The 72,089-nt window shown below is 40.8% G+C and overlaps 4 protein-coding genes across 6 annotated transcripts in view; all 4 read left to right on the forward strand.

The window, feature by feature from the left end:
• Window positions 1–2,361, forward strand: part of tfap4 (transcription factor AP-4 (activating enhancer binding protein 4)) — a 9,785-nt gene extending 7,424 nt beyond the window's left edge. The window contains exon 7 of the mRNA XM_062438731.1: window positions 1–2,361. This exon is cut by the window's left edge and continues 775 nt beyond it. The gene's annotated coding sequence lies outside the window, so the exon portion shown is untranslated.
• A 3,143-nt stretch (window positions 2,362–5,504) lies between these two features.
• srl (sarcalumenin) lies at window positions 5,505–20,206 on the forward strand. 2 transcript variants are annotated; one of them, XM_062438921.1, is made up of 7 exons: window positions 5,505–5,565; window positions 13,670–13,759; window positions 13,879–13,974; window positions 14,866–14,901; window positions 16,540–16,656; window positions 16,965–17,198; window positions 17,385–20,206. In XM_062438921.1, the coding sequence occupies exons 1-7, from the start codon at window positions 5,505–5,507 to the stop codon at window positions 18,194–18,196; spliced, it is 1,446 nt and encodes a 481-aa protein (XP_062294905.1). In that variant the 3' UTR covers window positions 18,197–20,206. The 2 variants fall into 2 exon arrangements, with proteins under 2 accessions (XP_062294905.1, XP_062294906.1); XM_062438922.1 differs by lacking the exon at window positions 14,866–14,901.
• Window positions 20,207–24,919: 4,713 nt separating this feature from the next.
• Window positions 24,920–53,251, forward strand: LOC133999379 (adenylate cyclase type 9-like). The gene is made up of 10 exons (XM_062438598.1): window positions 24,920–26,732; window positions 44,594–44,766; window positions 46,521–46,631; window positions 47,045–47,301; window positions 47,442–47,544; window positions 48,248–48,456; window positions 49,109–49,268; window positions 49,470–49,612; window positions 51,326–51,349; window positions 51,633–53,251. Exons 1-10 carry the CDS (start codon window positions 24,920–24,922, stop codon window positions 53,014–53,016), a joined length of 4,377 nt encoding a protein of 1,458 aa, XP_062294582.1. The 3' UTR covers window positions 53,017–53,251.
• Window positions 53,252–58,567: 5,316 nt separating this feature from the next.
• Window positions 58,568–72,089, forward strand: part of crebbpa (CREB binding protein a) — a 40,671-nt gene continuing 27,149 nt past the window's right edge. For both annotated transcript variants that reach the window (XM_062438724.1, XM_062438725.1), the window contains exon 1: window positions 58,568–59,424. In XM_062438724.1, coding sequence (XP_062294708.1) covers window positions 59,340–59,424 — 85 coding nt within the window. In that variant the 5' untranslated portion in view covers window positions 58,568–59,339. The remainder of the gene's footprint in view (window positions 59,425–72,089) is intronic.

The raw sequence follows: 72,089 nt of genomic DNA on the forward strand, positions 1-72,089 counted from the left end.
CCTGACCCATCTGAGCTGTTTCGAGAGACACTGTGAGCTAACAAGACTGTCTCAAAAGTTCCACCTTTCAGGCTTCTGGATGAAAGAATATGTTATTGTACTCTTGTGAAGTCTACTTTTTTTGTGTTTCGTTTCTCTAAGACTCCCTCAGCCAGCAAGTTAAAGTGATTGTACTGGGGGGAGAAAAAAAAAAGCACGACGTTGACAGGAATTTAAAAGCAGTTCACCTAATTTACTGCTGACAGTAAATAAAGCGAAGCACAGGAGGAGAGAGTGCACTTACTGGTTCACAACACAATTTTGTTTTATTTGTTTGTTTGTTGCCATTTTTACTGGGCTGGGTTCCCAGTAATCCCACATATGTATTTGGCATGTTCTTTTTACTCATGGCCTGACAAAAACAAAAAAATCAGTGCTTTGACATTTCTTGACACCCTCCCCTCTTGAATTTAAAGCACCTGGCTTGTTAAATAAGCTAATCCGTGGGCGCACTTGAGTGAGTTCCACTGGTGTGTATGTGTGTGTCCCTCTTAGCATTTTGAATCAGCAAGGCTTAGCGGTGCCCCAGACTCTGGCAGTCTGCAACAGTACCGCTTTGGCTTTGAAATTAAGGCGCGTGTGTGTGTGCAGCACTCACACAAAAATATGACTGACATACAATCACTTATTTGCTCAATCTTAAGGGCTTGTTTTATTTAGCCCTTAAAGTGTAGTTTCTTGTCCAAATGTTGGAACGTCTATCAAAGCAGAGTATGCTTCACATATGAGGAAAAAGCCCAGTGAAATTGTTTGAATGTGCCATGGAGGTGACTGGGTAGACTACATGCTCTATGCATTTCCTTACATCATTTGTTTTTTGTGCGCTTTATGTGTAGTGTACCATGCTATTTACATATTCCTGCATAGATCTTACTATAAAATGTGTTTTTGTTTTTTGCCTGAAACTGTTGGATGATAGACATACAGACATTAAGACATGTAACAGAGAGAGGCAGCAGCTTGCCTTACTAATAGCTTGTGGGTGCAGGGAGGCACTGTAAAGCCAGCCTTAACACAGCCCTGGGATCTGAGAAATGTACTTGAACACTTGATCTGGGCCTTTTGGTGGCCACTTTGGTTTTCACCACGCCATCCCAAACAGGCTTGTAAACACCCTGGGTTTGTTAGAAAATGATTTTAATCTGTTTGAGTTATTTGTTTTATTATGTTTGCCTCAAAAATGAACAGGTTGCTGGTATACTAATTACATTTAAGCGCTCCTTATAACCCCCCACCCAAGTATTCAAAATGTATCTGAATACTCTGATTGGATTTACATGTAGATTGGCAACCATTTTTACCCCGATTGTGTACACTACTTTTACTAGATGTGTGGAAGAAAATTCCACAATCAGATGTTGACATTCCATTAAATTTTACACATTTTCTTTCATACCAGGTAACTTTTCTACGGTTTAACCTGGTAGATATAGAGATTACATTTATATTTAGGGCTTTTGACACATCCCTGCTATTACAAAATTCCATTTATTTACAATTTTATTTTTAGAATCACCTGCATCAATGCATAGATGGAGCTTTGAACTGCTGGACAGATAATGTGTTCAACTGAACACAACTCATCTATCATTATTTACATCACAGAATCGCCCTTTAAAAAATATTGATGTCAGCTGCACTGAAATGTGTCTGTAAAATTAAATCATGGGACATTTTCCCAGTACTTATCAGTATAAGAAGGGGATTCCTGGATATTGAGAACATATTTTGCATGCTCTGCTTATTGTAGAGCCTCTGCTTTTTCCTCTGTGTATCTGCACTTGATAGTTTTTCTGCCGAAGCCCAGAACTGTTTTGTTTCCATCTGTTTTACACTCTGTTCTGTGTGTTAGGATACGTTACGTGGACATATCAGATTGTCAGATGAGTGGGGTGGGTCTGGGGATCATTAAACGGGGTCAAGATTACAAAGCACTTACTGTACTATACTGGAGTCCGCCTCTTTCTTTTGTAAAAAGAGGCACCTCCTCAGCTGAAGCTCTTGAGGTTATGAGTAAAAACCGCACAGCTGTGTATCCCCCTTTCCCTCCATGTCCAGGCCTCCTACATCTTGTCCTGTTTGCCCATCGTATATTCTTTGTTCTTTTGCAGAATCTTTTATGCTGTCTTTGTTTATTTGTCGTTGATATCTCTTGTCTCCCTTCACATTTTGACGCTCCCGCTCCTTTGCCTCTCCTTTTGTCTGTCCTCTATACCTTTTTTTTTTTCGTTAGACCTGTCAGTGCATATGGTCATCAAAAAGCTATTTTGTTTTTGTTTTTTAAGAGAAATGTTTTGGGGATAAAGAGGCTTGTGCCTTTGTAAAGACAGAATAATAAAGTTTGTACTTTGTTTTTTACACATTGGGTCTTGTCTGCGTGTCTTTTTTTTCTCCAAAATGAGTATTGATTCTGAACATTAACTGTTAAAAAAACTGGTGATGAAACTGATGTGAAATGAAAACATTAATTATAGTAGCAATGATGACATAGACAGCTGAAAAGTTCTCTTCTGCAGCTCTGGTTGGCTGTCACTCAAGTGTTACTGTTGACGCACAAGTGTCTTTTTCTGATTGGTGGATGGGATGTTGAAGACCCCCCCCCCCCCCACCACCACCACTGTCAGCAGCTCATTGCTAAATTAAGACCGACCACCTTCTCTGCCAGTGAAATGCACGTCGGGGACAGTAGGTGGCATCTCTTGCCATCATCCACGGACACACATTCAATTATTCAAAGCCTCGTGTTCACACCCTCACACTTTCATTGACAAATATCTCTAGTTTTGATGTCAGTCCTTATGTTAGTATTTGATTTATTATAATATGTAAGCAATGTAAATTACTGTCAGCTAAATTAAAGAGTGTCCAAAATCACAAAAAACAACTATATTACTAATTTTTCAGAAAGTGTAGTTGCACTTTGTATAAAAATTCAGTTCTGAGATATTGACTAAATACACAAGGTGCCGTGTGACATTATGCCAAGTGAGGGTAGTCTCGAACAGGGCATTCAACGGACACACATTTAAAGCTATTGAATGTGTTGATAGGCAAAGTTAGTGGGTATAGAGTGTGTTGACATGTAGAAGGTACATCAACACCATTTACACACAATTTATATTGAGAAAAACTTGAATTCCATCCATCAACAGCATTTTGATATAGACAGAGCCATAGCTGCCTTTAAGGATACTGATTACATTTCCTCTGTAGTTTTCAGTAATGTGGGTAACAATTTGGGAGGAGTTTACATTCTACAATTCAAAGCTTGTGGCTATTCTTTATTAATTCAGTTCAACAATTTTCTCTTTAATTGCTTATCCTCTAGTGGGTTGCAGGGAAGCTGGAGCCAAACTTAGCTGACATTTGGCGAGAGGAGTGGTACACTGGATAGGTCACCAGTCAATCACAGGGCTAACATATAGAGACAACCATTCACAAACACACCTACAGGCAATTTAGGGGAAAGGCGGTGTACCACGCATGCACAGGGACAACATGGAAACTCCACACAAGAAGGGCTGTGGGTTTGAACCCAGAACCCTCTTGATGATGATTGATGATTCCAATACTTTTAGACTCAGTATTCAACTTTTAGGCCAACTAAAAGAAAAAAGTTTTATGGGGGGGGGGGGGGTTGCTACAGCCCTGCACATCAAGTCATTGATTATAGCAAAAACTGAAAATGACACCTTTCTTAATCAGGTTTGGACTACAGTTTCGACACATCTGTATGAATTTGCGTGAGGTTTTACAGATTATCAGTCTCTATTCATTACCGACAGTTGCCTGTATGATGTTATTTTCCTGCCAGTGACAACAGCTTCAAAGCTGCAGTCAACACTTTGAAGGCACATTTGGAAACTGATACCATGTATTTGTCGGTGTGTAATTTACAAAGTATTAATGTTTACTAGAATTCATAAAAGCTCATCCAAAACACAGATTCCCCCATAAACAAATCATCATGCATCTCAACCACTTCCAGGATTAAGGCAGTTTTTACGCACCAAAATGAACACTATTGTTTGGACCCGCTTCCCATGTTATTTGGGATGGACATGCTCGAGTAAGAAACTCCTGCCATATTTTGGGGATTAATTTACAGTTGAGATGTTGATTCCCTAAGGAATTGTGGGATTATATTAAGCACAGTGTGTCTGTTTGGGAGTGATAAAGCAGTAATCCGCCTAACGTTTAGCTGTGTTAGGGATTCTAGGTTGACTCAGGGGTCTTTATGTTTCCAGACGTACCATTTCTTCACCCTTACCTTCTTTTTTTACACACCCACACACACACATGCACACACACACTTTTATGATTATGACTACCCCGGAATTTCAGCCAAGTGAGCGTTGTGTCTTCTGTACTAGAATAAGACTTTGACAGCTAACTCCAATGTCAGCCGCTAATTTACTTGCAGCTCATTTACTACAAGGACCCTGAAGCTGTTACCATCATTTGATCATCATTCTTTGTTGGACAAAGCAATCATGGCCACTCATTGTGATTCTCTATCTGCTTCATTTTTTTCTCCAAATTTAAACTTATTCTTTCACCATTTATTAGAGGCTGGCAATATTCCTTTTTATTATGTTTATGCTGAAAGGAATACTATGCAGGATTTTTCTTTAAAAAAAATAACAACAAAAAACAAACAAACAAACAAGCAAACAAAACAATACAAAAGTAATCCCTCTCCATCTTCAGTTATGACACACTAGAAGTGTGTGGCAGTGTATTCATCTACCGAGACCCTGTCCTTGGCCTGTATTTTCTTGTTTTCTATTATTTTGCTGTCTTCAGGACATTTTTTGGCGTCAACCTCTGGCCAGTGGGTGTGTAGCCCCCAGCCAATAACAGCACACAAGTGTGAGGTTGAGACTTAAAAACGTAGCGACCAGGTTCCATCACTGTCTCCGCTCTGCTCTCTGTCTCTGTGCCGTTGATGTATAAAGAGCTGCAGGTTTGTGTGTCTGTATACATGTTAAAACTGTACGTATTCTGTCATCTTTCTGGCAGTTACATGACGATTTTCAATCTTATAGTGACGACAAGACTGCAGTACGTCACTGCACCAAGCCAAGAAATACAGCAGTGCCATATCCTATTCTAAGTGTGATTCTTTTTAAAACACGTTTTTCAGTCTCTGAAGCATATTTGGTATTATTACCATCACTGAGACCTTGAGCGTGTCTCCAGCACTGAAAGTATCCCCAGGTCTCCTTGCACTGATGCAGAGGGATGAGCTGCAGCCTCTCTAAAAAGGAGAGTCAGCTGCTTGTACACGTAGAGTCCCTGTGGCATGCTATGACTCTCACAACACATCGAATACACAGGGCACACACAGATCTCAGCCCCTCCACCAGCTGCCGTGCCCCGCCTCTTCTCTCTTCATGCCCTTTAACCTTCTTGCCTTGGTATATATAGTCTCTGTGACTATCAGAGTTCTCCTGGCAGCCATCATGAAGGGTGCATTCTCAATCTGCTGTTTCGTCTCCCTGCTGCTTTTGCAGGCCACAGCAGGTAAGAATCAGACAAATTTTGGTCAAATATCTGGTGGTTTGTATGTTTATGTAGGGTGGTGCAATGAGGCACAACACGTTTGTGCACAAGTGCTGCCAATGAATGAAACAGTGACGTGGTTGAAGTTTAGAGGTGGGTTTAATGAATGTGCTGCTGCCACATTTGATCATTATTTTTGATTGTATGGCGACTGTTCAGATCCAGAAGATGTTATTCAAACTTTCATAATAGTCAGAGATATGAAATTGTCGTACTGCCAAAAATAGTTCAAGTAGGTTCTTGTGTCCATTGTGGGGGCAGTTTAGCCAGGAATGGCATTGGCTTTTACAGGCAGAGTATGAGGACAGTGACAGTTATGGGGACACCAGCCAAGGATAGACAGTGACAGAGACAGAAATGCTACCCGGGTCTTTCTTTACCATCAAGAGGAACTATTTAAGATTTATAATTATACTTTTGGCACTAGGTGTTAAATGGAGGACTTAACTGTTTCTTCCTAACCTTTTTATTTTTTAAATCTGAAACACAACAAACACTGTAGTGTGTGCAAGTTTTATTATATATTACAAATGTCTTATCATACATGTTATCATACACCTGAGTAGAGCTCTTTAGGAATATTCCACCAAGAGTTCAACCTCATGTGGACTGACAGCATGTCAGCTGTCTTAATGCATGGCACCAGCTGATGGAAAGTCTAACCAAGTAGGAGAGGACAGTCATGCGGGAGATTGATTGGACACATGAGTCTCTTTTATCTTTTCATTCACAGATTTGGTCTCTTTGCTTCATACTTGAACTACATCTTCTACAAGTTCATGAATTAATAAGTTTGATTTTGAAGACTTACTCCTCTTTGAAATTCAAAGTCGCTGTGATGATAGCATCGTAAAGCACAGGGACCATGACTATCTCAGAATAAATATGATTACATGGCACCCATGGAGTTGAATATCTTACTGTGCTTATCACCCACAATTACCCCCGATTACTCCAAATGAAAATGCGGACTGGCTTATGGATCTGGACTGGAGAAATTACCCTTGTCTGTCACCCTTGTCCGTCCTTGGGGTGGTGTTCAGCTCCACAGCCCAGGGCCAGGCCTCTATATTCCAGGCTGCTGTCAGGTGTCTAAGATTGGAAGGCCTCCTGAAATCCAACACTGTACACTACAGTTCCTCCCTCCCTCCGCTTGACTCCCCTTCCCTCCTGACTCCTCACCCCTCCCAGCTCCAAGCTACCCTTTAGATACGCTGCACAGCTGCTGTCACTCTGCACTGTCACAATCGCAATTTATTCCCAGCAGTTGGCCTTATAGGGACATGCATTCTCCAGGCAGGAGGGGCTAGACTGTGGCTGCAGCTCATAGACCTCCTCTGCAGGCCTGTGCAGGTGTCTTTTAGTGGTCTCCATCTTTACATCTACTGCGTATGTGTAGTATTAATTTCTGCTGCAGAGCACACAGGAGTTTTGATTCCAATACCAGCAGGTTATGGACAGTCATGACAATCATGAACTTCTTGCCACTCATTGTGTAATTATTTGTGTTACTGATTGGTTCGATCGCTGTCAGGAACTCCAATGAAGTGGCTTACTCTGCAAAGAGGAGCAGAAAAGGGTAATCTCCCTCTAAAGGAATTGATTTGCTATCATATCATCATATGTTGTCTAACAGCCCTGGGCTGTGCGAAAAAGCAAGTTCAAAAAAGATATTAATATTATATTCTAACACTAATTTCATTCATTGTGGATTTTGTGAGAAATGAACGCAGCAGCAGGGCCTAAACAATGACATGGTAATACTGGTGTTGTGAAATCGTATACTCATTTCTGTCACGTGTTTCTGTTACAAACGAATTTCAAGACTGAAGCCAGTTGATTAACAGCATTAAATGAAAGATTAGAACTGTCCAAATTTCAGTGTAAACTAAGGCCCCCATGATGATTAACATTGAGGACACAATAGCATAATGACATAATAATGTTTTCCCTACCTCAGTGTAAGGTTAAGCAGTATTTAAAACTGGTGTACCAATCTGAGCAAATCTTCAGGTGTAGTACAGCCGCTGAATCTGCTGAACCTGGGTAGCTCATCTGACTGTGCCATAATATTTACTTTACAGTGCTTTACCTGCATGTGTTAAATAACTTCTATCTTTCATGCCACAGCAATGACAAGTGGAAACCTCTCTATTTTTGTGGGTGTGAATGGGTTAATATATGTTACATGACCAACATGGTCCATGGCTCTGCTCCATGACAGGGTTTTAGGTATAGGTCGGACACTGCTCAGGATTGGCATGTAGGGGTAAACATAGGTTACTATAGTAACTGTTATATAATTATAGGGTTGCTAGAAACCAAATACTAACAAGGTCGTGTGTGAATGGTGCTGACTGACCAAATGAGGATTGAAAAGGAGTCAGTGTCCGATGTCATACTTGAGGGTTTCAGTGTGAAAGGGGCTTCAAAACAATACAAATTATATATAAAATGTTATTAGTGTAAATATTTACAGTATATGGCTAACATGCAACACTGGCTATAAGCTGACTTTTTTTAGTATGTATTTTGTTATATAACAGCCTCACTGGGGCCTAAATTATGTCTTCACACAAGTGTGTTTATATGTAAGTGTTAATATTATTGATCATTAATACAAGAAAAACATCTTTGAACTTCTCAGTGTGCACAGGGGAGACATGGGCAGCTAATGGCACACAGTCTCCATGTGATGGCATGTGGCATGTCTGGGACATCCCTCTGATGGTAGTAGTAGAAGGGACACTGAGCTGTACTCCCTTACTCCACACCCCTTCTTAAGACAAGCCCCTGAGTCCCAAGGGCACCTTTCCTGGCTCTCGGAGAGGAGAGAAGGGATAGAGGCATCAGATCAACACCTCAGCGTAAAGTGCCTTTGCCCTTGCACCTTCCTTTGAGCCTGTCAGTCCTCTTCATGTCCATTTGTTGGTGACCCCTTAGAGGACTTGCAATGTGGATGTAACTAACATAAGATGGTCTGTAAGTGCCAGTAATAAACCTTGAGTCAGTCCAGCTAAAAACAGCCCAGCCTTTACTGTAGAACAACATGCACCCACATTTGGATCTCTCAAAGCATTTTCATGTAAAGTAAATCTGGCTGAGATAATAAACTTACAGGACCTAATGGGAAGGAGAAAGACACAAAACTGGATTGTACTAATGAAGGAGCTGTGTGTTTTTATGTGAGATACATGGGAGACTGTAACGTTTTTAGTTTGCCAAATTCAACAATGTATTTGACATTTATGCATAATGTTACATTACAGTACATTACACAGCCAGTTATGAGGGATGTCTCTGAGCCTCCAGAGTGACTAACCGTCAAAGCCTTAAAATAGGAGGCAGCCATTCTGCCCCCTCTTCTGTCCATCTTCTGACCCATTGTAGGGCTATTTCTGACTATGGGGGAGTACTAGCTCCACATGCTTCGCCACCTGTTGCCATCCGTGGCTTCTTCTCACCACACCCTACGCAAGCTCTGCTGACTATGTTCACACCTCTGACGCTTGCTTGAGAAAGAACTGGGTATTTTTATGGGTACGGTTTTATTGAGACTAAACTAGACTCTGTTTCCAGTGAAATGCAGATGCAAAGTCCTTCTAAACTTAGCAAGAAAACTGGCTTGTGTGTGTGTCATTGATACCATTTAAATCCTTGGGTATTTTACAAAGCAATTTGTATGTAAAAATCTTGTCCACTCTGTTTGAACTGAAAAAAATAGACACCTCTCCATGGATCTTTCCAGTGGAAGCCCCTGGCCTTCAGTTAAGGTTGCCTGAATCCCCCCGTGCTCAGGATAAATCCCCAGACTGGAGGTTCCAGCTCTGCCACCCTCATCATGTTCATTTTAATTCAATTTACTTCCACAGTGCTGCAAGCAGAAATGATCCTGGGGTTTTACACATCCTGGGGTTTTACCTAATATATATGTACCGTGTACGTGCATATGACTGCAAATACATACAAACACACACATGCACGTCTACAGAAGAATAAATACACATTGGATTAATTCCTGTTTGTATGCTTTGAGTGCATCAAATAATCCATATTTATTGTTCAGAGTGACACTGAGAGCTTCCAACGTACATTTAAAACTTGTCTCCATTATATCATGCAGCTGTTATGTGCACATGGGGGAAATACAGAGCAGTCAACTCCCCTCTGCCTTCAGGAGATTCTGTAATTCTGTAAATATATGAGTCTGTACAATTAAATTTGAATATTTGGGTGAAGGAAAACACAGTAGAGTAGAAGGGGTCTTTAAACTTGAGCACTTTTAATCTTTGCAGAGTTTTACACTTGTTAATTGACATTGTATTTGATGACAGAACAGCATCCACATAAGGATCTATAGTTGAGGCATGACTTACTCGGAGGCCACGGTAGGCTTAAATCACCAACATTCCTACTGGATGTGCCGATGCCACCAGAATGTTTCTCCAAACTGAGGGAGGGTTGTGTGGCAACGGGCTCAGTGAGGACACACGGTCCTGGCCACAGATGTCGGGGGTTCAATTCCCCTGGCGCCTGCAGGGTTCATTTTGAGCGCTGATGCAAGGCCCGCCATCCACAGGCAACACTACCTCTCTGATCTTTGCAGAGCTCTGTCCTCAATCACGGATTGACTGGATTGGAAGGTGTTAACAAGTGCACAGCAGTTAAGGCCCACTCAAGAGACAAGTGTTAAAAGACACCACTCTTCTTGGTGATGAGTCAAGTTACAGAAGCTTGAGTAAGCTTTGTGTAATGTAGATACAGTCCTGTTACATTTATGGGGCCTTTTTCTCAAGAGCCACTTTAGTCTCCAAGTTAAATCATCCTCAGTTTCCTCTGATAGGTGATTTCTCTCACACTGATAAAAAAAAAAAAAAAAAAAAATCCATTCCTCATAGTGTGACTCATTGCATCTTGTACCAGAGCTTAAACCATAACCTTAATTACCTTTATTCCTGCCTGTGCCATGTTTTACTTTGGCTCATCTGACATAAAGCCAATCTGTGCCATGATGTGCCTCAGTGTTTGAAAATGGCAACCATTTATTACACATGATGCTATGAGATTACATTGTTGCAGCTGTTGTTTCTAAAGTTCTCGCAAACAAAAGCAATTTTGCAAGTAGCATTCATCTGATTTACAAAAACAAAAATAAAGTTGCATTGCTGCTTCATCGGTGCAGTAAGTGCATAAAGAAGGTATGACAGACTTGCTATTATAAGTTCAAATGCATGAAAGGATAACACCCATTTTCATTTCTGTTTTAACAACCTGACAACTTATATACATACCTTAATACATATGTTACACTACTGCATGTTTTAGGACTGCAGCATTACTCATACCCTACTTTTTTCTGGCGACTAACCTTTTACTTTCTCTTGTTCTTTCACCGTGCTGGGAGCAACATTACACAGACTTATTTTTAGTAGGTTGACTCGGGGAGAATCAGTAATGCTACGTTGTTCCTTAACTAGAAGTGTGTCAATGCTTCCACACTGCAAAGAAGCATTTGCTGGGGTCTCAATTAAAGCATGAGCCACATAATGCATCAATGCGGGGGTCTTTTTAAAAATTGCTTAGCTATGCAAGGTTTGGAGTGTTCCTTTTGGCTTCCTGCGGGGTCAAATCTTTAGATTGACTAAAAGTGCTCCCTGGATTTTTTTTACATTTAGCACACACTTTTATTAACCCCATTTATACGATGCAAATGTGTCGATATCTTAAACATTTGTGGTGTCGTCATATATAAAGGTTTGCTTCAGGCTTGTATACAAACAGGCCTTCAGATGATTTTGCTGTAAGTTGTTACAGTCAAATTGTCAACATCAGTTTTGGCCAAAGCAACATGTAATTCTGACACTTAGCCAGAAACACTAGAAGTCATTGACACATGGCCAGTGGCTTTACTCCAGGTTAGGGTGTGGGATGCCATGACAGTGCAGCCCTCTGAGTGGGTTGAGTCTTCTCACATTGATATATATTCACAGGAAACAATGCTCTCATCCAACACTGCTAGGTTTTAGTTTTGGAGAATTTAATGGAACATGGCTTTAGATTGTACCTCTTCTGTCACCTCCTGACCTCTGATGCTTCTTACTAACCAGAATCTGCCACTAATTCACACACAATCTTCTTATGTGGAGAAAAAAAGCAAAGCAGGTGTGGTGTAAAGACACCCTAATAATTATATGGAAACTGAAAAAGACACTACAATTGCCTGTTTCAGATCAGTATGGTGTAACTAAATGAAGGGAGCCTGTACTCTGACTGCAGTGTAGATAAAATTATCAAAGTGTTGTCCTGTAGACCTAAGATGACTTCAGTTGACTTTCCACAGTTGAGTGCTTTACTTTGTCTTTTTTGTGATGAATACTGTGCCATTGACAACAGCGCTAACTTTTCAGGATTTATGATCCTCCTCGCAGGTCTCTTCATCTGAACATTTATTGGTAGTTTTCCACTTAAGCAGCAACTTTAAAGAGTTTTTTGTTAGATTTTTGTCAAGGAGGTCAATAGATGTGCAGCTAAAGACTTTTTTATTTTATTTTATCAAACTGTTTTCAAGTCATTTCCTATCAACTTTCTTTTCCATCCTATATTAATATCAGGTCAAGGATTGATTTTGAACGATGCCAATATCTTTTCTGCACCAGTAAACTGAATTAAAATGGGATGTGCTGACAGGAAGTATGCAGATGATTTGTTATATGACAACATCAATATTCAAATTATGGCCTGTGTTTTTCTGATTTACAATTCAATGACTGCAATTAATTGCCGTGCAGCTGCAACTGTATCAGATTTAATATTCCACTAACATGCTGAAAATGCCTATAAAATTCCCCCACAACTCTATTAAGGGAGTGTCTGGTAGCTTGGATACTAACACCCATAACCCCCCAGGGCATGGAAGTGTGAACTAGGAAGACTTCCCAACTGCTCCTATATATAGCTCATAGCCGCTGCCGATTTGTCTGAAGCAGGACAGTGTGGGAGGCATCACAGGGAGGCTTGCTCTGAGACCTGGGCACACAAGGACAGGTCTCACAGACTGATAAGTCTGTGATAGGTGGGTAAATATAGACCACAAAAGACAGAGGATTGCACATCATTGTCTCATGTATATTACTGACTAGAACACTCAGTCCAGCTCTGTGAGCTGTCCTGATGCAGTGGGAAACTGGGGAATTCCCTCACTCTGTCTGTCTCTCTGTCTTTGTCTCTCTTATCTATGCAGTTGTTATAAAGCCCATGGAGATGCCAAACAAATGTCTTTGTCTGTTTATTTGCGGCGTTTGCTTTCTATATTAAGAGCTGATTGTACTAACAGCTGTGATCTAAGTAATCCGATATGTTCAAACAGTGGACATGGGACACTGATGAGCGGATACGTTCTCTCGGATTCTCTCTCTTTCTCTCTCTCTCTAAGTTGCACACACACATGCACATACACAGCTGATATTTTATTACTTTCAGGAAATGTGTTATTAACATTAGCAGAAATGTGAAATATTCATATGCATGTTTAAATTGTTTTTAATCTCACAACAGAGGGATTGGTCAATAGATTAATTTCTGAAATGAAAAAAACTCGCTGAAGGAACTCTGTCCCACTAAGAGCACTAAAATAATATCAGTTATAGTGGTCATTCTTTACAGACACTTGAAAAACATTTGGTTGGTGCTAACATGTTTACAGTGAACACACTTATGGTTTATATATAGTACAAGGAGCTGCAGATGAAGGCTTGGGTGGCAAAAATTTGATAGACAGCTCAGATGTCTGATATGTCTGAAACTGATAATGACACTCACTGTAAAACTGCCCTCCAGCGTTTATAACCAATGATCTCTCTGTTATACCCAGCAGTTGAGATGCAGGATGTATTGATTGATGCACAAACAGAAATAGCATAATCACTTGCCTCGGTAGAAAACTTTATTGATCATATATGACATATATATACATATATATAATGAAACTGTCATTCACCTCGGTCAACATCCATCACTCCATTATCAGACCATTAAAGATGCACTCATGTCATTGTTGTTTTTGCAGAAGAAGATTTCACCTCTGTCCTCAGAGACAGATCGCACATTGACGAGACACTGAGACTTGCAGCTGAGGAAAAATCCGGAGACTATGCAGGTGAGGATCAGAGACGTTTCAATAGACTACTAGAGCTGGTAATGTGAAAGAGAAGAAAAGAGAAAATTATCTTGCTAACGTCTTTATTATACTTTCCCTTCATCCCTCTTGTCCACCAGCGGCTCTTGAGAGGTTGCGGAAGATCTACCACACATCCATCAAGCCGATGGAGCAGGCCTACAAGTACAATGAGTTGAGGCAGCATGAGATCTCAGGTACAACCAAGGCTTTGGCTTAATCTGCACTCAGCTTCACCTTGTTCTGTGGTGTGGGTTTTTGTTTGGGTTGCATAAGTGACTGATTTGTTGACTGTTGTTTGCATCATCTTCATCAGAACCTGCTGTTCTTCATCAGAACTGCAGGTTCTTGTATTTTTTCCACTTTTGGGGCACTTCTTATTCAGACTCACTGTTATATCATGGTATGGACTGCGTGTGATATTTCTAAATCTATGTTGGAAATTTTGTATGCTCTATAGCACCAACATTTTTAAAAAAAAAAGTAATATTCATGATATTTACTGTAATTAGCTGTAGCAATGTAGGCTTTAGGGAAAGGGTAAAGTATCAAATTGTCTTATCCCTCCATTCCTGCTACTTTAAAAATATTTCTTCCCCTTTTCTTCTATGAATTATTTTACACTTTTTTGTAAATTCTCTGTTTGACTTTTTGCGGTATTTCTCCACAGTAACCTTAACACTGTTCATTGACCAGCCAAGAACAAACTCTACTTTCCCACAATAAAATACAGCTTGCCCTCTTGCAGCTTTTTCAGGCTTGGCATAAAACATCATTTGAGTGCCATGCCTCAGAAGTTCATAGCTTGCTGTACAGCGTCAAAAACTGGACAATCAATCAGATTCACATCATCCATTTGTGCACAGACTGACATGTTTGACACATTAAGTCAAATATGGGACCATATTCCAGCCATTATCTCCCACCCATCCATACACATTGTTACTGTACCCCTTCCCTGTTGCTTCCAGAAACCTCACTACCTCACTGAGCTCTCCTCACTCTCCTCTACTTCCCATTCCCTTCACTTCTTTGTACTCCATCCTCTCCTATTCCTTCCCCATTCCCTCTGCCCCCTCATCTAACAGCCTACCCTGGACGATCCTTTGGGGATGCAGCCACAGGTGGGTGTGGACAGGGCTTACCTGTGCATGGCACTGCCTGAAGTGCTCAGCCCCTTTGTTTCCCCCTTCATTTGTCTTCATACATCTGTGAGTCACTTAGATCAAAATGAACATTGTGCTGCTCTCTATGGGTTGAGTTTTTTTAAGCATGGTTATCTTCAGATGATGTGTGGCGAAAGTGATCCATGCGTGAAAGCGTTACCCCATAGGAAACAGTGCAGGGTGATACTAAATTGGTTTTGCTCTTTATGCCACCACTTTTATCTTTGGTGTCATAAGGACATCTATTCAAATCACTTTGGACAGCAGTGTTATCCAAAGAGAAGACATTTTGGTTGTCACCTAAAAAATTTTAAGTTACCAAAATACTTCTTACTAAAGAATTAAAAGGGAAGAAATGTGCATTTGCAGATCACGAAAAGTTCCTAAAATATGAATAATAATGTCTTGGTAGTATATTATTTAGTATATTATGTATTTAATGACAGACTACTACTATTAAGTTGTGTAGTTATGATGTAAAATGTGGGGGGTTGCATGTGCAGTTCTGGCTTCCGCGAAGGATGGAGGTTGAACAGGTTGGAGGAGGGACACTGGTGGGAAAGGGTGGTGAGTGTTTGACCAAGAGTGAACTGAATGTCTTTTTAGATGCTCTTCTTTATTTACCATAACTTTAAAAGCCACTAGCATTAAGTGTGTTTTAGATTTTTTTAATTTAATTATTTAATATTCTTTTGTGAGGACATCTTTTTTTTTTTTCCAAACACTTTTACTCTATATGTTGCTGAATCTATGCAGGTTTGGACCCTACACCTAATCCCAACCCTCACCCTACCACCCTGACACCATGTCCACTCACAACACACACACACACACACACACACACACACACACACACACACACACACACACACACACACACACACACACACACACACACACACATACACACACACACACACACACACACACACACACACACACACACACACACACACACACGCACACGCTTGCTCTTGTATAGCTAGTTTAGTGAGGACATTCAGTGACATAATGCATTATATAATGCTTTACCCTAACCTTAAGTCATACCCACACACATCCAGCTTGCTTTGAAAGTCTTACCGTCTTAAGTCTTTTGTCATAGTATGGACACTGCTTAACTATGTATCACTGAGACATGGTTGCAGCAATTCGCTGAGCTTAGATATTAAACTGCTATTAAACAGCTTTGATACATTTTTCTTTTCCCATATCCTTTTCTTTTTTCCTCTGTGCTCTGGATTGAGAGTGACAGTGCTATTCTGGTGTGCTTCTTGGTGTCTCTCAAAATTGAATTAAAGCTCATCCCAAAAACAATCCAAGAATACATTTTGGATGGACTGCTGTTTTGTTTAAACTATCTTTTCATGAAACATTAAAGGAAATGAAGACTGCAACACAAGTTTGGCATCAGTTCAACACACAAACAGCTCTTTTTTCAAATCAGAAACAAATATAATTGACACAATTTTGCAGATGGTTACATCTCTGTGTAACTGAACACAAAATATAAAACTTGGGATGAACTTGAGAGGTTCCCCTTCATCATTTAGCCATCCTACTAAGATTTTAATCTCTGTTGTCTTTCATTCACAGATGGAGAAATTACTTCCAAGCCCATGGTGCTGTTCCTGGGACCCTGGAGTGTAGGCAAGTCCTCCATGATCAATTACCTCCTGGGCTTGACCGACAGCCCCTACCAGCTCTACACAGGTATGTAACACACATTTTCTTTTAAAATTAGCTGTCAACAATGTTTAATGTTGTAATAATTTGTGCTACAATCCAGGCTGATCATTCAAGCAGATACCCAATACATATATCAAAAAGAAAGATTCCCTAAAATAGCATCATAAAACCAAAACGCCCATTAGAGAGGCAGCTGCATGTGTGAGTGTGTCAAGTGTGTCGTTCTGGCTATGACGTGAGCAGATACCATCACAGACCTCATCTCTCTATGGATCTCTTCATGTTTTTTTCCTTGTGTTCTTTCTAATCTCTCGTTCTCCATGAATCCTCAGGAGCTGAGCCTACTACCTCTGAGTTCACTGTAATTATGCATGGGGAGAAGATCCGCTCTGTTGAGGGCATTGTTATGGCTGCAGACAGCTCTCGCTCCTTTTCTCCACTGGAGAAGTTTGGCCAAAACTTCCTGGAAAAGCTGATTGGTATTGAAATGCCTCACAAGTTGCTGGAACGTGTGACCTTTGTAGACACACCTGGAATCATTGAAAACCGGAAGCAGCAGGAGAGAGGTAAAGCACAGGGCAGAAGATTTTACCCCCATTTTGCACATTTTCAGATACATTGGAACTTCCTCATTAATTAATTTTAATTGGTGATGTTGATTTATTTGATGTTATAAGGACGCAGCTGGGTGTAGTAGCTGGGTGTAGTAGTATTTAGTTGAAACAGTTACTAATGTCTCTCTTTCTATCTAGGCTACCCTTTCAATGATGTTTGCCAGTGGTTCATTGACCGTGCTGACCTGATCTTCGTGGTCTTTGACCCCACAAAGCTGGATGTTGGCCTGGAGCTGGAGATGCTCTTCCGGCAGTTGAAGGGTCGTGAGTCCCAGATCCGTATCATTTTGAACAAGGCTGACAACTTGGCCACCCAGGACTTGATGAGAGTCTACGGAGCACTCTTTTGGAGCTTAGCTCCCCTCATCAATGTGACTGAACCCCCCCGCGTCTACGTCAGCTCTTTCTGGCCATATGACTATGCACCCGAAACCAGCCGCGAGCTCTTCAAGCGAGAGGAGATCTCCCTGCTCGAAGATCTCAACCAAGTGATTGAAAACCGTATGGAGAACAAGATTGCCTTCATCCGCCAGCATGGCATCCGCGTGCGCATCCACGGCCTGCTGGTGGACCGCTATGTCCAGACCTTTAAAGAGAAGATGAGCTTCTTCAGTGATCCTGAACTTGTCTTCAAGGAGATTGTGGATGACCCTGACAAGTTCTACATTTTCAAATCCATCCTAGCCAAGACCAATGTCAGCAAGTTTGACCTGCCCAACCGTGACGCTTACCGTGACTTCTTTGGCATCAACCCGATCACCAACTTCAAGGCCCTGACGGCTCAGTGCTCCTACATGGGAGGCTGTCTGCTGGATAAGATCGAGAGGGCAATCACCAATGAGCTGCCCGCCCTTCTGAGTAGCATTAACTCTGGCAAGCAGCCTGGCCTGTCCTCCTGCGAGGCTACTGGCTGTGGTGAGAAGCCAAAGAATCGCTACCGAAAGAACTGAGTAACACCAAATAATGAGTGGAGGAAGTAAGGAGATAGAGGAGGTGAAGAAAGGGGCTCTGATGGAAGCCAAACCTGCTTTTGTCAGAACACCTGTATTGTATTGAGGAAAGGAGATTAGTGTTTGTTTTTTTCCTCAGGAGAATATGGCAAGGTGCATTTAGGGAAATGTGGGGATGAGGCAGAGAGTGGGAAGGAAGGGTCATTGTTTGAAAAGGCAGCTTAAGGATACAAGTGCTGAAGAAATGAGAACATGCCACTGATCACTGAGCTTTGTTAAAATACACACCTTCCTCTCTCGCTTGTACAATCACAGTGGACTGTCTGGGATTTTGGGGATTGGGGAAGTAACCATGTAAAGAAAAACAGAAATGGAAAAAAGTTCGAGCAAATAAAAATTGAAAATTCTGAGACTGAAAATAGTCAAATACCAGCTCCCTTGTATGTGAATAAAACAGGAATATGGAAACAGGTGTTGCAAATTTGTGCTGTAAAATCTTGAGAATTGCATTGCAAAGATCAATTCCATATGCTTCAGAAGTTGTTTTTGAAGTAGCCTATTTGTGGGTGCTGTTTGGGTAGTAATCTAAACCTTTATTGCTGGCATAGATTAATCTTAAACCTGCATGTTAGAGGTCACATCTTATTTAACAGGGAGATGTTAGTTTTGGTGCATGTATTTGTCTTCTAACAAACTCATGTAATATTTCCTCATGTTACTGAAACCTGAACCAACCCTGCCATGCAACAAAAGAGGCCTTTTTTCTTAGTTTTATACGCTCACCGGTCTTGGTTGTTGACAACCTGTGAAATGAGCACTGTGATGGAAGCAGAGGTCAGGGTTCAAGGGTCAGAGTCTTCAGAGTGGGGATGGTACGTTCATTCTGCTTCACTTCTTAAACTGTTCTTACTGTTTTTGTGTGAGTCTATAAATTTGCCAGTCTCTGGCAGAAATTCAATACTGTGTTATGAATGATTTTTTTCCTTTATCAATAAGCTTCCCAACTGTCTAAGTTGAATGACCATAAAAAATAAGACCTGAAAGATGTGTTTGAATTATAGCTGTCTTTATCCATTTGTTCTGCCATTACTTCTGCAGGTTAGAAATCTATTTATTGATTTTGTTTCTGTGTAAAATGTCCAAATGGGCATTGAAGTAGGCTGTGTATGTGTACTGAACAATCCTGCTGATTGTAAATGTCATTGATCACAATATTTATCTGGAGTGTTTCTGATGGTCGGCTTGCTTAAATAGGGCAGGAGGTGATAGAGAGGGAAAGGTGAAGTGGAGGACTCGTGAGTTGACCCCTGACCTCTGTGGAAAGAAGGAAGCCCCAAACACTGACCCTTACACACCACAACTGGCTTGGAGTGACACCTGTCAACAGGTTCTTATGTAAGCCTACCTCAATGAACTTTTTTAAGTGTATGGCATCTTGAAACTGCTTAAAGCAATAGTTCAACATTTTAGAAATACGCCTATTTAACACCCTGGCCCAGCCATTAAACAGTAACTTTCAATCAGTTGGTCAAGTGACCAGAAAGTTCCTGCATCTGACCCAGAAATAGTCTGGCACATAAGCCTTGGTTACAGTGTCTTTCACTGTGTTTTTTTATATGGATTAAACAAACAAGATATAACAAAGAGCTTCAGAGGTGCAGGTAAGTGATTTTTTTTTCATCTTTGGATGGACAGGCCTGTTTCCTTCTGTTTCCAGTCTTTATGCTAAGATAAGCTAACCGGCTTCTAGCTCCAGCTAAATATACCATACACATAATACAGTGGTATCAAATGTCAAACTATTGCTTTAAATATAAAGTCCTCAAAGCACAAGTAGGTAGTAAAGAGCACAGCTCCAAAAGGTTAACTCTTGGATAAATGTACTTCCAGTTCCCTCTGCCTCCTCCCCCACTAACCCCACAGAGAAAAGTCTTTTCCCAACTAAACTCTGAGACATAATGCATATGAATCTAACAAACAAACTCCAAATAAACTGAATTTTCTCTTCAAGTGTGAGTGCTCCACAGGATGTGTTTAGAATGTTTACACTGCAGATCCAGAAAATGTCCACTAGAGAGTGCTGTGTAAAAGTTTAATATATATATATATATTTAGAGACCACTAACCAACACTCATCATGGCAACAGTTTATAGATGAGTGATAGCCCAGGCTTAACTAGTATTGTGTGGTTGTGTTTTTAGTATTTTTCCAGTATCAATCATCTTAATTTACCTGTGAATTAGATTTGGAAGGGATGTGTATCCCATTAAAGCAGTTGCTGACTCACTTTTTTTGTTTTGGTATCAAATTAAAACTAATCTTAGCCATATTGGAAAGCTTGATCATCAAGAATAAAGATTTCTGATTGACTAGGTATAGTGAAACGTTGTGGTTATTCTGATAAAATGATCAATTCACAATCAGGGACCATAAAATAAGGAAACAGAGAGATTAGATCATGTAGCAAACTGTTTTTTCATTCTTTTCTTCCCTGTCTCTCTCTTCCACTATCTTACTACAGCACGCTATCACATCCTTTTCTCCATTCATATCTGTTCTCTCTGTTACACCTTGTTGCCAAGAGTCTGAACACTCTGTCACATTTAGGTTTGAAAGCATGGTTTTATATTATAGCTGCATTGCACCAACTTTTTGTCGTGACTGGAAGTGGGAAGGGATGTGTATCTATGTTTGTGTATGTGTTTGTGTTGGAGCTCTGTAGTAGGCTTGATTGTTGTGCACCAAGACTCTACTATACACACTGACTTAAACCCTTATATGTTTTTCTGTGAATGTATTTGCGCTCTTCCTCAAGCATGATTTTACATGAGATATCTGACTTAAAAAATGAAGGGAAAAAAAGATTTAAAGTTCATAACACATTCTACATAAGTATTTTTATTCATAAATCAAAGACCATCGTTCAACAGCAACCATCAAAAGGCATTAACACACAGTGGCTTTGTTTAAATGAAGAGTTTTTAAAATATCCATATGTACACAAAAATGTTTCCCCAAAAATTGGTTTCTTGATTTTAAAGGTGGAAATAATTGCAACATTGTTTAAAAGCTTTTATGCACACACAAGACAGACACATTATTGTGCATAAACAAATCATTATATGATGTGCATGTAGCATATACATTTACAGTGCACAACCTGATACACACAGGCACATGTACACATTAAATATTGTGTCTTGATCAGTGTATTTTTCTCCACTATATATGAGAAAGACTCGTTTGTCTGTAGAATCAATCTTGTGCTTTGAAACTCATCTCAAGACTTACATTAACGACTTCTATTGCAAGCCACAAAGCTTTGTATTATTATGTACATCACACACTGATCTGAACATGGGGGAGGTCTCCTTTTCATTCCTTTCATAAGATACATGCTTTTGTTCTTCCCCTACTCACAGGTGTAGTGCAGGTAGTATGCATACTTCCTCCTGGTGATCTTCTCAGTATACTGTGAAGCCCATGTACAGAACACTGCTGTTTGATATTTTCTCAGCCTATTGAGTAGAGAATGAATCATTAGGAGACATGCTGCACAAACAATAGGAATGTATTTATCCTCATTGAAAACCATTTTTTGAATATTGTAGTGTGCAACACTGGATTTGCCCTGGTGCTGCCATTATACATTTTCATCCATCATGATAATCGTATAATCCAATATTGCTATTACATTACAGTGACTGTCTAAAGCAGTTTAGTGAATTAGTGTATTTCATCTTCTATGACTTCACTGCAATATAATTATATCCCCTTTTCTCCAATGAGTTTTTCCTCTGCTATCATCCAAGGGCACAGGTTTCCATCCATATTAAATAAAGGGTGGAAAAGACAAGAAGGTGAAGGGGCTTCATCTTTAAACTGAGAGTTGGGGGTGCGCTCAATAAACAAACAAACAAACAACAAAAACGTCCCCACCCTTTCCCAAAATACGTGCTCGTTACCACTCTCTCCCAGTGCGTGCACGTAAGTCCACGGTCCCCCTCCCCTCCCATTAATAGTCAACCCATCTTCTCTTCCCTGCTCACCAAACACAGACAGCACCGTCAAGTCAGCCGCAGCCCTCAAACAGGAAGCACAACAATTGGACTTCAACATAAACCACCTTTTGAATCACTCTTCCGCAGATCTGAGGAAGTTCAATACGTGATATCTGGTACAGTTGTTACACCATACAGTCGGGGTTATAACTATGCAACAATTTTTCTGCCTAAGTACTATTTTTTACTTTGCAGACCTTTAGCATGATGTGTCACACGTGTGTGTAACTTTCATTTTATTTGATTTGATTTACTTTCTTTACTGCTTATCCTCTGGAGAGTTGTGGAGTTTTTAATTTAGAATCACCAATACACCCGGAGTCACCGGAGGGAACCTGCACAGACACAAGGAGAACATGCAAACTCCACACAGAAGGGCCCCATCTGGCCATACATGCATAATTGGAATATAATATTCATGAGTATGTTTTCATTAGTGTATAATCACTTGAAACTAAGAATGTATATCCACATAGAGAGTTGGTCGTTTTCTAGGGAGGTTGCTGTATTGCAACGGTTTATTTCTACAGTAGCCCAGAACGGACAACTCAAACACTGGTGTCTGAAACCTCACCATTAGATGCCATTAAATCATACACACTCCACCTTTAACAATCTTGTACAGTAGATTATTTTTCTTCCAGTTAGATAAAAAAATTTCAGGTAAAAAATAAGCTTAGTCCACACTTTCTACATTTCTTTTTGTGTTTTCCCAGACTTTGCAGACTGAAATCTAGACTATGAAACCTGAATCAACCGTGTCTTTAGTAAAAGGGTGCGTCACCCAAGAACTGTAATTGATTATTATATTACGTGTAGTCCATGGGGTTTTATTCTGAAAGAAAGAGGCGGAAATCATCTTTATTTTATTCTAGCGTACTTCACACTCACACACACATACACTCGCACACACTTCTCGCAGCTGGACGGCTGTCAGCGCACAGAAGATGGTGGCGGCTGCGGCCACTGCGTTGCCCACAGCGCCTGGATAGCGCACACTTTACATTTCATGCAGGTGTCGACACTGCTGCGTCGCACAGATAATGGTCAGATAAAGGAGACAAATCAATCTCATCCCACTGTGGACGATGCAGGGCATTGAAAGGCTGGACGATGCTGCAGCCCTAATCCATCATATTTGTCTTGGATTTAAGGATACTTATTCGGAGATGTGAAGAAATTCTATTGTGCTTCCCGTGCAATCCAATTAGAGTGGCTGGATCAAGGCAGTACTTTGGTTTGACCTGTGGGACTGTGGTGTGGGGGGGCGTGGAGCGGAGGTGGAGACCTTTTAATTAGCCCGACTCTCTCCGGGCTTTCATCGTCTACCATTTAGCTTAGAGGGACCAAGGTGCCGTGGGCAAACTTAACTTTAGGGAAAAAAGACAGACTGAACGATACTTGGTGTAGTCTGCGCAAGTGTGCATTTCCCCTTAGTTGTCCGATTGACACAGAATATACAGCCAGGAACCGGCATGGTCAGGATAACAGGACAATCTGGATATATCCTTAGGGCGCACCGTGACGATGAGTTGGCGACATTTGGTGTGTCTGTGGATACCAAAGCAATACCAATGCAACATTAAAGCAAGGCTGGTTGGTGCGTAGCCTTGGAGCAGAGTGTTTACACACGAGTCATTGACAGCTTGTGATAAAACGGAACAGTTTTGTTTCCAGGGATTTCTGCACACCGCGTCTCATGCATTTGTCTCCAACTGACCTCCATGCACAAGAGCTCCCTTTGCGTATTTGGAGACCCACTGGCGGTGAAGACTGCGGAGCGGGAAGTCAGGAAAGGACGGGGCTCCGTCCACGGGAATAGTCGCGATTAGGCCCCGCAGCAGGGAGCATGTTTGTATAAATACAAGTTTAGGTGGGAGTTTTTGCGCACTTGTTCCCGTTACCTGGAGTTGACGTGAGCCCTAAAGTTGAGAGCCGATCTCTTCGCTCATCACGGCAAACAGCAGATCCGTGTGTCGACTCTTTTTAAAAGAAAGAACAAACACTAGAGATAATCAGTTTTGAATGAAGTTTTGCTCAGAACAAAACGCCAGGAGGTTATTGCCTATTTCCAGTTTAAGTGAAAAACTGAATCATACGCATGATTGGACATGCACCAGTAATTAAAGACAAAAATAATACTATCATGACTGGATTTGTTATTTTAATAACTTACCAGGAACTTCATTAAATCATCTTATTTACTTACTTGGTTTCTCTCTCTCAACTGTTCCCTTTGCAGACAGTATTTTGTAATTCTGAGTTTTTACCCACATATGTTTCCAATGAGAGAAACAGTGAGTAGGCAGCTTAGTGGACTTGGACTGCAACCGAGCAGGCGGAGAGTGAACCGTTGAGTGCGTCAAAACAGACGGGAACATGGAGGAATGCAGGGATTGACGTCAAGAAGGGCAATAATGAACTACTCAAAATCTTTGGACGGTCTGCTGGGGTTTTTTCAGCCACTACACTGCTAACTGAGTGCAATTTTCTTGGAAAATATTTTGATTATGCTCTGCTTTTTCACTTTTAAGACTTTTTAAGATTTGGTTGTTATACTGTGGCTCCATACTTTGCCTTACTACTTTACCTCCCTTTTCTACCTTGAACTGCCCCATCCTCTGCATCATCTTTGATTTTGGAAAGATAAAAAAAAGCAACATGGCATCTCCCCAACATCAACAACTGCTGCCTCACAACACAGAAGTGAGCTGTGACTCAAGCGGAGATGGGGGCGTCTCAGTGAAGATTGGCAGTAGTGGCAAACACAAGCACGCAGGCGGGCCACTTGGTTCAATCGGGGGAGGCTTCATCGGAGGATCCAAGCACTGCAAGTACAGTATCTCCTCCAGCTGTAGCTCTGGGGAGTCCGGAGCGAGGAGGCCAGTGGTCAAGAGTTTTCGCACCCAGAAGAAGATGCCTCAGCTTTTTGAGCGGTCTGCAGGTCATTTCTGGGACCCAAAGTTTGACTCATCCATCCTGGAGGAGGCCTGTAGAGAACGGTGTTTCCCTCAGACCCAGCAGCGGTTCCGCTATGTGCTGTTTTACCTGGCTGCCGTTGGCCTCCTCTGGGGATTGTACTTTGCTGCCAACCCTTCCCGCTGTGACAGGACAGCTTTTCTAATTCCCACTGCGTTCTTTCTCCTTTTCTGCCTCGTCCTCTTCCTCTTAACTTTCACAAAGCTCTACTCTCGCTGCTACAACCAAGCATCTCTGCTTCTTATCTTTGTAACCTTCATTATGACACTAGCCCCACAGATCCAGACTTCAGGCTTCAGAGATCCAGAGACTCATACACCTACATTTGATGTGGAAGAGTTCAGTGGCATGGGGCCCTTATACAACCTGTCCTATGACAAACTGGTGGGAGACAGCACTTGGTCCCCCTGTCTCTCCCCTGTAGGCACATTTTCACTCTGTATTGAGGTTCTTCTGTTGCTTTACAGTGTTCTCCATGTTCGCCTCTATGCTTCTGTTCTACTCGGGCTTTTCTACTCTGTGTTTTTTGAGAGTTTGGGTTGGTGGCATCTGACCCAGACAGGGGGCAATTGGAGCATAGCATCTGAAACAGACTGGAATACACTAAGCTGGTTGGGCCCAGCCAAAGCTCTGCTCCACCTCTGTGCCCACGCTATTGGCATGCACTTGTTCATCATGTCTGAGGTGCGGTCACGAAGCACCTTCCTCAAGGTGGGACAAGCTATCATGCATGGTAAAGATCTGGAGGTGGAGAAAGCCTTAAAGGAGCGAATGATCCACTCTGTCATGCCCAGAATCGTGGCTGATGAACTGATGAAGCAAGGTGATGAGGAGATAGGTGACAGTTCTGTGAAGCGATACTCCACTAGTGGAGCGGCAGCCGCTATCTCCAGCCCTAAGAGTAATAAACGTAAGAAAACCTCCATCCCTCGAGGTCAGATCATCTTCAGACCTTTCAACATGAAGCGGATGGAGCCCGTCAGCATCCTCTTTGCAGACATTGTGGGCTTCACAAAAATGTCTGCCAATAAATCTGCTCATGCCCTTGTTGGGCTTCTCAATGACTTGTTTGGACGTTTTGATCGGCTTTGTGAGCTCACTGGCTGTGAAAAAATCAGCACTCTAGGAGACTGTTACTACTGTGTGGCTGGGTGTCCAGAACCCAGATCAGATCATGCCTATTGCTGCGTGGAAATGGGCCTGGGCATGATCCAAGCTATTGAACAATTCTGCCAGGAGAAGAGGGAGATGGTCAACATGAGGGTGGGTGTCCACACTGGCACTGTACTGTGTGGTATCCTTGGCATGAAGCGCTTCAAGTTTGATGTTTGGTCAAATGATGTCAACTTGGCTAACCTAATGGAGCAACTAGGTGTGGCTGGCAAGGTGCACCTATCACAGGCCACCGCCGACTTTCTGGATGAACGCTACAAACATGAAGACGGACAGGTCATTGAGAGAATAGGACAGAGTGTGGTGGCAGACCAGCTCAAAGGTAGGTGTACTGTGAATATAAGGTATAAATGAGCATGCCAAGTATAGATGTTGTGAGTGGAGATAATGCTCCAGCTTTTGTTCAGTGTTATTTCATGTTTTATTGTAGCTTGCATTTATGAAAAACATAGGATTAATATCTAACAAGAATGATTCCAAGATCAGCAGTTGATACAGTTGTGAGACTTATCAATGCAATCATTCCTCCATGAACCTACAAACTTTGGCATTTTTATGTGCTTTTGTTTATGTCCTATAATGCTTCCCTGCCATACCTAGAGGAAATTATGCCAGCATGTCAGCAGTTTAACTCCAGATTTATCAAAATAGTGGCACAGGAGCATGTGTATAGCTCAAGTTGGACAAAGGATTTTAGCATTGTTTATTGTAACTGGCACAGATGGGCTGGCAGGAGTTTGAATTTGTGATCAGTGCCCTCTGTGGTGTTGGTATTATGTGACTGTATCACAGACAGACGCCATTTTCTTTCCCAGCTTCCCCTGCACCCTGTCTCTGCCCACTCTTTATTCCCTTGCTCAATTACATTGCCTTCCAGACGTCCTCAATGTGTCCTGTTCTCTTAACCTCGCTCTGAACCCCAGGGATTGCTTTACAACACTGCAACTGTCTCTAATAGTGATTTGCCTACAGCTTTGTCTTCACTTCTCTATCTTGTCCTTGCTTCGTTTTGCCTCAAAACTGCTTGACTGCAGCTTTTATTTGATACATTTATGCAAATCGCCACAGTGTGTAACTAATTGTTGGCTGAATGACTCTTTCTGTCATTTAAGGTTGCTAATCCATTATCACCCAGTGTAAGTGTAATGAGTACTAAGGTATTGCAGATGGTGTTGATCTGTCCTTTTAAATATGCATTTCAGGTTTATTTTGTTTCTCTCCTTGGAGGCTGCATGCCGGATTTTGTTCACAGCATTTCAGGCACAGATTAACATGGATTATAAATTGGTAACCTGCAAAAATGAGGAATGTAAGTGCGCGCATTAATAATTTGTGCGCACAAATGATCAACTTGGCCTGGCAACCAGTGCTGTCAACAGTTAAGGAAGGAAATGGAGTGAAAGTGCCTTTTGTTTACCAGCCAGCCCAGAGTGATTAATGTGCCTGCATTTTCCCCTCATCTTCTAGATTAATGAGTGACTACGACTCTTGCACTTGCTCCTTTTTTCTTCTTTTTTTTTATTGCAAGGATAAATGTGTTACCCACAGACAGTGTTATCGCCCCCTCCTACTTCTTCTTCTGCTCGACTTCTTTCTGGCCTCCATCATGTATTCAGTTCCCTTCCTAAGATTTATTCTCCCCCTGTAGATTTTCTGTGCCAGTGAGAGAGCTGGCTGTCAGGAGAGAGTTGTTCTCTAGTGCTGTAAAAATCCCTCCACTGTGTAGCTCAGTCAGTGTAAATCACTTGGGTAACATTGGAGCCAGGCTTGGATCCTGGCTGGAGCTTGTCCCTGTTGCCCAACTGAGAAGTAAATTGCTCTGACCTAGACACTGATTTGTGCAGCTGTCTTTTTTGTACTTTTGATGTTCTTTTTGAGTTACTGTGATGTTTCACCTTCTCACAAATATTTTTTGGCTTATAAGTGTTTTTACAGCTCCACCATAACTTTAGGCTGCACAAAAAGACTTGACTCTAGAGTCAAGTCTTTTTGTCCCATCTTTCAGGTGCACAAGTTTCTCCTTTTTTATTTATAACTGCCCACTGTAATTATACATTATTTGTGGTTCATTGTAGCAGAGGCTCACATAGGGTGCAGTCACATGTGGTTGGCTGAGTGTTACAGCTGCATCATGCTGGCTTTTCACTGACCTGAAGCCTGTGGTTTTAGCAACAAATGAACATGTGGTGGCTCACTTTACATCTCAGTGGATGAAACTGAAGACAGCTTGAGGACCTCACAGTTAGATTTAATGCTCTGACTAATAATGTTTGTTGTGGTTATCAATTAATCTGATGATTGTTTAATGTCAGATGAAAAAACTAAAATAAAAAAGGCCATCACAGTTTCCCAGAGCCCAAGCAGATGTTGTCAGATTGTTTTCTTTGTCTGACCAATGGTCCAAAACTTATCAGTTTGTAGTTTACAATACAACTTTTAATCAGCCGTGGTAGAAATTAGCCTTTGACACACAGAACATTACGAACAACAGCATTTAAAATAACTTAAAAGTGTTATTAATCTGTAAACCAAGTGATGCTTTCCATTAGTATCAGTTACGGGTATAGAAAGAGAGAAATAGAATAAAATAAAAAATGTTTCCTGAATAAATAATTTATTTTCAAGCTAATTTAAATCAAGTTGTTGATTCATAATCTTTCGATTGACTAATGAATTATTGTAGCACTGGTTAGCTTAAAAAAAATAATGCAGCTACAATATAGCTCATGGGAAGGTATATTGAGATTATCCTTTTAAAGGGTTAGGGTTAGGTTTGAACAATGCACACCTCACAACACTCTGTACAAGACTCGATGTAGGTGGTTGTCTTTACAAGGGGTTGCACGTGAGGCCAGACCTTGTTGTGTTGTGTTTTTTCCTTACTGGAAATGGTTGCTATATTTGGCTCCGTTTCCCTGGAAAGTAACCGTCTATGTCCTTCCTTTGTGTTTAATGCAGAATGATGGCACCTGTACAAGATTATCCCTTTGGAGGAGACTGTCAGTATGGCCCTGTTATCTTTGTGATAATGACAGAATCACCACAGAGAGTTGGAGTTGCTCCGTCTCTCCTTTAGTAACCTTTCTTTTTCAAGGGAAATTTAATTGTTTGTGTGCTGATGTTGACTAAGTGTTGTGTTACGATCTGAAAAGACCAAAAGTAGTTATTGGGCTCATTAAGAGTTGTGTTGCCTTCATTTGTAACACTGTGATAGTACATAAAATACCCAGACTACTTAATTGTCTTAGTGGCAGATATTTAAAAAACTCTTCTCGTTGTTCTCTCCCTTGGTGTGAACCTTCCAAGCTGTTGCTATTACCCAAGTTCAATGAATAAAGAATAAAATAAATAACCCAAATGAACACTGGTTGCTTCACTTTGATGTTCTAAAGAACACTTTTATTAATTTGAGCTTCTGAAAGCTCTTTCATATTATTGCACAGCCCCTTTCCACTCATTATGTACACAGTTCTCAGGAACCAGTCGCTTGAAGGTAAGGCATGTTCTCAGATTGAGTTTGAAATTGTGAACATGACCTTTTCCAACTTAACTGCTGAGCGAAGCTGTGCTCGGGCAGCTGTGTACAGTATCCCACCCCGCTCTCTCCTCTCCTTTGCCCTTTGGGAGATTTCTAATTAAGCAAGACTGGGTAATCTCCTTGGCTAAAGTGATTAATGTTAGTAATTCTCCATCATCATATCTTCCCACACTGGCCTGGTGTTATCCTGACCCCGAACACATCAGCTGCCTGCCAGCCAGCCGTTTTCATCACAGCAAATGATATTGATTGCCTATAATGAGGCTGTCATGGCTGTGTATATTTATGATGAGCCAAAAACAGAGGTTCTCATGTCATGCAGAGATCATAGACAATCACCCAGGGCCAGTGGTTGTGCTAGCTATAAGAAGGAAGATAATATGTATTTGGTCCGTAATATTAATTTGTACGAATTCCGAGTCCACCTTTAAAACCTTGAGAACGATAATTGATTAGCTACATTAGGATTGATTTGAGCACAGAGTAGAACTTAGCTGCAAATAGTTTCAGTGATAAATGTTCTGTGTCGCTTCATTCTCGCCCTAATACTTCACACTCTGCAGCAGGTATTAGTTATCGGGAGATTGATTTGGGCTTTTGGGAGACTCTCTTGCTCTCTCTCTCTCACACACACACACGCGTGCGCGCACACACACACACACACACACACACACACACACACACACACACACACACGCACACATTCACACATCCCTTCCTTTACCCTGCAAAGTCAATTCCACAGGGATGTACTGTCAGTCAGTAAAGTGTACAGTATTTGCCTGAGGCTCAGTGGAGAACTCCTTATTTTGGCTGCTACCTGTGACCTTGGCCCCGATAAATGAGGTTACACTTATAGAAACAGAGAAATGACGGCGAGAGTGAAAGTAGATGAACTGCTCTTACCTGTGGTGCAGTTTTGCTGGCTGATACTTAGCTTTGGTCCAATTGATGGTGGTACTAAGGGAGAAGAAACACATTCAGCATTGCCTTACCCCCACTACGTTAAGCCACCATGTCACTGAACCACAGCATTGAGCTCCAGAAGAATCCCCAAGCGGATAAAAGGAGGCTGTACACATTTAAGCCTTTGGATTCACACTAGCTGTGTGTGTGTGTGTTTGTGTGTGCACCCTTTATACACACTGCCATACTCAAAAAGTTAAATGGTTTGGCTTTTTCACCCTAATATATATACAGCTGTCTTCTCCCCCAGCCAGCAATCAAATACCTGGCATAATTTTTGTCTAGACTCTTGAGTCCAAATCAGTATGCACACACATTCAGCCCTACTGTAGGGAGAGGGAGAGGGGAGAGGGGCTGTCAATAGTGAAATGGAGTGCTTTGAGTCGAGTGGCTTACTGCTATGATGGGGTAAGGGTGGCAGATATGGAGAGAGTGTGGTTAAGCTGTGGTGGCAGCTGTTGGTATGGTTTATAAAACCATTGGTAAATAGATCCTGGGATTACTGTTACACACCAAACTGTGTGGTGTCGCAGCCCTTTCATCTGAAGTCTGAGAGGGGGATGTGACTGCTCAGAGACTGCCAGGGGAATGAAACAGCCAGGAGGACTCTGAGCTGCTATATTGTATTGCAGTGACCGAGCCCTGCCTAGAACACCTTGGCTGTGCATGGTAGATTACAGCTCTGCTGAGAGACTAATGGCGTAATACATCACACTGCATTGTGCAGTACTGCTCTGTACTGTCGATTATAGTTCAGCACAGCATGGCATTGTAGCCTGCAGCAATGCAATCTCGCCAGTTACCATCTTTGTCCTTATCATACTGAGCAAGTCTGCAGAGCTTTAGGATCCCATGTCATGCTTTGCAAACATAGGGTCATTGTGGCAAGGTTGTTGGAAGGTCTACAAGGTGGTGATTAGTGGGATTTTATAGCTGCAGTCATTTAGGTTATCTGCTGTGTCACGCTGTTACTCAGCAGGATTGGGCTACCTGTGCTCATTCACAAGGATTGTGCAGCATGGGTATTGCTTGCTGCTTCAGCCCAGCAAGCAATAAAAGATTTGTACTCCGGGGGTGTAATGAGTTTTTAGGATCAAGAGCAGAAAAGCAGTAAACATATTATTTCAAAGAGCTGCAAATAATCATATCTGCATGGGCCAGTGAGCTTTCTATTGAGCTGATACTGTTGGAGATTTTGGTCTGAACATCCATGTATTCTGTTGTGCTCCACTTAATCCTGACAAGTGTCAGAGGACCCTGCAGACCTCTCAGTCCCCCTATCGGGGACAGCTGTCCTATTGGCTCAATGGTGAAGTGTCCTGCCCCCATCTAGTGTGACAGAGATAACCCAGGGCGAGGTGGATGAGAGAGCCTGATATCAGTGCCACCACTGTCTGTCTGATAAGGGCCCACATGCAAGCAGGCTGACATGACTTAGCCTGTAGAGCATATTCAGCACATGTACCATGTGGAGTAGGACATGTTATCACAAGATGCTGTCTGCACACATTGTTTCACTTAATTCAGAAGCCTTTTGTTATTTTAATTTAATCCAGATTAAATTAAGAATAGAATGTGATATCAATGGCAGTGCCTGCAAAGAGTAATGCTCTGGTGCCATGAAACATGACCTGGATAGGCCAGAGAGAGGATTTTAGCTTTGGTAGCAGTTGTAGGATGGATGTGTAACCACTTTGGATTATTAATGCTGCTTACAAAACAGTGTTTTATAAAGCGAACAGTACTGTGGTAGAGCTGACATCAGTTAATCATATCAGTATATTTTGACTAGGTGTTATTATTGTAATATGGTAATATTGTAATATTGTAGTAATTACAGTATCTTGATATTTCCTGATTTGAAAAAATGCTTATGAAGCAGTAAAGCGCTACAATGTAGTAAACCCATTAGACTCCTCTTGCTCTACCTGCTTGGTTATAGCATTCATTTGTTAGTGAATGTTTCTCTAATTTTCTTGCTTGTAAATATCTTAAGGAAGCATTTATATTATGTTATTGTTTGTATTATTTCATTGTAGTTTTTGAATTATCAAGTTGTTGAGGCAAGATTATTTCAGAAATATTTGGCAAGCCTCTTTCTAAGAAAAGTGTAAGACAAGTAAATGCTCTTGGGGCATCTTGTGTGGTTAAATGGGAGAGAAATCTAATTTGGCTCCTCCACATTTCTGCTGCCCCATTACCTACCATTAAACTGGTGGAAGTAACCTAATATTGTGCAGCCATGCCTTGTTCTGTTGTATGGAGGTGGTCATATATGACAGATGCCTGCTTTCTGGTATAATTAGCCCCACAGAGGTTGTGAGCAGTGCAGAGAGGAGGGAGTTTGGATCTGCAGGATAGTAAACATAATTACTTTATTATGTTGGCCATGTGGTTTCTTCTCTTCAAATTACAAAGTGTACTGTAAATCCTCAAAAGCTTTCCTTGTAGTGTTTGCATTTGCAGTTTTTATCAAGCTCTCTAAATAGCAGAGGTTTGCAAACATGATTACCACTAGAATTAGACTCCTTTCATTACCTCAGGGTAAGAACAATCTTACAGTGTCAAAGACAGTAATATCATGCCATCTTGATATGCTTATGCAGCTAGAGATTATAAAGGAATCTTCTTGCTGCTCTCTCATGATTGAACACAGCAAATCAATCTGTTATCATACACTGTAGGATTTCACATATGCAAATGTGCTGCAAGGATTTGCTTGCATATCTTTCTGCAAACATAACTTCCCTCCCGCAAATGAAATAGAGGGAATCGAGAAAAGAGGAAAGGGCATGAAAGAAAGGTGAGAATGAAGAAAAAGTGGAAAAAAAGAGAAATATATACTGTCTACAGACTGTGACAAAAAGATGGATAGAGTTGCTCCTGTTCGGTTCATCCTGTTCAGGGCTTTTGTGCAGCTCCACCCGACTCACAGTCATAACACCAGCCTCAGCACAACACATGGGAAAGGACATTTTCCCATCTGCAGCAACTCTCATACACACACAAACACACAAACACACACACACACACACACACACACACACAAATACACACACACAAACACACACATACACACACTTACTCCAGCTCCGCACCCTGGGCCCGCCAAGGCTAATTGCCATGGCAACAGTCTATTAAAAGGGACGAGGGTCAGCTGGAAACTGGAGGTTCTTTTTTAGATGGAAGAACTGGTGCTTCGACTGGGAGAAAGGGGCTAAATTGACTTTATTCAGCCGAAGCTCTGACTTTCATATGGCGGTAAAAACCACGTGAAGGCTTATTTTTGTGTGAGCACAGCAACAATAAGCTGAACACTCATAGCGATTCAGCAATTCTTACATCTCTAAAGGACACCTACACAGATGTAAACTGCACACAGTCTCACTCAAAGATGTTTCAACCTTGAAAAAGTCAAAGAAATATGAAAGTGTCTCTGTGTATCTCACTCCTGCTGTTGCTATCTCACAGTATATTTGATACTTCATTTAGATCTCTTCTTGTAAAGTGAGAGTTGAGCCGTGCATGGTGCTCAGCCATTCTCACAGTCGTTCAGATGCTCGGGTGATAACTGGCTATCATGACTCATTGATGCATCCTAAGCTTTTCTCCCTTGTGATGAAGGGTACAGAAAATGCCAGCACTCCTCCTAACAGAGGTACACTAGCCTTTACTGACACTGACGGATGGAGCTCACTCTTAAGGTGGCACACAGTAATCCCACACCCACTCACACACACACACACACACACACACACACACACACACACACACACACACACACACACACACACACACACACACACACACACACACACACACACACACACACAGACTCTTTCGGCTCTTTGCATAAACTAAATGCAAACACCTACACATGCAGCCACACCCTGTCCATGTTTGTGGCTGTAGCGACTAGTTAGTGTGTATGGCAGGGAGTGTGTGTGTGTGTGTGTGATAAATGGCTTTGTGAATTATGAATGATGGAGGATGATGGGGAGCCAGTCAACCCTGAAGCCCGCTACTGCACTCACCCCACACAGATTGACTGAGCATGTTTGCGTGTGCGTGTACAGTAGAAGTGTGTTCTACACAATGAATTATTTTGTTATGTGTTATTGTTATTGTATTGTATATGTGTATTCATGTGCACTGTGCAGACTGTGAAATGCATTGTACTATCTAAGCCCAGTTTCAGCTCCCTCTGCTCTAATGATGAAGAATACTGTATGTTGCAATTGTTGTTTTTCTCTTTTATATTAATTCATTTTCTTCAATATCACTTCTGACCCCCTGTTCTTCCTCACCATCCTTTCTTCTTCTTCTCCTATTTCCATTCCTATTATCTTTTCTGTACCCATATTTCTGTGGTATGTAGACTTACATATTAAATATTCAACAGCTCTCCTTGTTTTTGAATGTTGTATAACGTGTCTTACATGGCCCAATCACTACATGAATGTGTGAGTGTGTTTGTTGGCTGACTAGAGCTCAAACAATTAGTCAATGAATCAATTAGTCATTAAACAGAAACTTAATTGATCATCGTTGTGGCAACTGATTAGTAATACATCATGACAATGCCATAAATTTGTTGATACATAACAATTTGCTTGCTTTTCTCTGTTATGCCATTATTATCACGTGTTTGTACTGTTCATCAGACAAAAAGCAGTTAGAAGATTGTTATTGACCAAATGATGAACTGATTATCAAACAAATATTGATTCCTACATTTAAAATGAAAATGTTGTTTGCCTGCCTGGTGTATGGTATAGCTTGACCAATACTGGAATTGTGAGGCTGATACTGATATCATATCAAAAGTGATTTGAGCCTGTCTCAGGTTTAGCTCCATCCGTTGGCTTCAGTGTTGGACAGCCCTCCTGTGTCCCCGCCAGCTGTCAGCTGCTCCTCCCTCCATGTACTTAACCCAGGAATCCCCCAGGCTGTCACTCCTAAAGGCCATTGCTGACTTACTGCATATATGTGTGTGTGGTTGTGGGAGTGTGAGCGCGTGATAAGTACCTGATATATTCCCGGCAGAGGTCATTCCCAATCCTTTTATCACTTTCAATCTGTCTCTTCGGGTCGCTCTTCTGCCTTCCTGGCTTCCTACCATTTTTCTTATTTGCAACTGTCCATCATGCTGCTGTCTCATTTTGTAACTGTTGAGTCAGTGCTGCCTCCGCTGCTTTTGAAATGACATTTTCATCAACAAACATAACAGCAATGCCTATATTAACCAATTGCATTTCAAATTGTTTCCAGTCTTCCTCTCTGTGCTTGACCATGCGATCGAATGAAACTGTTAGTACTGCTTTTTAAGAAGATGCCGGTGAACAGTGCAAAGAACCGTCTGTCTCTGTATCTCAGGTCAGAATGTGATTCAGGCTTTCTTTGGTGGAACCTGAGCTCGTAGTTAGCGTCTTCATTTATTCCTGCTTTATTGGCCTGTTTTAGATAACTAGTCCTCGGGGATTTGCGCAGTGCTCAGCAGAAGATCTGGAACATATTCATCATCAACCCATGGTTAAGTTGCCATTACCCAAAGTGCTGAGTAAGCAAAGTCTGATATTAGAGGAGAAGACGATGAGAGGAGGAGGAGCATGAGCGGGAGGGAGATATGTGTCTTTGTTGGCTGTTCACTCTGATCATTTACCACAAACTCGGTCACCATTTAATCAATGAGGGAGCACTGTTCATAGTTGGTGGTCAATAGGATCTCAGGCTGGGTTAATTCAGCATGTGATGAAATCGAATTTCAGCTAGAAACAGGATAATCACCAAGAAGACGTTTGTCTCTTTTAGTCATGTGAAATCTCCTGGTCAAGAATTAATTATAAATTGTTCCTTTCCATGATAATTTTCTTTAAATGGTTAAGTCAGATGAAGACAGAAGGCGGTGGCTCAGGAGGTTAATTGTCTTCACTAATTGCAAGATTGGCGGTTCGATTCCAACACTTTCAGCTCTTTGCCCTCAAAATGCATTTAATCGTAGTAGTTATAGCAGTTTTAAAAACCTTGTTCAAAATGCTTTATAGACTAAAAAAAGTATGTTACATAATCATTGAAAAGATCTTCACAAAAAGTAGCTACTCTCCTAAAAAAAGAAGGGGAGCATCTATAGGTCAAGAAAAAAGCAGAAGTAAAGTAGTAAAAAAGGAGTACTAAAGAATGTTTAAGATAACAATATAAAAAGGAGTTACAAATATCTGCTTGTAAAATTAAATAAGTAAATCATTAGGAGAGATTTTAATCATACATTTTAATGCAATGGGCTGGGAGTTCCAGCACAATGTTCCACAAATCACTTCAGTATCTGATGCTGTGAGTTGATTCCAAAGTGTTTTACACTCATTCTGTCTTTTCCTTAAATCTTTTCTTGAAACAAGAAAAATATTTAAGGAGGATGAATACAATTCTATTTTGAAACAAGACAATGCAAGGCAGATAAGCACTATAAAGAAAACGATAAATGATTCAACAAACTTCTTTGAAACAGATTGAGCTACATGGGAAATAAGTAAAATCAGATACCTCTGTGGCAAACTTCCTCACTTGTTGAGATAATAAAAGTAAAGTTTTGCTTCTATGGACATTTCTGCAGTGTGAACAGATGTGCTGAATGGCATATGGAGCCATATGGTGACGATTATGAGAGAGATGACAAGAAGGTCAGGGGCATTTACATTCAAAGGAGCTTGTATGGGTGAAGGGTTTGACAGAGGAGCAGAAGATGGTATAAAAAAGATGAGATTGAAAGTCAAAGTGAAAGCTTTTGGGATGATGTCAGTCGGGGCAATTCTATGCAGTGATGAACGTTTTAAGCCTGTGTGGTGATGAGGCAAATGGATTGGACACAAAAGAACAGGGAGGATAGTTGGATTTGGGACGGAGAAAGATAGGGAGAGTGAGAGAAAGACGGAGAGTGAGTTATAGTGATACAAAATTTGGAGAAAATAGAGGCCACTGAGAAAAAGGTGAGGTGGGAGGTTTAGAGATTCTGGAGGGATGTCAACTGTATCTATTGTTCTTCCAGAAGACCATGGCAGCCTGGGGCTGTTGAGGATGGAGGGATCGAAGGCACAGAATACAAAACGAGCGCAGGGAGTAAGAGACAGACACAGCCAAGCGAGAGTTAAAGACTTTGGAGAGATGTCAAGTGTTTCTATTGTAATTTTCAGCAAGCTGTGGTAGGGCGGGATTGAAGCCAGGAAAAGAAAAAACACAGGCCAAATATGGAACTTTTGTTATATTGCCACCCCTGTTTACAGCACTGGGGGACAGAAAGAGGGGAAGGATATTGACAGATTTTGTTGATTGCAACGGGAAGTGGAAGACTTAAGTATGGCTTGTTGTGCTTCAGAGTGTGTTTGTGTGCAAGCGGAGAAGTACTCTGATGTAACCCACAGTTTAGAGACGAGTGTTTGTCCCACCACTGACATGATAATGCGCTGCGAAGATTTGCTGTTTCTCTTTGTGAACTTATACCAAGAGGTCATTGACTGTGTTATCTGGGGTCTCTGAATGTTGTAAAAAACTCTGTTGGTTTAGCTGTTTTTCTATGAGTTTGATGTGTGCTGTAGTCAAAAGTAAAACATTTAGACAAACCTTTTCATTATGAATGTGAAAATGTGTCCAAACTTTTGACTGATACTGTACATATTGGGCACCGGTGTTTGGTCTACAGAAAAAATGTTTTATATGTCAAAAAGTTACTTGACTATTAACTCATTAGTTCTAAAGCCTTACCCACTTCAACAGCATGATATGAGTTCACAGTGATCCAAAATTGCAAAGTAAGAATTCTGAGTAGCCTACGCAATCAAACCTGCCAGAGAAGCATGCTTTACCGCACATGATGTGCATCAGGCAGCAAACAAAAATAATCACTTGCAAAAGTAGCAGGAGCACTTTTAAATGGTAATGGAAACTGGCAACAACATGCCTTTTTCAGAGCTCCAAGGAATTTCTGAAGAAGGCATGTGGTTGCTGAAACATTACCACATGAAATAAAGTCTGCGTAGCATATCTGTCACTACAAAGTGCTCTTGCGTCTTTATGGCTTACTCATAATGTAAATCAAGGCTGTTGCAATGTTTTTGAAACAGTAGCCCGAGATCTCATCGAAGTAGTGGAGCAACATGTTGTCTGCTACAGAATGTCTTTCAGTTTTTTCTAATAATTGTTTTAACATCTTTTTGCTGTTTTACTCAGACAAAAATGAAACAAATGAAATAAAATATTTTTAAAAAAGTTATTAACAGCGAGGTTATGGTAAAATAGAAGAATAAAAGTAGTATGAAACATCCTACTAATACATATCCTCCTCTCATATATATATTATTCAGAAGACAGTCTGTTATTGGCAAAGTCAACGTGTGAAACAGTTCTCTCTGTTGACACGTCTCCCTCTGCTTGACATTCTCTGGCATTCGACATGGTGAATAATTCTGCTCACCTTCTGACGTGTCCTTTAATGCCTCAGAAGTAACCGGGGCTCAGCAGAAGTGTTCAGCTGCAAAGAGGAAGGTCAACGCTCACCCTCGCCCTCCCCCTACCCGTCCTCATCTCGGGAGACACACACAGACTCTCTGCACTTCCCTTTACTGTCAGATATGACAGTGTGAGTCCCTCGGTGATTCCTTATGAAAAATGCATATGTGTCTTTCATGTTTTCTGACTGAATGGGTTCACTCACAGACAGTGCACACAAAATATTTAATTCCACCACTGCTACCACAAATTCACAGCCTCGTTCTAGTCTCTACTTCTTTCTTTCCTCACTCTGACTTTCTCTACTTGAATTGCTCCTAAAATCTCTGTAATCTCTACCTCTCATCTCTCCTCCTCTCTGTGAACCAAGCCGCAGTAGAGACGTTCTCCTAAACAAGCTGTCATACTGGACAGGTTTCCTCCTGTTCCTCCTGCCCTCTTCCCCCGACAGGGACAGGATGTACAGTATATCCCAGGATAGGGACAATGTGGAGTCAGAAGGCAGGTGGGGGTGGGGGTTTGGTCAGGTTGCTTGTTGGCAGCGCCAACTGGCATGAAGATCTGCCCGGCCTAGCAGTGCTAGTTTCTCTGCACCACCTGCTCCACTGCCCTGCTGCTCCCATACCTGGCCCTGGGAGGCAAACCTGTCATTATTGGAAGATCAGGTGCATGATATGTTTGTATTTGTGTATGTGTGTGTGTGTGTGTGTGTGTGTGTGTGTGTGTGTGTGTGTGTGTGTGTGTGTGTGTGTGTGTGACGTGCTGATTCAGGCATATCTGCCAACTCTCCTTCCCTCTCCGTTGCCCTCCCGTTCTGCTGCTTTTAGTAAACCTCCCTGGGACAGCAGCATTTGCTGCTCAGTCCCACTTAGATTGCAAATGGAAGTTGGAAGGAGAGATGACGCTTTGTGATAAACAACCCAAAAAAATTTGTTTTTATAGCTACTGCGCCTTTAGAATTGGTGTGCTTTTTCTCACAATGTATCTTTTCTTTATTTTCTCTCTTGTTTATCCCAAGGGTATTTTTTTTCTTGTGTGAATAACTATTTGGCCTTCCATCCTCTGTTCTCTCTTTGTGTGTGTGCTTTGTTGTGTATAGGACAAGGAAAGAGTATCTGGAAGTCAGACCTTTTATACCTGATAGTTTGCATTCAAGCTTGTTGTCCTTCTGTCTGCTCAGGGCTGATGCAGGGTTGCAATGGCAGTGTCTGAATTGACCACTGCAGTCATGATATGTGTGTTGTATCCACCCTTTTTTGTGTATGTTTGTTTGGCACATTCAATACCTCCCTCATCACAGAAAAAGGGGGTTCAGGGGCGGCCTTTGTCCCAGAAGAGCTTGTGTGTGCTATGAGGAGGCGAGAAGAAGGGAGGAGTGGAGGTAATGGTGTTATTTGTTTGCAAAGTGCTTTTGTCATGTCACTCTCCTCTGTCCTGAACAAAAGGGCTTGGATAAGGAGATAATGTGACTGGGCTCTCACGGGAAAAGGTTATCTACTGTTCCCTGTCAGCTGATAGCACAGGACAGGACACTTCAAGTCCCATACCGCCCAATGGCTGCCACTAATGATGCTCTTCAATTAGCCCAGGGTCATCAGAAATGGAGAAGGGGCCAACACATAAATGAACTAGCATCACAGATCATCAAACAGATCTGCACAGACATACAGGTGGATGGACGAACTCACACACACTGAGTTAATAATAAACAAGAGACATTAATCTAAACACACAGCATGACGTTTCCTGACCTTTTTCCCTGCCTTGAGGCCAAAGAGCACAGCTGGATTCTGATGATGTTGGACCCCAGTCAGCCCAGTTTATTAGAGCCGCAATTTACTGCCTGACAACACTGCAATTTCAGCTGCCACAAGGCTGGATCGTAAAGACGAGAGATTGTCCTAGAATGGCCAGGAAGGGGAACGCAAACACACACATCTGCAGACACTTGAACTCACATTACCCCCTCATACAAACACACTCAGATAACACAGCATACATCTCTGCGAGCCCCTGTGGTCGATTTATCTTGCTCTTCTCGGGCTGTCAGGGCTCTGCCATGTGAAGTGATTTCCTGAAACAATCTGTCTGTCCGCAAGATGGGATCAAAGTAACATATGACCACATGTGAAAGGCATGGCTATGGAATATTGTCTTGAAGCACTACCTATGTTTTTCCTCTTTAATCTGATGAAAGGGGTGCCCTGAAGACCAAATTAAGATTTTTTTCTTTCTGTTTGATGCATGATGTTTCTGTGTATTTCCTTAAATCAATCCAGGAACACATTTATTTTGAATTATGAATTTTATTTATGAGTCTTGACGCATTTTACTCCTGTGGCATTTTATTCATTTGCATTCTTGTCCGGCATCTTCTTTGTAATTGCTTTATTAACTGTGTTTCTTTTTAAAATATTGGGTCATCATTCCTTCAGTCACTATTAAATCGTCTCCACCCTTTCTCTAGATTAATGTGTTGGTGTGCATATTATCCAGCTTGAAACACTTCATTATCTTTAATAAGCTGTTACAGTGTTGGGAAATGAAACTGAATGGTTCAGTAATTTCTGTTTAGGTGGCTTGGTCCCCGTCTTATAAAGTTTTATTATTACTCAGCAGTCACCATTGCTTTAACAGAAGATATAGGATTTGCATGAATCGTGACTCTGATACAGTGTGACTCATACTTTTGTAGTTTTGTGTGTTTCAACTCGAAATGGACATGACTGTTTCTCTGACTCAAGTGCTCCCAATCTGGCTGAGTGAACAGACAGGAAAAAAGTAACACCTATGCAACTCTATACCCACAGCGTTGAGAAAAATTAGGCATCGTTTGACATCTCTTTGCTGTTTTCCATATTTCATTTCGAGCTATCTTAACCCGTGGAACTTGTATGTGTTGAAAGCATGCTCAGGATCATGGGCAGCCTGTTTGAAATTGAGGGAAAGACACAGGAAGAGGAGAAAAACAGAAAGGGAAGGGAAAAAATAAGCCCAATGACCCATGAGCAGAAGCAGAAGTCCATGTGTGTCATAGTGGGAGGCAGGGAAGAATTTGATTAGCAAGCTAATGAAATCCGTCAACAAATTGTGCGCATGCAACGTGTGTGTGCTTGTGTGTGTGTGTGTGTGTGTGTGCGTGTGTGTGTGTGTGTGTGTGTGTGTGTGTGTGTGTGTGTGTGTGTGTGTGTGTGTGTGTGTGTGTGTGTGTGTATGTGTGTGTGTGTCTCCGGATCCATATTTGACACACAGTCCCACTCGCACATTCTCGTTGTCAGAAGCAGTGAAAAGCTCCCCTCAGTTTCCTGCCGCCTCCTTCTCTTCTGCTGTGCCATTCTGCTGTGCCATTGAAATCAGTGTGTGGAATTAGTTCTTTGTTACTGCTGTTTACCGCCTTCATTTCCCATCCTTGAATCCTCATCCACCTGGCTATCGACCCAGGTAGAACCAAGCTGTCCATCCACACCTCCGCTAGTTGTGTGTTTATATTTTTGCTTTGGTGTGTAGGTGGTTGGAGGGGGAGTGCTTTTGTGAGCGTCTCATCATCACACTTGTGTTTACCTTCCGTCTCTTTGTGCATTTTACTTTCTTTTTCTTTATGCCTGCTTCTTGCTTATCTAATTTTTTGTCCCTTAAGTTATGTGTGTATCTTTGCAAAAGAGTCTCTGTCAACTTGTGTCATGCATGCAGTCTCTCCGTCTGTGTTTGTGTGTGTGTGTGTGTGTGTGTGTGTGTGTGTGTGTGTGTGTGTGTGTGTGTGTGTGTGTGTGTGTGTGTGTGTGTGTGTGTGTGTGTGTGTGTGTGTGTGTGTGTCAGCAAGTACCGCCTCAGGGTGGCTCCGTTGAGGCGAGGCAGTGGCAGGCCTGTCTAAAGTACTTAGGGCAGACAGTGCTCAGAGCCCAAGGCTGTGGCTTCACAGACTGTTGAATTATGTGGCTACACACACCGGTCACAGGTATTACCTGTGCTGCTGACAAACACACACAACCAACTGTTAGTGTGGTTGCAGCTTGTCACCCCTGCCTTGTGACAAAAAGCTGTGTTGCAGACAGATGTGGAAGAATTGTTCAGTCCCATACACTTGGTCTCAGTGAGGTGGACTCAATAGCTACAGCCTCTCTATTTGTCTATGTCTGTGTATCTATCTGAGCGACAAAGTTGGCAACATAGACCCAAACAGGAAGTGAGCCATATGTCCGCAATCATGATTAAAATCGCTCAGTAGGAGCTTCCTGGTGACTCAGTGGTCTAAGGCTGCAGAAAAGAAATAAGAAATCTGTCTGAGTGTGAAATACACACAAGCTTTTGTATTTTAAGGCATCTTTGTTTTTGTCAGCTCAGCAAGTCAAACCCCTTGTGTTCATCAACAGTTAATTAAAAGAACTGACCTCAATATTACCACATGTTGCTATTGTCTTTAATGAACTGTTCAGCTGAATTTTGGGCTAAAGGCTGCACAAACACATAGACACACTTCTAGGACTTATGGAAAAGATAACGTGGGTAGACGAGGGAGAACACAGGTGTTCAAATATTTGGCCTTGGCTTGGTTGTGTCTGAAAGTGGAACTGTCTCATGGTCGGTGGCCACACATGCATGAACTCCACATGTGCACCTGCACAACATATAAATTAAAGAGTAATTATCTCATTACAGAGAAAATAGAAGAAGGATATATGAGAGGATTTCAGGAATTCAGGAGGCTTTGATAGAAGAAATGGCAATGGACAAAATCAATTTGCGGACCTTGACAGAAGTGTTGGCTGTGTGTCTCTGTAGCACTCCATTATTCCCATCTGTCATATTTTCAAGAGGAGAAAAAAATACTAAATCCACCAAAGATACACCACATGTCATGTTTATGTATATAGGTATATGGTAACAAGGATGACTCATGTGTATGACCTTGGCTTTTCCAGCTGGGAGAGATTGATATTAAGTGCTTCATCCTCTCATGATTCTTTGTTTCTGCCAGAACCTCTGAGGACTTTTTCTTATATAATTCACAGAGGGAATTCATCCTGCTGGGTTCTGAGTTTCTGCTGAATCCTAAAGCAACTCTCACAAATAAAAAAGCCTTCATCCACACAGTGCAGGCCTGTTCCTCTTACATCTGAGAATAAGAACTGATCTACCAGTGACATCGCTCACTCCTTCTCTCTCTTTGTGTCTCTTTCCAGGCCTTAGGACTTACCTGATCTCTAGAAGGAAAGTGGAGCCACATTCTCTCTGTAGCTGCTCCCAGTTGGGGTTGGCTGGACCAGAGCATACAGATCCTCGCTGCCAAACGCCCAAGGTGCACACACCGGATGGAGGCCCTTCTGCCGGCACCCTGCCCGCAGAAAGAGCCAAGGTGAGTACACACCTTATTTGATAAAAAAGTTGGGTCAGGGATTAAGTATATTTCTAGGATCATTTTCCATTGCGTATCTATATTGCCTGAATAAAAACACTGAGCTGCATGTTCTCCTACAGCCTCTTTGATGTTCATCTATGCTCTCAAGCTTTTGTTTATGTGGGTGTTGCAGAATCTCTAATAAATATTTTGATTTTTTTTTTTCATGAGATGAATTTCCTTTTGTCTTACCTTGAGGAAGTGAACCAGAATAGCTTCCATCCCTGCTATTACCTAACATCTTAACATTCCCATTTGTTCCATCCCATTACATGATATTAACCTTGGGCACCTTGTGTAGTTAGAGCATCTTCTTTGATCTCCCTCTTTGGTTTATGTGCACCTGTATGTGTGCACCCTCACACATGCCTTCATGTCCCACTTGTGTAGCACCCCAGTCCTTTTTTTCAGTCCTAATTAAATCCTTATTAATAAGAATCTGAGAATAAAACAGCAAGATCTTATTAATTAGGCAATCAAAAGCGCTATTCTCCCCGGCCAGCCATCTACATAATAACTGACCCGTAGTGCTCATCAACCCAGAACATGTCCATCCATTATGTCCTCCTTAGCTCTGCCTTCAAGGGGAATTTCTCATGTGCTTCCAAAGTGTGCTACAAGGTCATACTGGACTCATCATAACACTGCATCACATTATTCCTTTATAATTATCCTGCAAAAAAGCCTGCACCACTGTGCCTTATATTCCAATTAATCCTCCTTTGTCTGTACAGATGTGCACTGCATGATCCAGGCGCAGATCTTTCAGCTCTCTGCCAGGCCAGGTGGAGGGGGGGAGGGGTAGGTGGGGAGGGGAAAAAAATTATACGACGAAGATTGAGGATGATAGGAGGCAGCAGAATCACTGGGGGTAATGAGCTCACTCAAGCAGGGAGACAGGGCGCCCGTCTCAAGCCTTTCTGCCTGGTGACTCCTCCATTTACAGCTTTTCATCTTGTGCATGGCTCGCACACAAAAGCAGATATGGCTCATTGTGAAGGGTCACACTCTGGGATCTTGAAAAAGGCTTAATGACATTTGAATGGTGTGAAAGGATTTATAGGCCAGGTGCGGTAATGAACATTTGCTCGTTTAATGTAGCATGTAGGTAAACATAGCGTGCAGTCTCTGTGTTTACATTATGTACTGTGTGTGTGTGTGAGTTTTGGCAACTCTGTACTCCACAGAACGTCGAACATGTCATGGTCAGTCAGAGCGCAGCATAACTATCACACAGATCTCTCTCTCTCATATGTGCACACTTTCCATTCTGTTTGAAATGGGTGAGTGGGGTGAAAATAAAGACCTTGAGCCCATGCAGACAGCTCTTGTTTACTCTCCATCTCCATTTCCGTTTCTCAATGGCTGCTGCTGCTCTTGGTAGTATTGAAATAAAGCCAGTAAAATGTTGTGCAGTGAGTGAAAGACTTGTCACTACATCCCTAGTTTATGTTTAAGTGACAAGTTTTGTCCCTTTGTTGCTGCAGTGCTGTTGCAATCACAGCTAATACACGTGTTTTGTCATTTCTCTTATGTCATTTTGTCATCCACCTTGATCTCCATCTCATGTCATCTCAACATGTTTTTTAACTGCTCATGTACTCTCCTTGAGCTGTATCTCTCAAATTTATTAAATCTCTTTCTTCTTTCTTCTACCCATATGGTGCAACTCCCTCCGACACTGTCCCCTTCCGATCTCTACCTCCCCGCAGTCTCCCTGTCTATCCTGCAGTGTGGTCCTAATACCAGGGGAGGATCAGGTTCTGGAGGAAGGAGCGGTGCATAATGGCTGCCATGACGACCACAAGACCAATAGCAGCAAGGTTATCCCGTTGTTGTTGCTTGAATTAAACAGATGAGACTTTTAACTGTTTTTGTCTAAGATGATACATGTTTGACTTTTTCAGGTGAACAAGAGTCTTTGTCTGTCCAATATAGTATATTTTATGTAGTTATTTTTCCATCAATTTACTGGGGCATCATAAACCAAGTCTGGTTTCATTTACTTATGCCCAGAAGCAAGAAGGCGGACTCAAAAATAGTTCAAAGAAATAGAACTCCATCAGTCCCAGTTAAAGTGTGCCACAGACACGCGCACATGAAAGTGTGTTACTGTAGTACTTTATTTAAACTTTTTAGCTTAATGTTTTGTTTGGACTGCCTCTTATTATTACTGGCCAGCAATGATATAATATTTGGAAATTCAGTACCTCTTTCTCTCCTCTTTTCACCCTAGGACTCTACAATGCTGAAATGTTCTCCAGTGGTTTCTGCAGGGCGCAGCCCCAAGGCTCTGAACGGCCTGCTCAGTCCTCAACTGGAAGCCTTGAACAACAGCCAGACATCACTGTGTGAGATGCTGCAGGAGAAGGAGAAGAAGACATGGGGTGGAGGATCCATGGGCATGGACCACTCAGCGCTCATCCCTCTACGCTCCAAGAACTTCAGGGAGAGGAGTGATGCCCACTTTGTGGATGTTATCAAAGAAGACAGGTGAGTGCTCCAAGGAGTTAATAATGGATGTTAGAGTAGTGGATGAAGCCAGTTATTATGTGAATTTGTCGGCTGCTTTTAAGGTAGTTATTGTAACACCGTACATAATTGCTACTGACTATCCTCTCTGCCTGTCACAGCCTTATGAAAGACTACTTCTACAGACCTCCCATAAACAAGCTGAGCCTCACCTTCCTGGAGGGGACCCTGGAGTCTGCTTACCGGATAAACTTCCAGGAGGAGGTATGTGTGTTTTTTTGTGTGTGACATAACGGCGCTTGCATGCCTGTGTATTTAATGATGCATACACGTGTGTGTGTATTTTTGACTTCATCTGACAGCAGTCTGACAATCGTTCAGAGTTTCATAACACACTCCTAGATTACTGGTGTCTTTACATGACTGCAGTCATCCAGTCTCTGTTGTGGACATATGTCGGTGTGGAATCTCCCTGTTTCTGCATATTTGATGTACTTCCTGTTTGTATTTCTCTGTGGGTCTGTGTTTTGTCTGGGAAGCCTGTTAAAACTGCTGTGGTATAACCAGACCGGTCAAGACTGCGGCAAAGACAAATCACTGCAGGACCTTAAATGTAGTTTTGTATGAGGTTGCAATGCCCTCTGCTGGTGTAAAATCAGACATGCGTCTTGTATCTTAATAGCTGCAACTGTTGCTACATTGTTAAGTATAATGAGTCATTGACCTGATTGGGGATTGTTTTCAGTACAGAATTACAAAAGTCATTACATTATGATTGATTGTTTGATTATTTATTTGCAACTCATTCTGTACAATGAGACTTTTTTGTCGATTCAATGTTGCACTTATAATAATAAATATATTCTAGTTCTAATTGTCATCAATACTTCATGCTTACATGTATATTTATTAATATTCTTACATCTTCTTTGATTTTCTCCTCGTCTGCATTACTGGTCTGTACCAGGTGGAGAACCTAGCAGTGATGCAGACTCTTGCCAGTCCAACATTCAGTTCTTTCCTGGACCTGCTGCTCTGCTGTTCAGTGTTTCTGGCTCTCTCACTGGCCTGTTTCCTTCGACCACTAGTCACCCAGCTGACTCCGTCCACACCAGCAATCATTGTAACTGCTGTAGCTGCCCTGCTGGAGGCTCTAGCTCTGCTGTTTGCTATACGGTGAGAAACTGAATATAGTGGTTGGGGGAATCAGAAACCCAAGGTTTGCATGTAGGCTGAACAGGATTTTGTGTACCTGCTTGCAGGAAATTGCAACTGCAAAACTGTTTAGGAAATTTTGTTTTGTCTTTTAGTTTCCATGATAATGACATGTGCATATTGTTTACGTTACATAGACTTTTGCTTTTAATTCAAAACATAAACATTAGTGTAACTTAGTATATTTCTAAATGTACTCATACTGTTGGAAATCAGATCATTAGATGGATATGGGAAGACAATAAACAGCAACAATCCATCTGGTGGCCTCTGTTGTATCTCTCTTCCTAATTTAGTGCCATCTCCCTCTTATTGCTGTCTAATGAAGGCACAACAATTCAAAAAAAGAAGTAAGGGGGCTGGAGGGAAAAAAGTCTGAACATATTTTTATTTTACAGATATTTTATAGATTTTATATTATAGAAAAAAATACATTTGTCGGAGCGCAGGTGGTTGAGTGGTTAGTGGTTTATCATTCAGGGTGTGATCAGGCTGAGATCAATCTGGGTTCAAACGGGACATTCAACAATTAGATAAACACTTAATTTATATCATCTCTAATACATCAAAGTAATCTGTGTATCAATCATTGCTTTCTGTTTTCCATCTCCAGCACGGCTTTCTACCTGGAGAGTGCTTTGAATTGCACCCGAGCACTGATAAGAGCAATCTCAGGCTGGGTACCACGCCACTTTATAGGAGCCGTCCTGGTGTCTCTGCCCGCTGTGACTGTCTTCTCCCATGTCACCTGTGACATGCATCTTTCAATCCAGGTGGGTTTACAGTTTCAAATTTTTAGGAACGGATCATGAGGGTGTTGGATTCTGATTTTGTTATTTGGCTGCTATCTTCAAAGCAGTTTAGTTTGCTCCCATTCAAGTCCCAATGTGTACCTGCAAGGTTATCTTGTTTCCCTCCAGGACTTTTATATTTTTGTCTAATGAATATGTTCCTGTGTCCTATTTTTTCGCCAGTTCACCATGTTCATCTGCTGTGCTGTCATCATAGCTGTCATTCAGTACTGTAACTCCTGCCAGCTCAGCTACTGGATGCGCTCAACTTTAGCAACTTTGGTGGGACTGGCATTGCTTGCCTTGCTCTTCAGCTCTCCCTGCAGGTATGAAATACCAGTTTATTGCCCATGAATCTTGTAAATATGATATAATTAAAATACATTGAACAAACAATTTAAAGAGGATGGAATGACTAATTACTTTTTTTGTACACTTATCAAAACAGGTCTTACACAACATACATGAATTATACTGATATAAAAAAGTAACAATACAAAGACATAAGACAGGTTATACATATTTTCAAAGTCACCCCAATTTTCCAGGTAAATGTTTACAATATGTTCACATTGCTAAATACAATATAACAGAAGACAGAAGTTCAGATTATCTTAGTTCAGCATTTCTCCTATTTCCTTTTTTTTATCTTCCCCCAATAAAATCCCAAATTTTGGGGAAGAAATCCTATTAAAACAACAGAGAGGATTACATTTGTTGTCATAGTACTATTGGACTATTGGAGTTATGTAAAAATCTCATTCTCAAGTTGGGCTATAGCATTCATGCCAAGACATCCAGGACCTCTCCCACTCCTCAGCTTCAACTATGGTGTTGACATCCAATTTCCATTTACCTTTTACATCTAATGTATTATCTGTTGAATCCATGTAAATCCTACTGTATAATTATGATATTATTTTCCTCAAGTGCATTTGATTCTCAACCATCTCAATCCAGGACTATTCAAGATGATTTGGTACTTCTTTAATTTTGTCCCATTCCTTGTGTGTCACCAAATAATGTTGTATTTGAGTGTATTTAAGTATTTAACCAGCTCATTCGATACAATACCATAATGGGTATGAAGTTGAGAGAATGCCCTGACGGTCTTCAAATAACTGATTTACTCTCATCAGGCCTTTCTCCACCCACTTAATCAAACCAGTATCCAGTTTGGCAGGCAAAAAGTTGCAAATAGAAGCTGTTTTTGTTGGCATTGATAAAGACATACTGTACATAATTCAATTTTTTTCCTTATCTTCTCCCAAACCTTTAAAGTACAATTTACCCATTAATTCTGTATCATAAGTTTCAACATCTAACCTAATCCATGAGACTCATATTCTGAGTTGTGATAGCCAGCAGTGACTTCTGAAATGCGACATGGCTAAGCCGCCCTTCTCTGTATGAGAGCAGAAAAAAGTCTCACTCTGGGCCTTTTATTACGCTATATGAAATTGGAGACAAGTCTGTCCGGGAATTTGAATGTAGATACTGAGACAGTTATAGGAAGGCAGCAAAAGAGAGAAAAAAAACATGGCAGTGCATGCATCCCGATACTTTCCACCCTGCCAATTTAACACATGGGTGGCATCTCCCATCTTTCCAATTACTGTTTAATCTGAGAACTACATTAATTATAATTGGCTGTGTGTAACTGAGAAGACTTAAAGTGACCCCCAGGTATCTAAAGCCTCCCTTTGACCATTTGAATTCCACCTCTCTGTCTAACTGTTTGGGCCAATTGCTTCAGATTTGCCTTCATTCATTCATAATTGATTTCTTATAAACAAAAGAAGGTCACCCACGAAAACGCTGTTTTGGGCATCATGCCTCCCTCATGTATTATCCCCTCAATTTGATCTTTCCCTCAATTCAATTGTAGTTGATACTTAAAGCAAACAGAATAAGAAAGGCCAGATTCTGTTCGAACACCTTTTTCATGTTAAAAGTCTAATTAGTATATGTTAGAATGTGTTAGGTCTTGAGATGTTTTTATGTATTAATTAGTGCTACTTGTGTTTTATCTCTTCTAGTGTTGCTCAGAGTCTGTTTTTCTGGTATGTAAACACATTTTGTTCAGTTGTTCATCTTGTTTTCCCCCACATATATGCTCACTAAGAAAGCATATATGTATCATCAACCATTACATTTTCTTCTTTTTATGAATATTTATAGATATACTGTGTAGTCACTCACATATTACCTGCATCATGCACAGAAATGTATTTTGGTGAAGCTTCTGTAATTGCTGTGATGCTTTCAGATATCATTTATTTTGACAAACATTCAGTTTGTCTGTTTCCTTGCATTTCTTTATCCCTCTCTATCTCTCTCATTCAGGTCAGGTGGACAGAACAACAACAGCAGCAACAGCTCCATCCTCATATCTGACAGCCCAGCAGACCCTGACCAACAGTCTCACCTCCAGGACCTGCTGGGCCCTGAGGTTTGCGTCGCCTTTTTCTTGCTCCTTCTCCTAGTTTGGTTCCTTAATCGTGAGTTTGAGGTCAGTTATCGCCTACATTACCATGGCAATGTGGAAGCTGATCAGCACCGCATCAAGATCCAGAACATGAGGGACCAGGCTGACTGGCTGCTTCGCAATATCATCCCCATACATGTGGCTGAGCAACTGAAGGTCACGCAGAGTTATTCCAAGAATCACGACAATGTGGGTGTAATCTTTGCTAGTATTGTTAACTTTAGTGAGTTTTATGAAGAAAGCTATGAGGGAGGCAAGGAGTGCTATCGTGTCCTCAACGAGCTAATTGGGGACTTTGATGAGCTGTTACGGAAGCCTGCCTTCTCGAATATTGAGAAGATCAAGACCATTGGTGCCACATACATGGCAGCATCAGGACTAAATACGCAGCAGTGTGCAGATGCAGCTCATCCTCACGCCCACCTCCGCGCTCTTTTTGAATTTGCTCTGGAAATGATGTGTGTGGTGGACGACTTCAATAAGAATATGCTGGGCTTTGGCTTCAAGCTTCGGATCGGATTCAATCACGGGCCTCTAACAGCCGGAGTGATCGGCACCACCAAGCTTCTCTATGACATCTGGGGCGACACAGTCAACATTGCCAGCCGCATGGATACAACAGGTGTTGAGTGTCGTGTCCAGGTCAGCGAGGAGAGCTATTGTGTGCTCAGTGGCATGGATTATGAGTTTGATTACCGTGGCACAGTTAATGTTAAAGGCAAAGGCCAAATGAAGACCTTCCTTTACCCTAAGAGTAGTGACAGTGGCCCTGTGCCTCAGTACCAACTGTCAGTCTCACCAGAGATCCGGGTACAGGTGGATGGTAGCATTGGGCGTTCACCCACTGATGAAATTGCCAGCATGATGCCAGCAACCAGCATGACTGCAAGCAGTACCGTTACTATGGTACCCAATGCTAGTGCTGGTTCCTCTACCAACACAGCGCTTGGTCGTGAGAGAGACGCGGCACGGTGTGGAGAGAGGGTGGACATCCTTGAAAGACGTCCCTCTGCAGAGACTTCTCATGCTCAGCGATCCACGTCTCACAGTGGCGTGACATCTATACCTATTACCAACATAGATGGACAACCTCCTTCTGCAAATAACAAACCACTCATCATCTCATCCACAGTCCAGCAAAATGCACGCCGACATTCAACAACAAAGTCCCAGAAAGACACCAAGCAGGACAAATACGAGGGTACTTATGCCAGTAACACTGGAGAGTTAACCAGACTTTAAGAATTTGCTACAATGGCGCTTTTATCACATATCTTCTACCCTTTAAGCTCTCATTCCTGCCGGATTGCATTAGTAGAATTGCAGTACATTTGGTTCTACCCCAGGTAGAATCACAGGGTATAGAAAGACCCACAGGCCTTTCTCCTGCATCAGCCAGGCAGCAGGTTATTTTAGGTCTTAATCTGGGGGTGCTGTGTTGACCACAAAGAGGGTGTTAGGCAGGGAACACAGAAGAAAAGGGAAGATATGATGGCTGACTCTGAACCTTCTCTTGCCTGCTCCAAATCCCATCATCTCCCATTAACGTACTTGATTATCTTCACACCTTTAATCCTGATTATTTGTTTCATATATCTTTTAAGTGCCTTTAGAATAGAATAATGTGTAGACTACGCCTTTTTGAGTATAAAGGTAGGATAACATAAAGGGAAACTGTACATTTGCTAACTTTTTTGGGAAAAATGCTTTGCTTTTGTTACAATTTTACTTTCTAAACTGTGGTTTGCTATGATATATTTGCCTTTTATCAACAAACAGCTCAGCAAGCTAACCTTACATGTGGAAAGTGCTACATTATGAGGAGGGTGTAAGACGTTACTCCAATATATGTATAAGTAAAATCTGCACTAAAATGCATCAGAGCCTGTTTCCATGTTCTTCATGAAAACCCAAAAACTTTTTGTGATAGGCACAGCAGAAACAAATCAATGCAGGCTAAGGGCATAGGAAGCTGTGCTGCGTGTTGTGTGAGTGTAACTGCATGTATACAGTGTGTGAGTGTGTGCTTACGTGCCAGTGTAGTAGCAAGATCATGCAGGCATTAATGAGGAGGGGTGCCCATGAGATATTAGGCTGACTTGGTGAAACAACAGGATTACAAACAGTTTAGGAACGCAGTTGGGGGAGAAAAAAAACTCTTGCTTGCTGATGTGGCAGTTTTTTCTCTGGCCTCAGCTAAGATCTTTGTATTGTCTCAGTACTGAGGCATGATGGTCTCAGCTACACTTATCAGCACGCTTGCTGCAACAGCACCGTAGAAGCTAAACTGTTACTGGAGTATGCGCTCTCCCACATGATCCAGGCACTTGCGAGAACTCAAGCTGTGTTTAGTGTTGATGAGTATTTCAATGGATCCTACGAGGTACTTCTGTACGTGTGGCGTGTCTATAGCTGTGACTTTAGATGAATTAGAGAAAACAGATGCCTAGGTTGCTATGGGTTACACTGTGTGCTAGTTGATAGCTTTTAAGACATGGATAATCAAAGTGGAATGTCGCGAATCATAACAAAATGTGTTTTATTGTATTTATTGTAACACGAAACTTGAACTGCTCATGTGAAGCTCCCCTCTCTTACTTCTATGATTTGAATGACATTACTGGATCTTAACAGCTGAACATGTTAGCTGCTTCATACTTGCAATGGCATAAAACGTTAATGTATTAGCACTGTAAATGCAAAGGCAGTGCGCCAAATATATTCCAGGTGTCTGCCTAGGTGTTTTTATGCTTTTTTTTTTACTTCCCTAATTTCGTTCTTATATGTCATTATTATTGGGGAAAATCAAGCTGATGAAATGGATTGTGTGCTCAGAGGCAAAACAGTTTGAACATAAAATACACTTCAGTGTTTCCACATTTAAATGCCATGAAAAACAGATTAATAACCTCCTATTTTTAAATTACCATTGATTAATCAATACTTTTAAGTAATAAAGCAATCAAGACAAATGTTACAGAAAAACAAAGAACCAATTTGCCTTCTTTTAACATAATTTTCTAATTTCAGCTTCACTATTTAACATTGCCTGATAGGTAAATTATTTGTTTTGCTTTGTATTCTATGTGTGAAGTTAGGGTAGCGTGTGCCTTGTAACTTTGAGCTTGATTTCCCTGATCTTTTCTTTCACAGTCAGATAAAGGTTGGTTTCATTTCTTAAGACACAAAATATTTCCCAATAGCTGATGCCAGCTGTAAGGATGAGAATATTTAACTTTGCTTGAGTCACATTTAATTTTCATGACGTCAAAATGAGGTCATAATTAATTAGTGCCTTTTCTCAATAAATAAAATTCAATGTAATTATACCAAACTTATTCAACATTAATTTGCCTTATTACTGTTTTTGAATACCTTTTTATTTGGCCTTTCAACGTGTACCATATTTATTGCACAGATGGAGTTTGTTTGTTTTAAATGCAATAATAAGTGTTGGATTTAAAGGGAAAATTAACTTCTTCATGCTGATGAGCACACAACCCTTGTACCAGCCCAAATTTATGTATCACAGCTACAATAAAGGGAAGCTTAGAATCATCAGTGTTGCTATTATCAAAGATGCATTAGCTACATTTGTTTTTTTCCTTGGTAATTTTGATGAGCTCTTTTGAATATTGTGTTTTTATGAACTCTGAACATTTTTTCTGTATTACTATTGTATTTGGGACAAACAGGAACAATGAAGTAGGGGTGTCCACTCACCAACTCAGATTTGATTCCTATATGTTTTTTTTACTCTTGCACTGCAAACATGAGCTTAAATTGCTGATTTGGTTGGATTTATTGAGATGTAAGTGACATTCTGAACCAGCAGAATGGCACACTGGGAAAGTTTTGATGCCAAAGAGTGTCATTGCCATCTCTTTTTGTATTTTATGTCTTATGTACTTCTTAGATTGCTGATTTTGTTGAGCACGTTCAACATGGATCATTTCTATGTTCACTGTTAAAACACATTTGCACAAGGTACTCACTTTTTATGTACAGTATGCCTTTGTATTGTATAGTATCTGAGCATTTTCTATTATTTATATATGCGCATGTGCTAGAGTATTAAATAGTATAAAGAACTGGGTATTTTAACAACCTTGGAATAATACTTGTGCATTCTGTTTGCCTGCATGTGTGTAAAAATGTATGAGTGTTTGTAAAACTGTGTGGTTGTGTGCGTTTTTGGAAGGGATGCTCTAATCTTAGCAGGAATGTGACCTGGAAATTTTAGTCAACTTTATACTCTTGCAAAGTATGACATGCTAGGACAGTAAGAACTCAATCAACACAGGTTTCTTTTTTCTTTTTGAGAAATTCAAACTGGCCATATAATAAAAATGGCAAGACACTGCTAGATGTCTGCTGGTAGGCAGTAATTGAGTAGCCTGCTATAGCCAAGTTCTAATAAAATGTTGCTTTCTATGGAAATGTTTTTGTATATAGCACGCTTATAGGTATGCAAATGAAGGTTAAAATTGAATAAAGAGTTGCTGGGAAATGTTGTCCAGTTTAATTTACAGTCTGAACACTACATTGTATTTAACAGTGATGGATTGTAACAAAGCACTTTTTCTTTGTAGACAATAACTATGACATACTTTTACTTGAATATTTTTGTTGTTTGCAATTTAATATGTTTTATACCAGGTATACTATGCCATTGCCGTACATTGCTACATTGCAGTTTATTATTTTCCATGTAAAACATTAGAGCAATTGATAAAATATGAAGTATATAGTTCCACCTCAAACAAGCAACAGCATTAAAAATGGTGAGTACAGTGCATTAGTAATGAATAATATGAAGAAAAAAAAAAAAGAAAAAAAATTGTAGATGTTGCTTCTATGAGTGGTGTGCTTTCACTTAAGCATGTGAATACATAACTTTGCTCATAACTTTTGGTCAAGTAAAGGATCTGAATACTTCCTTTATTACTGTCATGTACCGACACGGAATCAAAAGAGATGAAAATGACTGACGTCTTTCGTTGGGTGCATATGTTTAAATAATAATGGGACTGCTCGGAAACAGATTTAACTTTTTCATAAACAGTGTTCCTACTCTCAGAATAATTTGTTTTAATTTCCCAACAGCTGCAGATGGTGCAGAACCAATGAAGCTGGGGATGGCTTCATCTAATCTTTGCTGTTCATACATGTCCAAATACTGTTAAAAAAAGAAAACAAAAAAAGAGAGAAATACGGTAGATCAGACTGGAAAGTTATGGTTATATACTCTATTAGTATGGGGACTTAAATGTGGTAATTATAATATAGTTGTAATGCAATGTTGTTAATGATTCATACTTGAGGAAAGTATCCTTACAATCCCCCAGACATAGGGTCTAATATTTTACAGTGGTCATTATTTATTCAAGTTATGGACTGTTATAAATGTCTAGACTGAGGCCAGCCACACGGGCATGTAACAGGTGCATTTTTAGAAAATGGCTGTGCTGTGTGTTCATCTGGGAGTTAAAGATGAGTCAATATTTCAATGTTTTTTCTGTATTGACAATATAAGTTTTATTCAAGCTCAGAGCTCAGAGCTCAAAGTTTAATTTTCTGCTTACATCCAACTCATTCTTCTGCTATGTGTTTGTACAGCAATAAGCAAAGTTGAGAAGAACCACTGCCATGATAAGACTATTAGAAATTAGCCTCAGGGTTTGTCTTCACCTGTCCAACCTGCAGAGCAACCTCTCTAGATCACTTGGTAAAGTTGGACCGTTGTGAAAAGAAAGTGACCTTTTTGTAATAAAGGTATTTTTTGACTAACCCGTTACTTACATTAGCAGCTGATGACATGCCAGCCGCCCTCTAACATTTGCCGTGAGGTATGTTTTGAGGTGTGTTCTCCCGGTGTTATTCATGCACTGAATGGTGTGCATGGTAAAGGGTTGACACAGAAATTTGGGTATGCAGAGTACTGATGGTTTGATACAATTATTTAATTGATCCATACTTGAGGAAAGTATCCTTACAATCCCCCAGACATGGGGTCTAATATTTTACAGTGGTCATTATTTATTCAAGTTATCGACTGTTATAAATGTCTAGACTGAGGCCAGCCACACAGGCATGTAACAGGTGCATTTTTAGAAAATGGCTGTGCTGTGTGTTCATCTGGGAGTTAAAGATCAGTCAATATTTCAATTTTTTTTCTGTATTGACAATACCAAGTTTTATTCAAGAGCTCAACGTTTACATGTTACATGTCACTATGGATGGTAGATTTTCAAAGATGTCTGAAGTTTGACAGACACTAAGAAATTAGTGCTGCTACCCATTTAATTGGAGGACAAAATTAATTAAATGCAGAATAATAATAATTGGATAAAGGTGGCCCCAGAATACACATTTGCTGTTTCTATAAAGTTTGAAACTTTTAAAAACTTAAACAGAATCTCTTCATCTAAGGGCTGCAACTAAAGATTGTTTTTCATTATCGATTAATCTGCTGGTTAATTTCTTTACTGATTAATGAATTGCTTGTATATTTCTGTATCCTTTCTAAAATGTTTTATCTACTGTTTTATACATGCATTAGTGTTGTTATGTGCTTATAAAGTTTGCAGCAGTTAACATTTAATGTAAATTAAACATTTTTAGAAGGGTTATTGCACCCCTAGAGGCTATTATACGTACGTCCAAATGACGCACAGTGGGACACAGGTTTACGTCAGGGCGTCATTGCACGACACCTCCCCCTCCTCCCCCCTCAGTCTAGCTGGGAAGAAAAAAAAACTTTTTTTTGTATCGGAGGAATCAACAGCCGCCATCTTGACGCGGCTCAGAATCGGGATTTCTGGGGGAGCATTAATTTTAAAAACCGATCGGAGCTACCCAGACCGGACTCAAACGGCTTTTTTCTTGCAGAAAATCGAAGTATTAGTTCTTCCGATGAGAATTAATGCAAATATGTGAGGGTTACACGGGTTTTTATCGTGTCGAAAGCTCACTGTATATTTGATTTCCCTTTTAGAGTGCGCCGCTTCTCGCCGTATCTCCGTCCCGAGACGCTGTATTTACCGGGAGACAGCGACGAGAAAAATAATCCGCCTCATAGAAAATATTTTTTGAATTTTACTCTTTTTATTTAAGCCCAAAAAAGATTTTATGGATGCTCGTTTTGACTGCGAAAAAAATGATTCTGTACAGACGTGAAACCGGCGATCTGCGGAGAAAGGGATTTACTTACGCTTTGTGTAATATTTTATGATTGATTTTTATTTATTTTTCTCGAAGTGAAATAATTTTTGGACGTAATTATTGAGGATAATTATGTGGGTGTTGGGTGTTGGATTATCATGGGGTGATCTTCGGCGGCGAAGCGTGGCGCTGTTGCCTTTCTTTTGAAGCCTTTTTCTCCAGGCAGCATTTCGCCAAGCTGCCAGTCAAGAAAAAAAAAACCCTAACAGTTAAATTGATCCTTTACGCGTAACGTTAAGGAAAGTTATCAGTTATTACGAGCCAGGGGCGCACAAGTTGGACTGGTCCTGCTGTGTTTTTTTCCCTGCATCAACATCCACTTATAATATTTGCCGAGCAGGATGGCTGACAATCTGCTGGACGTCGGACCCCCTACTGCAAAGCGACCCAAGCTTAATTCACCTCTCTCCGGATCAGATGGCCCAGGTAAGGGCATGACACGATTTTACAACTGCAGCGAGAATGTGCTAACTTGCATTTGCGTTTATTACACATGCACACTGCACAGTCTTAACTGCTTTATAAGGGAGGGTGCATCCTCCACCTTTAAGGAGAAGAGCCACAGTGAAGTAAACCGATCATCACTTCAGCGGGGTTGTACAAATATCACAGGGCACATGCACACAAAGTCCCTGTGGGCTTGTTTGATTAAATCTACATGTGATAGACAAATGCATAACTGCAATTAGTGTTTTAAGGAAAAGTGCAAACTCACTGCCTCCTCCTCATTACATTGTGGTTGCTCATCAGGAAGAGTTTGCTCCCAACTTTTCAGTTTTGCTTGGTTCAAAGTAAAAAAACAACCCCCCGCAATGGTGCTTACTTATCACTGACAGCCATGAAATATAAGTGATTAAAATCTTTACAGTATATCTGTAGGGGTATTATAGTGTTGGTTCACCTCTTTCCCCCCCCCATGTCACCTCTTTGCACTTGTGCCTTCTCTAGTAACCTTTTTAGGCACCTATGCATTATTACGCCTGCCATCATAAAAATATTGTGATTTAATGAAACTCCTATTCTTCTTACCGATTTGCAAATTGCCGCATCTGTTCTTAGAGATTCAGTCTCTTGCTCTTTGGCACTTCAGCAGTGCGTTTGCACTTCAGCAGTGCTAATTCTTGACAGCACAAGAAAAACGTGAACCTGCCAGTGTCTCTTACCACTAGGTTGGCCTACTACTGAAGATTAACCCTTTTCTTTAACAAAATGATTGAATGCTCTGGGCTAAAACAAAGTTACTCGAGAAAATATACCAGGAGATTACATTTAATTTTCTGCTTACATCCAACTCATTCTTCTGCTATGTGTTTGTACAGCAATAAGCAAAGTTGAGAAGAACCACTGCCATGATAAGACTATTAGAAATTAGCCTCAGGGTTTGTCTTCACCTGTCCAACCTGCAGAGCAACCTCTCTAGATCACTTGGTAAAGTTGGACCGTTGTGAAAAGAAAGTGACCTTTTTGTAATAAAGGTATTTTTTGACTAACCCGTTACTTACATTAGCAGCTGATGACATGCCAGCCGCCCTCTAACATTTGCCGTGAGGTATGTTTTGAGGTGTGTTCTCCCGGTGTTATTCATGCACTGAATGGTGTGCATGGTAAAGGGTTGACACAGAAATTTGGGTATGCAGAGTACTGATGGTTTGATACAATTATTTAATTGATCCATACTTGAGGAAAGTATCCTTACAATCCCCCAGACATGGGGTCTAATATTTTACAGTGGTCATTATTTATTCAAGTTATCGACTGTTATAAATGTCTAGACTGAGGCCAGCCACACAGGCATGTAACAGGTGCATTTTTAGAAAATGGCTGTGCTGTGTGTTCATCTGGGAGTTAAAGATCAGTCAATATTTCAATTTTTTTTCTGTATTGACAATACCAAGTTTTATTCAAGAGCTCAACGTTTACATGTTACATGTCACTATGGATGGTAGATTTTCAAAGATGTCTGAAGTTTGACAGACACTAAGAAATTAGTGCTGCTACCCATCTAATTGGAAGACACAATTAGTTAAATGCAGAATAATAATAAATGGATAAAGGTGGCGCCAGAATACACATTTGCTGTTTGTCTAAAATTAGTTTGAGACTTTTAATAACTTAAACAGAATGTCTTCATCTAAGGGCTGCGACTAAAAATTGTTTTTCATTATCGATTAATCTGCTGGATAATTTCTTAACTAATGAATTAATTGCTTGGTCTTTATATCGGAGAACTAAAAAATCTAACAATTTCATACAGTCCAACTAGTGGGTTATATGGCAAAAATATATCACGATTTTTTCAGGCTGCACTACGATCCACGATCTTATCACGATTCTTTTTCATGTTGGTTTATTATTTTATAAGTTACTGAACTAGGCTCAAGATTCAATAAACATTGTTGTCAATCACATAATGGCAGAAATGTGTCTTAGGTTAGTGGCTCACAAACAACATAAAAACATGTACCACTGAAAGACTCATACAAAATTACATTAAAACACAAACAATTCCATAAATAAACATGAGCCGGTGTTAAAAAGTAGTGACAGTCTATTTGGACTAGTTTAAAATGTATATTGCGGTAAAACCACACTAATTTCACAGCTGAAAAGCAAACACTTGATGTTTTGTAGAAGTGTTGATAGTTTGTTTAACACAGCACACCAGAGCTGTCATCATGCTAGCTAGCACCATGACAGAAGTTAGTGCTACAGGTTAGCAGGCAAGCTAACAGCTAAACGGTGGCGTTTAACTGCAGCCCAGCTGTCAGGTTAACATGATGTGCAGCAGGTGAGCTCCCTAGCAAGACACTAAAACTGCTGCAGATTTCACCACCAAACTGGAGATGCTTTCGCCATGTCGGTGCTGTTATCTGTTAGCCTCCTGCTAGCAGACTGCGTCATGGAGCTGAACTGATACAATGTAAACTGTAGAACGATCCTAATAATCTCTCCTGTAAAGGCAGATCTTGGAGACAATTTAATCGTTCACAATCTAATATCGTCATGTCGCACACACTTTAGCCCAACGTGATGTCAGTGTTAAGACATTGTAAACCATTAAATGTTTGCTAAAGGATTTTTGCTTAAAATGGACTTGAAAAAAAGTAGTTGCAGATTAATTTTCTGTCAATTTAATTATATATATCTAACTTGGACCTACAGTATCTTATCATGTCTGAACTGACTTAACATTGACATAATATGGATGGCAACTAACACAAACCACAAGGGCAGCCTTAATGGTGGACTCAGCAATTACATAGGGTGTACATGTGATAAGGCTTCAATGCATCTCTCGGAGGCTAGGGTGAAATGAGAATGTGGAGTAGTCATGTCTTAGTGACCGAACAGTGTCTAAAGTCACCTTTACACTGCGATTTTGAGCTGCCTGAGACGAAAATTGACAATCCTGAGAGAAACTTGGTAAAGTCTTTGGTCATCCTTCCAAAATGGTGGTCCTAGATCACTGTGAGATGCGTGCACCAACGACCAATGTGGAGCTTTGGTGAACAAAGACAACATGAGGCCAAATTTTTGACGGTGAGCGAAATTTTAAGTGTTGCTATTGTAGAAAACAGAGCTTACGGATTGATTAGGGAGATGGTCGGGGCCTCATGCTGTTAAATTACCCAATTCTAGTCTTTCTAAGTGAAATTTTGAAATTTGAGGCGCTGAATGTGTACCTAATTTCTGATGTGGAGTTTCGATGGAGCCGTATGACTAGGACGCTATAAGTGTTGCTGGTTGGATAGCAGCTAAAAAGTCTTAAGGGCCATCCAAACTAAGAACGATAACTATAACAGTAACAACAATGATGTGAGCATCCACACTCACAAATGATAACGTCCTGTACGTTGCAGCTGTGTCAGTAGCTAAAATGTATATTGATGAGCTTTGTTACTGCTGTATGTTGTACAGTAGGGCTGTGCGATTGCCTCTTAATTTCAAATTGTAGATTGTCATTGCTCTAGATTGCCAATACACGATTAAATCGGCAAGGGGGGGGGGGGGGGTGTCCGTGGCACGTTTTTTGTTATTTGTTATAATGACGTTATTTTTAATGTTTCGCATCACATGCATGCAAAAGTGAGCAACACAGCCGCGCTGATAAGCCAGAGACGTGTTGCTCGTCCTCACTTCAAGTCGCTTTCATTAACTTTTAACCTGCAAAGGCGGCAGTGCCAACACTGTAGGAATTTATGAAAGCCCTTGTGTGAACATTTCAATAGTTACACATTAAAACAATATTTATTTGTAATTACCCTCTATTGATCAGGATTCATATTTTTCCCGAAAATAAGACATTTTAAATCCCGGGAAATCGACCATTTTTAAAAGGCTACATTAGCTGAGCATATATGGGTTCCCAATCCGACCATTTTTTGTGTATTATTTTATCATTATTAAGTCAAAAGAACTCAATTTATGTCGACATTATAATGAATAGGCTATAGGCTTAATATTAGTTTGCATCCAGCGTGCAGCGTGGACGTGGACTTCATTACATCTGCTGCACCGCTGCTACCACAATTATGAAATGGTAAGTTTATTGTCTGTGACTGTGACCCTCATAAAAGTAATATTTTACAAATCTGCATTATATAAACTAACGATATTCGTTAAAGTAAGTCATTTGGCAACTCCGAAGTCATTAAATTAAGTATTACTTTTACTGGAGTAAAGAGTTGAATCAGTACGTCTGCTTTTACTAGTCTTTTTTACACAAGTATGTAGTACTGCATACTACACAGGCATGACTCAGAAGAACAAGATTGCACTTTTTAATCATAGTGCGTTCTGTTAATTGATCGGCTGTGTTGTGTTTTACCGGCGCACAGCACGCAAACACACACCTGTGCATGTTTTATGAAAGTAAACTGTCTATATGTTTTTGCGCAACGTATGTGTCGGAGGCAACCATGCTTAAGTACACTTGGGTTTGAGGTAATGTGAGTGCGGGCCAGCGGGGGACAGGGGAGGGGGGACATCCGTGCTTGAGCACGGTACGGAACAACTGGCCCTAGTGTGAGTGCGCCCTAACAATCATGTATTTCCTCCAGAAACATCTCTTAATGCACAGTAGAGCGCCGTTTTTTTGTGTGTTTTTTTTCCAAAGTCGCCTTGATAAACAGCAAATCGCCTGGCAACCCTCCAATCGCCAATATACGATTTAATAGCGGATCGTCCCAGCCCTATTGTACAGAGAAATAAAAAGAAAACCAGAAGTGTTCACATGCAGGTGCTGATTCAGTGTGTTGCTCAGAATTATTTCTGGACACTAGTTGCTGTGATGTTTCAGTATTTACAGACCAAACTGACCTGACCAACAGCAGCAGATGTTGAAGCGTGATGTGCAAAAGCACAGCACTGTGGCAGTGACACACAGTACGAGCACAGATCTGTTTGTTGTTTTTCACATTTTAATGGAGAACAAAGTTCCAGTATCTTTGTATAATAAAGACTAAAGAAATCACTTCTGGGTGTCATCCTACTCCAATTTACAGCCGACCTTCAGTGGTGAGAGAGGAGCAAAGCCGCGTTAAAATAATTAAAGTCATCTCTCAGTTTACACAATTAAAATGATATTTGCCGATTTTGAAGATTTACTGGAAATGTCAGTCTGGATGCAGATTTTGTCATGCTGTATGGTTTATGGGAAGAATTTTGATTAATTGGTGTTTTTATCATTCATAAAATCACTCTGAATTTGATACCAACGATATCGTTCATCACAACTGTCGTTGTCGATATGGTTGTGGTGTGGACTCTGCCATCCACTTGAGTTAGCATGATTTTTAAAACTATATATTTATATGATCTTTTTATGAAATTTTAAAACAAGTGCACTGATAAAAATCATTTATTTCTGTTACTCAACTGAAGGAATATAATACATCTGTGCCAAAGCTAAGCTAGCAACCTGTGGGTACATTTAAAAAAAAAAAAGACTTGCCTTGAAAGGAAACTTGGACATGATCTTACCTTTTTGAAACATGCTTTTGAAATCTCAACTGTGCAACAGCAGGTTCTTCATTATCCCATTCAGGATCAGACTCCAGTTTCTAAAATACGGCATGTGTCTCTATCAGCTGTGCCGTTGAGGGTGCATTTAGAAACCGTATCCTCCAAAGCACATTCTAGCTGTGCGTGTGTATATACTTGCTATGGACTGAACATAGCTTTGTTGCTATTTGCTGTGCCGCCGCTGGCACCAACTTTGAAAAAAACGTTGACCATTTCATAGCAGTGAAGAGGGCTTTGGGATTACATGATGGGAGCCACCTCTTAAATCACATCCTCTAGAGAGTACATCAAGACTGGCACAGTTGCTTAATTTACAGTGCAGACACATCTGTCTGCCAGTTAAAACAGCTGAGAGCTGCAACATTTCTTTGTTCAGTGCGCCTGTCTTCTGTTGGTGGTGTCATTATCTAGTAGGGGTGGAATGGTTCATTAAAAAAATCTGTCACGGTTAGGGGCACGTGTCTATGGTTCGGTTTGTTCGGTTCATGACACGCGCTACGTAAGCCTTGCCAGTAACCCAGTGAAGTTTTTTAAATTTTTTTTAATTGGCACGAAGCGGAGGCGTTGCATTATTATACATGGGACCTATGGAGGATTTTGCTCCATGCCAAGCTTTCCAACAGTACGAGCACCAGCAGCTACTGACCTGAGAGAGCCTCACCATCTCCATCTCCCTCCCCCCCCAGAAAAGAACAACACAAACCGAACAGAACCCAAAACCGTGATATGAACCAAACCGTGGATTTTGTGAACCGTTCCACCCCTATTATCTAGTCAGCTGACAGACCTCAGATTTTGGTCAAGATAGCCCACCTCTCAGAGGGGTGACAGAAGATTTCGCCGGGCAATAAAGTAGCCCGACATCGGGTCTCCTCCCCCATTGCTGCCAGAAGCCCTCTCTGTCTCAGTTGACACACACACACACACACACAAACACACACACACACACACACACACACACACACACACACACACACACACACACACACACAAACACAAACACAAACACGTATTCAGTACGATATTGCAAAGTGTCTCTTGGAGATCTGCTCTCTTTGAAGTCTTGGATGTGACTCAGAGTCTTAAGTACACTGAGAAGATTTTAAGTGCCAGGCTGCAGATGGGAGGATAAGCACTGAATTTTTTTTCTTGGGGGGAAAAAAGCCCAAATTCTGAGGAGGATCTGTGAAGAACTTGAAGTTTGCATCGATCCTCTACTGTACCTTTTTTTTTTGCCCACTTAAGTTCACTACAATTATACTCAATGTAAAGCTACAATGACTGGTCGATTTAATAGATTGATTGTCAGAAAATGTATCTACGACTATTTTGATAATTGGACAATCATTTTAAATAATTAATTTCGAGTAAAAATACTAGGGTTCGCGGAATAAAATTGATTCATACTATGATTCTGAATCGATTAACAAATGTCAAAAAATCCATTTTCCAAATAGTTAATAACGTTGACTAAACAAAAATGGTGGAACTGAAGTGCAAGGGCAGTGCAGCACACTGCTAAAATGTCACGATTATTAATATCAGTGGGTTGCTGATGATTTTCACTTGCACACTGCGCAGGCACAATAACACCCTAGTTACTGTGCAATTGTTTTGAGTCGTCCTGCCTCTCTTCATTCTTCATAGGACATCAGTGTGAAAGGTACTGTTATAAGAGTAGCGTAGCTCCGTTAAGGAATAAGGCAGTATGTAATGTGTGTGGTTGAGTGAGTGGAAGAAAAGTGATGATCAATACAAATGGAGCAAAGAAAAGGTTAGCAGCAAGTTTTCAATCTGGCAGTAAATGAACAGTTCAGGCAGTTAATAAATGCTTCAGCTTCTCCAAAAAAAAAAATGTTTTTGTCGATTGTGAGACTAACTTTAGTGGAGCAGTGAGCTCCAGCATTAACAAACAAGACTGACCAACATACACAGAGCAGCATTTCAACAACTTAAACCGACTGTCATGGGTCAAAGAAAATGATGTGTTCCAACTTAAAACCCTGCACCATTTAGCTCAGCGTCTTGGGCAGGGATGGTTTTCCCTGCAGTTAACGGCGCAGCAGAGAGGCTGCTCTCCACTGCTGGAGACATAAGGGTAATAACAACACAGAGGAGCACTCTGCCTCCCCCTCCCCCTACTGTGAACACACCAACTTCTGTTTTTACAAAAGGAATTCAGCTAGCAATGCTTTCTAGTAAATTACACTTTGATTTCATTATTCTTATACAGTCAGAAGTCTGTTAAATCATTTCTAATTAATTAATTAATGCAGTAAATGTTTTTAAACCAAAAACGTGCAGACCATTCATAATTGTCAGATATGTTTCATAATTTGTGTTTCAGTGGATTAAGGACATCAGTGAATGGTTTAAGAGACAAACAATTGTGCCTCCTTTTTTATTCATTGTATGGAGAATTGACTCTGAATTGAAGCAGACACTGTAATTAAGAATTGAATTGTGAGATTCTTGAAAAATCCCACACCTAAAAAAATGTCAGAAATTTGCTGGTTTCAGCTGCTCAAATGTAAAGTTTGTATTTTTTCCATTTTCTCCATACATAATAGTAAGCTGAATATCTGTGGGTTTTGGACTGGTGGTCAGACCTAACCAGACATTTTAAGAGGTCACTTTGGCTTTTCATGCCTTTTTATTTTGGTAAGTCACTGGCAGAGTGGCCAACAGGAGTCAAGGAGAGAGAGGGGAATGATCTACAGCAGTGTTCCTCAAATAAAAATCTTAAAGGTCCACAACATTTTTTTCAATGAGTCAAAGATCCGTTTATTGGTCGGTCAAGTCACAACATATCAATGTATCCACCACCAACTAACTTAACAATACAGTGGTGTATAGTAGAAAAATAGAATATATGACTCAACTATAAAAAGTTATTTTAAATTTTTACAACAAAACAAAATGTCCTTTTCTTAAAAACAACAAAAATAATATACAAAAAAATGTCCTTTTCATAAAAACAAAAAAATCAAATAAATACTCAAAAACAAAATAATAACAAATAAATGCCCAACAAGTCACAGCCTATCAGCGCATTGTTGGCATGGAGACCAAAATACACACGGTGAAGGACTGGAGTCACACATCCATACCAACGATAAAACGGATAATTCCGACTCGCATTTAATAATAATAATATTTGATGCAATATTTTTCTTTTTTTAAGATTAGACCAGGGTCCGCAGATAGTTGTCCCGTGGTCGGCTGCGGACCGGAGTCCGCCTGATATACAGCATAGGTTCCTGGCCGGATTCGAACCAGGGAAGCTGTGATTATGTGGCTTTTAGTCTAACCACTTGACGCGCTCCATAAGAGGTCACTTTGACTCTGAAGAATTATAACGGGCATTGTAAAATAATCAGTCGATTAATTGATAATTAAAGTTATGAAGTCAAAGCAAACCAAACATTTTTTTCATTGTTTTCAGACAGCACATGCTTATTGGCGTGGACCCATTATTTGTAATCAGATAGCAAAGACGTTCCCCTTTGCCACATCCAGTCCACTGAACACTGTGTTTACGCTCTAAACCACAGATTAATGTGTGATGTTAATGTGTGACAGATTTTATGGTGCTCTAGACTCATGTCAGTATGCGTTTGCTTCTGTGGCCACAGGCCAATGTCAGGCTTGTTTTAATTTGTATGACTGAGTGGGCATGTCAGCACCAGAGGTGAGAAACGGGCTGTCGCCCTCCACTGCTCACGTAGTGGGGTTTCCTCCTCTGTCTGGCCTGCGTGTATGATCACCAACCCCTGGGTGAGCATTATTCAGCTACATTAGCATGCATTCAAATACAGTCAAGCGTTAAAATGTTGCCTTCCACCAGTGTGGCAAAGGATCTGCTAGCTAATGTCTCAGCTAATGTGGAACTGATTACGATAAGGAGAAGAGCCGGTAGCGCTGGACACCAACCAATCAGCTGCTCAGACAGTTCTTTCCTGTCCTGCACCTTGCTACGTCTGCGCTTTCCTCCTCAACTCTCGACTTTCATGTCCTCTTAAACGAGACTGTGAGCTGTGTGTCTGTATGCAAAAGCTCATGGAGCCTTGCCCAAAGTTCTTTTCTTGTCTTTTTCTGTGAAAGACTGTGGTTTTCTGTGTTTCATAAAGGCAGTACAGCAAATGACTGCCGCCCTAGCTTTACAAGTGTTGTGTGCCACTAATTTTGTGCATCTTGAAGTCATCACAGCTTTTCTTATAAAGCAGCATATTTACAGATGTACTGCCAATCTAATGTGCGAAAAAACCCCAGCATCAAGCCAATATCAAGTTTTTAAATGTGGGACACTCACAGAATTGATATTTTCAGAACTCTATGATGCCCCCTTTTAAACAATGAGTATTTTAGCTCAAACTATTTTAGCTATTCTAGCAGCATATTGGGGCCCAAATGTGACACGGGAAATTAATAAATTAAGTACAAGTAAAAAAATAAAATAGATGAATAAATAGTAAATCACCCCAATAATAATAATTAATAGATTCATTGAGAAATAGTAAAATAATGTATTTGTGTAATTATGTAGTTATTTGTTTACACATTTATATAATTGTGGATTTACTTCTTTACTTCTTCGGTCTAATTAAGCTGTTCTCATTGACCTATCCTGTCAGATCACTGCACAAGTATAAAATAGAGATGAGCATGACACTCAAAATACAATCTGTTAACCAAACAGCAAATAGTACCCTCGCAGCCACTTTTTCCCAGTGGCCACTCATGGTATTGCAGTGAAAATAATCCCTCTGCGGCCCAAAAAGCGTTTTCCCCATAGATCACCAGTGTTTCCCCTAGAAATTTTTGTAGCAGCGGTGCTGTGTGTCGGTAACCTAGCAACACTAGGGGGTCCGTGGGTATGCTCCCCCGGAAGAAAATTTCGAGAAATAATAGGACTCCAACTAACGATTATTATTGATAATCGATTAATCAGTCAATTATTTTTTCAATTAATCGATGAATCGGATAAAAACAATATTTTTTAAATTTCCACCCCTTCATTCAAAAACAACATTATTTCAAATTGACAATGCAAAAAATTGCTTAAACAACATGTTGCTGCTTGGACGTCCCTGAGCTGTTTAAGTAATATTAAATTATTAATAATAATTTAAACAAAACAACTAAATGTTAATGTCTGATAGCTTTAACAAAATAACATACACATGTATGCTACACAAAAAGAGGTATTTTCTGTTGTTCAATCGACCTGAGCTGTTGGAACAATAAATAAAAGATAAATAATAATGGTTTATTTCTGTAGTTACCAGTTTTACTTTTTCCATCATTAGGCTACCATACAAACTATGTGCGCTGGATTCCTCTGCTGCTCTCCTCCTCTCCTGCTGCTGAATGTGAGATCTGAGCAGGTAGAAGCTGATAGTTCACTAACTATAACCAGGGAGCACACTGCAACAAGGTTAATGATCCACACGGTGACATTATATCATTGATATGACGCGTAAAAGTGATAGAAAACGCACGCTTCGTGCCGACCTCGGCAGGATGCAGCACACACTTTCTAGTTTTATGTAGTGTGAACTGCTCCCACACTTTAGAAGACTTTGGTGCGATTGGTCTAATAAGCAGCAACACAGATCTATCAGGAAGCTGTGCTCTCACACGCGCTGCATTGATAGTCACACACACGCGCACAGTCACTCTCTAGTGCGTGCTCTTGCTAGCTTGCTCCAGATTCCGGGAGATTGTCTCATTTGCAGGCGTCAAGGAGCCGCTATCAATATGCGGGAGAGTTGAGTTGTCTGCTTTTATCCTCCCCCTACTTGAGTAGCTTATGAAGGGAGGGGGCTGGTTGTGTTATGAAGCCTACACCGAAGCCAAAAGCGAAGTTATATGGTTAACTAGCTGCTAGCAACTTCTAATGAAATTGAGCAAGTGATCAAAATAGTTAACGTCACTAAAGCAGTTACTTAAAGCAGTCATTTTTGCCGCGGCGCTGATAATTTAACAGCGGCTGCTGAATGTACATAGGGGAAACACTGGATCACCGTTGTAAAAGAGACGTCTGTAAAACCTGCAGTCAGTCAGTTACGACTCTTTCTATTAATAATTTTTGGATCCATGGAGGTTTTATATTTTTAAAACTTTCCTCAAGCCGAGAACAGTGATTTATGAATCTGTGATGTCATCAATGTAAAGTCTATGGGACAGTGGGGGAAACTGCTGTGGGTCGCATAACACGGAAGCAAACCTGGAAGCTAGAAACCATTTTTTGGTGTATGCGCCATCCTAAATCTGTGAAATGCAAGCATTGTGATCAAGAATGAGTCTTTTTCTGTCTCAAGTTTCCACTGGAAGCAAGTAAGTAGCCATCTGGTTTAATATTATGACCAACAGCCAGCTGGTCTCTTGGTAGTAGAGACATGAGATGTGTAGCCTGTTCCCGTATACGTTTAATATTCCCCCTCAGTGTATCTGACTAGCAACTGATTGGAGGACTGAGTGTAAGCATCTACATTTGAGCCTCCATCCCATCTCTCTCTCTGACTTTGGTGAGGCAATAACAACCTACTGCAGCCTGTTATTATCTCCCAGACTGAAGAGTCTAATTGAAGATTTTCATGTGGCTGCGGAAAAGCTTTGGCTGAATTACAACCGGCAGCAGCAGCAATGTCCTCTTCAGGTGAGAATGTGTGACTCAAGTGTTGGGATTCTCTGGATTGTGGATGCATCTGTTCTCACTACTTGGCATTTGATTGCTTGCTGCTGGATATACTCATCATATCCTTGTTGTCTAACGAGCAAATTCAAACTGCACTCCCTGCCTTTTGAAAAGAACCGCCATGCTGAAGGCGCCTCTTCTTCTGCTAGCCTTTTGGCGCCTCTCCCTCTTAAACTTGTGCGGTTTCAGTCTTGTGGCTGAATGATTTTGAGGCGAGGTACAGGTGCTTGCACTTGGCAATGCATCCACGAATCTTGGTTTAGCATTTACACATGTTGCTTTAACCATATGCACTGAGAGATCAATCACTTGATTTAAAGTCTGTGGCTGTAGTATTAAGGCTGTTGTTAATTAAGAGATTAGCATC

Source organism: Scomber scombrus, chromosome 18, assembly GCF_963691925.1.
Source record: "Scomber scombrus chromosome 18, fScoSco1.1, whole genome shotgun sequence".
NCBI lineage: Eukaryota > Metazoa > Chordata > Actinopteri > Scombriformes > Scombridae > Scomber > Scomber scombrus.

Excerpts from the sequence above, each read along its gene's own strand:
- srl (XM_062438921.1), top strand. The coding sequence starts at position 5,505 with ATGAAGGGTGCATTCTCAATCTGCTGTTTCGTCTCCCTGCTGCTTTTG. Across the intron at positions 13,760-13,878 it reads AAAATCCGGAGACTATGCAG|CGGCTCTTGAGAGGTTGCGG; the intron begins GTGAGGATCAGA and ends CTTGTCCACCAG. Across the intron at positions 13,975-14,865 it reads GAGGCAGCATGAGATCTCAG|CCTACCCTGGACGATCCTTT; the intron begins GTACAACCAAGG and ends CTCATCTAACAG.
- LOC133999379 (XM_062438598.1), top strand. The coding sequence starts at position 24,920 with ATGGCATCTCCCCAACATCAACAACTGCTGCCTCACAACACAGAAGTG. Across the intron at positions 48,457-49,108 it reads GCTCTGCTGTTTGCTATACG|CACGGCTTTCTACCTGGAGA; the intron begins GTGAGAAACTGA and ends TTCCATCTCCAG. Across the intron at positions 49,613-51,325 it reads CTCTTCAGCTCTCCCTGCAG|TGTTGCTCAGAGTCTGTTTT; the intron begins GTATGAAATACC and ends TATCTCTTCTAG.